The 62,903-nt window shown below is 38.8% G+C and overlaps 3 protein-coding genes and 1 long non-coding RNA gene across 7 annotated transcripts; 1 reads left to right on the forward strand and 3 right to left on the reverse strand.

The window, feature by feature from the left end:
* Positions 1 to 1,733: 1,733 nt before the first annotated feature.
* Positions 1,734 to 25,634, reverse strand: LOC122641124 (E3 ubiquitin-protein ligase UPL1-like). 3 transcript variants are annotated; one of them, XM_043834450.1, is made up of 17 exons: positions 25,234 to 25,634; positions 21,583 to 21,678; positions 21,290 to 21,496; positions 13,025 to 21,049; positions 12,622 to 12,939; positions 11,443 to 11,644; positions 11,060 to 11,349; positions 10,692 to 10,981; positions 9,403 to 10,534; positions 9,167 to 9,313; positions 8,976 to 9,056; positions 8,501 to 8,726; positions 8,277 to 8,416; positions 7,575 to 7,681; positions 7,288 to 7,458; positions 7,111 to 7,159; positions 1,734 to 2,188 (listed from the first exon to the last, which is right to left on the reverse strand). In XM_043834450.1, the coding sequence occupies exons 1-15, from the start codon at positions 25,264 to 25,266 to the stop codon at positions 7,356 to 7,358; spliced, it is 11,397 nt and encodes a 3,798-aa protein (XP_043690385.1). In that variant the 5' UTR covers positions 25,267 to 25,634; the 3' UTR covers positions 1,734 to 2,188; positions 7,111 to 7,159; positions 7,288 to 7,355. The 3 variants fall into 3 exon arrangements, with proteins under 3 accessions (XP_043690385.1, XP_043690383.1, XP_043690384.1); XM_043834448.1 differs by having other exon boundaries at positions 13,025 to 21,052; XM_043834449.1 differs by lacking the exon at positions 7,111 to 7,159 and having other exon boundaries at positions 13,025 to 21,052.
* Positions 25,635 to 30,987: 5,353 nt separating this feature from the next.
* LOC122641131 lies at positions 30,988 to 33,833 on the reverse strand. Of its 2 annotated transcripts, none has more exons than XM_043834460.1 (3): positions 33,676 to 33,833; positions 32,544 to 32,611; positions 30,988 to 32,424 (listed from the first exon to the last, which is right to left on the reverse strand). In XM_043834460.1, the coding sequence occupies exons 1-3, from the start codon at positions 33,788 to 33,790 to the stop codon at positions 31,444 to 31,446; spliced, it is 1,164 nt and encodes a 387-aa protein (XP_043690395.1). In that variant the 5' UTR covers positions 33,791 to 33,833; the 3' UTR covers positions 30,988 to 31,443. The 2 variants fall into 2 exon arrangements, with proteins under 2 accessions (XP_043690395.1, XP_043690394.1); XM_043834459.1 differs by having other exon boundaries at positions 33,664 to 33,833.
* An 848-nt stretch (positions 33,834 to 34,681) lies between these two features.
* On the reverse strand, positions 34,682 to 35,083 carry LOC122641135. The gene is made up of 2 exons (XR_006329812.1): positions 34,962 to 35,083; positions 34,682 to 34,775 (listed from the first exon to the last, which is right to left on the reverse strand). It is a non-coding gene; the product is annotated as an uncharacterized LOC122641135 (long non-coding RNA).
* A 1,996-nt stretch (positions 35,084 to 37,079) lies between these two features.
* Positions 37,080 to 44,975, forward strand: LOC122641129 (poly(A)-specific ribonuclease PARN). Its single transcript, XM_043834457.1, has 7 exons — positions 37,080 to 37,474; positions 37,990 to 38,120; positions 38,776 to 39,086; positions 40,465 to 40,578; positions 41,617 to 41,743; positions 41,825 to 42,095; positions 44,094 to 44,975. The coding sequence occupies exons 1-7, from the start codon at positions 37,122 to 37,124 to the stop codon at positions 44,938 to 44,940; spliced, it is 2,154 nt and encodes a 717-aa protein (XP_043690392.1). The 5' UTR covers positions 37,080 to 37,121; the 3' UTR covers positions 44,941 to 44,975.
* The last annotated feature ends 17,928 nt before the right edge of the window (positions 44,976 to 62,903 follow it).

Genomic DNA, 62,903 nt, shown 5'->3' on the forward strand with positions numbered 1-62,903 from the left:
CTATTGGATGATCCTGGCTTGACTTGGGTACAGTTTATGAAGTCAATTTATTTTCCCAAAAGTGATTTTCATCAAGTTAAATTGGGAAGTAATCCGTCATGGCGATGGAGAAGTATCCTGGAGGGAAGAAAAGTGTTGAAAAAATGTCTATTATGGAAGATTGGTATTGGCGATCATATCAAAATATGGGGTAATAGATGGGTGCCAACTCTCCCGGGGTTTCTTATTTTAGACCTGAAGTTACAACAACGGTTCTTAGCATTCAAATTCCACTATTTCTCTCGCAAGAGCGAGGAGTGGTGTGGGGAATGGAGAGAAATGGCATCTTCTCAGTTAAAAATACTTACAACATGCTTAGCAATGCTCGAGACATTCAAGATCAATCCCTCCCATCTTCCTTCACTGTTTCACAATGGTCCTTCTCTAGTGTGGAGAACTATTTGGAGATGTGACACCCCACCAAAAATCAAATCTTTCCTCTGGCGATCTTGTGCAAACGGCCTGACCATAGCTGAGGGGCTTGCTCGTCGAAGTATTCCAATTAATAACCAGTGCTTATGATCTGGTGCAACTGGAGAATCAAGTGGATCACATATTATTGCAATGCCCATTCGCAAAGGCGGTTTGGTTTGGTTCATCGCTCTCCTTTAAAGCTCCTCATAATGATACCTTCTAAATTTCAAAATGAATTGAAACATGGGAGTTCTTTCAAGGAGCTAGGTAAAAAGGAAGTAAAAATTGCCATGGGTCTTTGTGGATTTATTGCTTGACAATATGGCTGGCTCGAAACAATATGGTGTTTGGGCCGCCATTCGAGCATCTTATAGTGGAGTCTGATTCGAAACAAGCCGTAGACTATGTTCAAGGACAATCAAAACACACTCCTCTAGCTATCGGATCAGTTGTGAATAACATCAAGCACTTAGCATCTTTTTTCTCTGAGTGTAAATTTCAGTTTATTTCTAGGGAGTCCAACTCAATTGCGGACTTTTTAGTCTAGAAAGCCTTGTTTATAAGGTGTACGACAATTTGGCCGAATTCCTTTCTGGGGTTGATGGAGTCTTGTAATTCTTCAACCACGTGTCCTTCATGCTAAAATCAATGTATTTTCTTTAACCAAAAACAGATATATTTGAAACCTACACAACGGGTGTAGTAAAACTTTCTCCAAATAAATATACTGCTTGAGATTTAGTTGCATACATCAAAACCAACGGTTCTAAAAATTGTATAACAATTAGAATAGGAATCAACCCGGCTCCAAATCTAATTAATACTGATTGTTGATAATCGAGTTCCCACGGAGTTAAACCAACTTCTAATGAGACAAATTGAATCCAACCCAATCCGGCTGATTTCAATTCAAAATTCTACGACATTGCTCAATCAGCTAAATCCCTTCTCCACTGGTGATGTGACCCTATAATCAAAATTTGGATTAATTATTAACTCTCACACCCTATTGTCTATGGTGACAAATAACCTTTCTATTGTTCAATCAGAGAGTTTAGATGCCTATATGGTGAGAGGATTCTACTTTCACCATGGATGAAGGAAAACTGTTTTAGAACAAATTTCTTGTGAAGCAGAGTAATTGGGTAAGAACTATTTTGTGCACACCCACCCACATCCACACATAAAACACAATTAAAATTGCATATACAAAACATAATTAAATTTGAAGGGGGGGAAATACATCTATACAGCTTTCCAAAAATTAAAATATATAGATCTGCCAAATTATTCGACTTCACCAGATGCGCCATGTTCAAACCCTAGTTACCAACCTCAAAAAACAAAAGGGTAACCTGGAAAAGGAAACCACATGGGCAAGGTGGAAGGGCAATCAGAAGCCAATTGGCTGCAAGGGACTGAAAAAAAAGCAAAAGAACAAAAAAGAACTATGAGTTATAAACAAACGGAGGCAAATTCATGTCAACCACTGTAAAATCTTCCAAATCGTTCGAAATAGTGATGAGCCAATTGTTGCAGTTTTTTGTTGTTGCTGCTGCTGCTGCATCCTATCAAAAAGCAAACTCTTCATGCACTCTAGAAAGTGCGGAAGCTTGTATCAAGTTTCGAGGTTAGATATCTGTTTTGAATTCCATTGGGTGTTCTCCGCCCCCCGGGTTCCAGCTACTAATTAAATAATTATCCAATTCTTTGCCTCAAATCGGTTGCTCTCTATCTGCAGGAACCATCATTAGCAGTCAGAAGTGAGCTTACATTAACGGAATCTCATACACTCAATGGTGGAACATTAAACTCAATAGTTGCAAACAGAAGACCTTAACAGCAACACAAAAAGAAAATCTTGACCTAACCAGACATATGACCCATGCATATTTTGCTCAGCAATAAAGCAGAACTAGACAGGATGGAAAGCAGGGAGCTTTTGAAAAGAACTTAAGAGGTGGATGCCAACCCAACAGGAAAAAAGAAAATATCCCACTTTGATGGTCATAAACTTAAACATAGAACTTCATCAAAGGTGATTTCCAGAGTCATGAAAATTATTTTTGAAGATGGCAGTCCTATTGATATTCCCAACTGGGATCAAGTCCTTCTGGTACCAGCATCCAGAGTCATGAAAATTACTTCTGAAGACGGAGTCCTATTGACATTCCCAACTGGGATCAAGTCCTGGTAGCAGCATCCCATCTTCTTGAACCAACCCCAACACCCCCCCCCCAAAAAAAAACACTAGGTACAGAGACAAATAAATAAGGGAAAAAACACTGCCTGGTCGCATGGCCCCTGCACCAAGTAACAGGCGCGCTCAAAATTACAGCCCTCCCCCCCCCCCCCCAAATCCCAACCATGTTGATGCCCTTCTGCGTGCTCTCATTGGCCTCGCACTGCTACAAGGGCCACACTACCAGTTAGCAATCTCTTGCCCAATAAATATACATATACATATATATGGGAAAATGTTTGGGGGAGGAGGGGGGGGGGGGGGAGGCATGCCCAGACAATGGAGGGGGGAGAAATGACCCCCCCCCAAATGAAAGGTGGAAATCCCACCCTTAAGATGCTAGCACGCACGCTCTCATTGGCTGCCACGTGCACGTGGCACCTACGCTCCCCCCCAGAGAACATGCTCCCTATATATATATATATGGGAAAAGGCTGGGTATGCTAGCGGTATACCGTATGCTAGCACCCTATGTGACTATCTCTCTGTTCCTCCCTTTGAAGGGTAAGGAAGAGAGAGAGAGACACACATAGGGTGCTAGCATACCCATCCCTGTCCCTATATATATATATATATATATATATATATATATATATATATATATATATATATATATATATAATTTTCGGCTTTAATTGAAACATGCTTGTTATTTTTAGGATATCATATATACATAATTCTCGACTTTATTTGAAACATGTTTATTATTTTTAGGATATAAATTCGAGATGGTATACTTTTGATATAGCTGAAATAAAAATAATAATAAAAACTCATCCATGTTGATGCCCATGTGCGTGCTCTCATTGGCCCCCGTGCTGGTGAAGGGGCCATACAACCAAGCAGCGATCTCTTGCCCACCAAATAATTAAATGCTCTCTGAGCCTAAGGCGTACATTATGCCTCCTCACATTTATTATTATTATTATTATTATTATGATATTTTTAAGGTGTGAGAAACAATAATTAAAAAATGAATGTAAGAAGGTATAGAGTACTCTGTTCGCTCAGAGAACCCTCTTCCATAAGAAAAACAAATAAATATACATACATATAAAAATAAATAAATAAATAAATAAATATATATATATATATATGTAATTTTCACATCCTACAGACTTTATTTGAAACATGTTATTATTTTTAGAATATAAGGTTGGGATGGTATACTATTCATATAGCTGATATGTACAATCAGGCATTGTATAATATGGCTGTATATTTTCTAATTGGCCAGTTGCTCCATCTCCAATAAATCTTCACTTATCCCAACAAGGAAATTGGCTACCATAGAATCCCCCATGAACTCATTCTGAATAGTTTCCCCACCCCTAGTTTTTTTTTACCTCTTCATTTGTACATCGAGATACACAACAGGTTTGAATCAGACACAAACTATCAAAAAAAAGGCATACCCAGTGCACGAGGCTCCTGCCATTGTGGGGTCTGGGGAGGATAATAATGTACGCAGCCTTATCCCTGCTTTCACAGAGAGGCCGTTTCCAGACTCAAACCTGTGACCACTTGGTCACAATGGAGCAACCTTTACCATTGCACCAAGGCCCGCCCACAGACATAGACTATCCGCCACACAAAGATATATGTGTGTAATGTAGTTTTAAATTACCTAAGAATAGGATTTAGAAACCAACAGAAAACCAGAATCAAATTCAGTTTAAGAACCAGATTCAAGAGAGCAATGATACCAAAAGAGCAACAAATCAGATGCAGCAGCCAATATGGAGGGCAAAGGTCAAGTTAATAGGGTAGAACAGTTCTTCAAAGTTTGACTTGTATCTGATGCTCATATCTGAAGTAATGTTTCAGCACAGTAAACTGATAGCAACAGACAGATTCATAAATGTAAAATAGCAGAACTAATGGTCTGAACTGACACATTAATATTAGTTGCAGACAACTGTTAAAAGCAAGCAGAAATCAACAACAACTAACTCAGCCTTATCCCAACTAAATGGGGTCTGCTACATGGATTCTTGCCACAAAAAAAAAGAGACTGAAAGTAAGAGAAATAAAGAAATGCAGAAATGAGAGATGGGGAGTTTGAAATGAGAAATAAGATGAAAAAGTAAGAGGATAAAGGAACAGCCCCAGGAAGTCAGGAAAATCTCAACCAAATGGGGTCGGCAACATGGATCTTTGCCCTCCAATAGGCTCTATCTGAGATCACACTTGGTACAAGACCAGACTACGCATGTCATTCCTTACAACCTCTCCTATGGTCATTTGAACTTGAAAATCAGCTTTGAAACTGAAGATTACAGAAAATCCAATTTAGAGAAGGATTCCTAGGAATTGAATAAAATTGGATCTTGACAACTGATGCTGAAACAGAGTTTAGTAATGATGTACTGAATTGAAATCTGAAAAAGACCAGGAGGCACAGCCAACAGAATGAGAACACAATTAGGAAAGTTAGTGTGCGCAAGATAGAAAAGATAAGTCTGACCTGTTTTGAGAACCAATGGAAAAATCAGAGAAAAAGGAAAAAATGGGACATGAATCCGGAATCACCACCAGGGATCCTACTAATTCATCACATCAGGGAGGTCAATGAATCACCACAAAACCAAGGCAAAAATCCAAACTTATATTCACTAAAATTGTAGGGGAGGCTTCCAGCCTTTGCATAAGACTCAAAATAAGAAAGAAACAAACTCACCAGGTGACGCAGAGCATCCATCTGATCCAAGCATCCAGCCCCTCAAAAAGGCCTGAACAGTACTTCTCCAAGAAGTAATCTAGAAAGGGAGGCCAGCCCAAGTCCAGGACCAGACCCACTGCCTAGCCAAAATCATAGACTCCTGGAACATTCAAAATTCTGACCAGAAGATTGTTTTTTGTCTTTTCATATTCCAAGGCAGCATTAACTACCTTCCTTTTATCAGTTTTCAATATCCTGATCGTAGTTTTCAATGTTTTGGGAACAGCTTCCAATGTCTTGGGAACAGATTTTGATGTCTAGGAATTGTTATCTATGTTTGGGGGAATTCCTAAGGGGTTTTGGAATTCTAAGAGTTTGTTTAATGTTATTTTGCTGTACTCAAGACTTCCACCTCTATATAATGCAAATCCTGGCTGCTCACAAAGGCACCCATCAAATTTTACAGCATACTATCTGAGTATTTTCTTGTGTGACTCAAGTGGGTTTAGATGAGATTCCTACAGTGGGGCACTAGTGGGACTCTAGCTTGCTGAGGTTATCTACTATCCAGAACTTTGTGAAAATCCTTTCTTTGAGAACTTACTTGTGAGAATCTAAGTGTGCCTAGGTGGGACTCCTATCGCTGGGCAACTAGAGGGACGCTAAGCTGCCACCTATCTATCTCCATCTTAGACTATCATCACCATCATCATCCTTATCATTCGTTTTCATCACCATCGCAGGAATCGTATTTTAGATCCGGATAATATTGTCTTCCAGAATTGAACCTGGCATGATAGCCTCAAAGGCTACACCACCAGTCCAGCTGCAGGCTATGTTTGGAGGATCCTAACTGATTCAAAATAAAACCCAAACAAACACTAAGAGTTCCTCCCAGCCGCAGGCCAAAAAGGAGAAGTTCTATGCATCTAGGACTCTTGACAACTGGAATAAAATTTGACTTGAAACTGTACTGGACATATCCCAGCCACAACAAACAATTTAAAAACAATAAAGTAAAAGGAATTCCCAAAGGGGTACCTCAGTTGGCAAGGACAAACACATATGAGATCATGAGTTCAACTCAACTCGGGACCCATCTATCCAAAATAATAAATAAAAGGAATTAAGAGTCCTAAAACTAGCCCAAAATTCTGGTTCTTTGGGTGAACAAAATTAGAACCGCAGGGTTGGTTCAAACCATAAAACTGGTTAAAGGTTAATCGAGAGCAACCCAAACTACAGGGACTTGGCTTCTGGTTCTTCTTTATACTGTTGGAAATCTGCATCAGTGTGTTTCCCTGATCATTCTCTTGAGGAACAAATTCCCAAAAACTATCCACAACAAGGCAAGAAGGCTCATCATTTTGGGGGGAAAAGGGAAAATTCAAGAGCAGCATACACAGCAGTTCAGCAGTATGGGTTTGCAGGGTCAGAAACCTGTTTCTATATATCTCCCTCATCAGATGGTTACTCTGAGCTTGTGTGTGTGTGTTGGGGGGGGGGTGTGGACTTCGAATCCCAGAGACCAGAATAACTACTGTGTTATTCAATCACAACAAAAGAACACTTAATATAAATTCATCCGAAGAAGTTGTGATGGGACATACAAAGTCTTAACAGTCCTCCATTTCACTTCATGAGCAGAAAATATATCATAACATCTTATGAGAGCACCCAACTAGACTTTCTGAATCTATAAGTAAGTTTTATCTGAGGCAGGAAAAAGTTCAAAATTGATGAACCCCAGTACCTTACCCACCAGGTGTTACAGGCAAAAGCTTTCAAAGTTGAATATCCACCTAGCAAAAATTTCACTCAAAATTTTAATTCAAGAATGCATGGACCGTCATGCTGATTGTTCATATTGTATCATATGAAGCAAGTTGATTAATCAAGAAGAAAATCATACACGAGATGGGAAGCTAACCTGTACATAACAACTTGAAGAGAGGTTGCTGGTGTCATCGGAGTAATATCATCTTAGAGAAACTCACATCAACCAAAGCCAAAACCTTCACTAGCTTCATGGATCGCAAGCAGCAGGCGTTCCTGAAGCTGCTCCTTTGAGGAATACTCCGGAAGGTCTAGCTGATTGAAGCTGAATAGAGACAAGAACCATTAACAGTAATTATTTTCATTAGAAACAAAATTGCAATGAGAAAAGTAACCAAGACACATCTGCATTGCACTTGCAAAGTAATCGAGAACACTAACCAGGTATGAGCTGACGGTAACCTCTCTGGAGCACCATATGCTTTGTGGATTTGAAACCTTTGAGGACTAGAGATACCTTGCAGCGCTTTAAAGCCCTCCAAAGGAACCTGATCCCATCAAACAAACAGTTCTTTGAGTACTTTATTTCAATAGCATCAATGGCATGGATTTTGATTCCATTCCAAGAATTTTGAGCAATATATTGAATCAAAAAAATAAGCGGAACCTTTCCAAATACAGTATTTAATTGTATAGTAGAACCTTCCAGCATCCCTGAACTTGATCAGAGTAATATGCAGTGGTCGTTTTGCATGCACATAACAAGAGGTCATACAACAGACGAATGACAACCAAGTCAAAGGTGGTTTGATGCATGGTGAAGGCAAGGGAGATGAAGAAGGCCGGATAACAAGGGGAAGGATCTAAGAAGTAAAACACAAGCTTCAATTGAATGATGAAGCAGGAACAATGAAGAATTCTAAGATTATATAAAATTTATCCAATTCAAAAATAAACCTGATCACTTTTTTTTTTCCTGAAAATGTTTGGACAATCTTTGGTACAGGTTAAAACCCAACCCCCCCCCCCCCCAAAAAAAAAAGGCAGCAAAATGTCTAACCTTTTGAATTGTAAGTCTTATTGTGTGACAATAATCTTAAACTTCAAGCAACATATAAATAGATAACCTGAATGAGGAAATACCTTTGATGTTCCAGTGACAAATTGCAAGAACCTTGCCATATCCTCCTTGTTGAAGGCTTTGACGACCTCCCAAAACCACTGTACAACACTAGATGCTGCTGTATAACCAGTATACTCAGTATTGGCCTTCAAATCATCCACTGTGCAGGCAAAAGAAGAAGCATTACAAAACTGAGCGGGCAGGTGATAGTACATATTTAATGTGTCATGGTAAGTCAACTCACAATCGATTTCTGGAAGTCCACTGATTAGAAGCTCAAGTTCCTTATCATTAAATATTGCAATAAGATCTCGAGGAACCAATTCATTAAAACCTTCTAGGAAGGAATTAATTTGAGGACGGATGGCATTTGTCAGATTGTGCTCAGCCACAAGGTCTACATACTCATGCTTTGTTTCTTCTGTGACTCTAATATTTCTTCCTCCAGGAATAAGCTCATAATCGGTGACCTTTCCAAAAGCATGACCATTGCAAAGAATGAAAATTAAAGAGACATAACATAAAAAATCACGTGAATAATTGGTAATAATAATATATAATATATATATATCAAATGCGTATTAGCCCAATAAATGGTGGCAAGAAGTTAATAGGCATCAAAATTTTCAAAATTCAGAACAGCGTGGAAGTTCAAGAAAACTTAAGAGAGAGAGAGAGGGGGGAAACTCATACACTGTAATCTTTGGCAATCTCCATACCTCAGTTTTCTCGTAAAGTATATGCTTCTCCTCATCAGCATCCATGCTAAATGTCAAGTCAGGTATTTCACTCACATCATTCTGATTAAATAGAAACAAAGAAGTTAGCATTTCCCATATAAACACCGCCGACAGAACTGTAACATTGTGCAAAGGCATAAAACATATTTCACATTATTGGTATCACTAACCTCCAACATCCATTTCAAGTTCTTGTAGTAATCAGGATCAACTGCTTCTATATCATGATAAGTCACCTTTACACCAAGAATGTGCTTGTAGAAGGAGCGAGTGAAGTAAACATCTAAAAGTTGACCATCAAAGAGTGCCTTAGCCACCTGCAGAAGGCCAGATAGAAAGCCAGTGTGAGAATCCACCACAATAAAATTAAATGTATAACAAAAATAAACAGGTTAATGGAAAATACCACACGTCCCACAAATTTGAAGTAAGAAAGGTGTTCAGTTTGGTAGACAGAATTGGGGTTCGGTTGAAAAGTTGAATTGTTCCCGACAGTTGTGAAAAGCAAAGCTCCTTTGTCAAATATGACCCTTGAAAGCAACTGATACCATTCTCTCGTCAGACCACCAGCATCAATCCCTTCTTCACCTTGAAATTGAACAGTCAATCGTCCCTTGAGGTCTTGATTAGGACGCATTCGCAATTGATTATAGGAGTCCTCTAGGACATAAGCCCGTCGAACACTTATGCGCAGAGGTGCAGAAGGGTGTTGCTCATGCTGCTGCCTGATTCTTGAGCGAAAATATGCTCTCTTGTTATCAAAGTCGATCAACCTCGATGCTTTCAGCATCATAGAGAGTGACTTCTCCAGCAACCCTGGATTCTGTCTGATGAAAGCATTCAACAGGCGGCGGTGCTTCTCAGCAAACCTCGCAAAGGTGACGGCACCATCAGGCCATCTGTAGGCAGCCACACCACATTTTGTGGACGACACTGATGAACTCCCAGTAGATTCTTTCACTTCTCTTGCAGTAACATTGGCATTATCTTGCTGTATGACGGAATGATTTGCTTGTAGCTTCTCACATAAAACAAAAAAAGCCTCAATAAATGGCAAAAGTCTATCAGTTCCAGGAGGAAGAGGAGGGGAAAGAGAAGAGGCGCCTCCAACATGATCTGCAGTGTTTGCATTTGCCATTGGAGAAGAGGAGGAGCTCTGGCCTAGTTTTGTCTCTGTTGTGCTTATACAGTCGCTCAATTCTTTCCACAACGGCTCAAGCACGACATTTAGCTTCCACATGATGCTCTGTTCTTCCTGTTCACCATCATCTTCTTGACACTTATTAGCATCAATGACAGGGGAAGTGAGTGTGCTAAGTGCTTGAAGCACACGTAAGATTGCAGCCCCAGCCATCGAGCCAGCACTTAACCCCAGCATCTGTGTACTCCTCAGAGTTACAAGTTCACCAACTGCCGAACTACACAAACCATGAGCTAAACCTGCTAACTCTGAAGTAAAGAATTTCCGGTGTGGTGAAGCTACAAAGGCCAACTTCTTCAGTACCTCAGCCGCAAGCAAATAAACTTTATCCGATAGCCTATTAAATTACAACAAATTAATCATACTGATTTCCACCATAAATAGAAATGCATTGTAGGTGCACAAGGGTTTGTGTGTGTGCGTGTTTGTGTGTGTGAGAGAGAGTTTTCTTTCCGTTCAACATCCAGAACTAAGAATCGTTCCATGAAAATTACCCCTCATGAGCAAGTAGGCTACACAGATTATGCAAATCAGACTCTGGGAGCTGCAAGAAGACATCATATGGACTGAAAGTTTTCTTTCCGTCAGAAGTGGGCACCTCAGCACTGGTACTTCTATCCAACTGTTGATCAGGATCTGGTTCAGATAGAGGTTGATTTTGCTGCATATCAACAGAGGCTTCATCAACAGGTACACTCTGGGAATTGGTAACCTGTCCAGAATGAGGCTGACACTCGACCTTTGATGCTGCAGTATAAACGACTACTTGAAGCAGGCCCATGACCTGCAGAAAATATTTTGAAACCAATTACAAAGAGAATGGAAATGGGAAAATTGAATTCTTCAAGGACCTTACGAGTACCTGCTCAAGATGTGCGCTACTGCGTAAGAACAGAGGTTGATTTAAGAGCTTCAGGAACAATATTAAAGGTATATCCCCTTTCTCAGAGGTTTCCAGCTGGTTCGATGAATCCATTCCTTCCACTATTTTCCCTTTACCTTTCTCCTTCTTGGCTTCTGAATCTGTGGGACTTGGAGATTCGGGGATCAATAAAGGATCAAAATAGAACAGGATATTTGCAACAGCAGTATGATTGGTAGCCAGATATGTCAAAATCTCAAGAATTCGACGTGATACAAGTGGTGGAAGACCTACATAAGACCAACAAAAATCAAAATTTTAAAAAACTATGCATAAAAACGATTTTCAACAAAACTAATGATCCTATCAGTCAAAAGTAGTACCATCTGATAGCTGCGGTCGACCATAGACAACATTCCACTGACAACCATACAGCCTCTGAGAAGTGACTGGTGCTAATCCACTGGTAGAACCTTCAGCTTCAGGTTTTATCATATCAAGCAAAAGGCTAAGTAGAACTGCCCGCGTCACACTATGTGCGCATAGGTTCAACAAGAGCCTCTGGAGGAGACCTTTACCAAGGGGCTTCACATGCAAAGGAAACAAGAAATAGTTGGGTAGTGGGGTCCAGCATGTTAGCATAACCATTTACCAAAGAATCTATTGAAGAAAATAATTTGACAAAGAAATAGTTAAAATAATCTCAATCACTGGTCAATGATGACATTAACTCTGTCCTAAGCAAGATGTATTCATCAAATGCCAAGATTCAATAAATGTTATGAAATACATTCTAGCCTCACAAACAAGAAGATAATTTTGTATGGTATGCATGGTCCATGGCTTTAGAGTTGTTTCATTAGCACAAACAAAAGCCGCAACTTCAAACTCATCCATATGACCCAACTATTCTGGTTGGCAGCTGACTAGGATGCCTAACCATGCTATATTTTATTTCTTGCTACTCTATAGAACTCTAAATGTTCTGCATCGTTTAGCTATGGTTGTTTCAAATTGCACTGGTTACCATACACCACTTCATTTCAATTATTTCAACCATACATCAGTCATGGTTTTCCAACCATCGTGATACCCAACTGTCCATTTTTTTCTTTGGTTTCCATGTCCAACATTATCTCGCCTTTTCAAATTCAAAAAATACTTCTAACCACATGAAGACATTTTACGCATGGTCCGTAGCTTTAGAGTTGTTTCATTAGCACAAACAAAAGCTTCAACTTCAAACTCATCCATATGACCCAACTATTCTGGTTGGCAGCTGACTAGGATGCCTAACCATGCTATAATTTATTACTTGCTACTCTATAGATCTCTAAATGTTCTGCATCGTTTAGCTAAAGTTGTTTCAAATTGCACTGGAATACTCAACTGTCCATTTTTTTTCTTTTTTTTCCCCACTTCCAACATTCTTTCGCCTTTTCAAATTCAAAAAATACTTTTAACCACATGAAGACATTTTAAAAACAAAAACTTCCACAGATTTCCAAAGAACTTAAGTGAGACATCCTGGCTCACAAAGCGTGGCAGGAATAAACCAGTACCTGTGCTAATCTTAGGAGCCGAATCAATCCTTTCAAAGCATTGGCATCTAAAAGAGGTGCACCTTCAACTTCCTTAACCTTCAAGCTGTCTGCAATGGCAGAAACTGCCCTCCGACCTATACTAACTCCAACTCCCCTATCCATAACTGTCTGCCTATCAAAAGCCAGACTATTCCTCCTACCATTAAGCCTGTGGCTGCTTCCAAAAAGACTAAGAGCCTGATAATGGCTCATAGCTCTATCTCTGAGCATTTGGGCTTCAGCAAGTAATGGAGAAGGTAGTGCAGACAAAACTGCTTCAGAAGAAGTCAAAAGAACCTGAATAGAAGGATTAGAAGCAAAGGAGAATGTCAATACAATTTGATAACAAAATAACTAACAAAAGAGAGGAAAAGATACTAACCTCCTCACGCAAATCAGCAGGGAAGGTAGCAATTATAGAAGCATTGTCCATGTCCACCGGTTGTCCTTCAGCTTGCAGAGATTGTACCCTTCGTGCTCGTTGCTGTGCTAAAACTTCTGCTTGGATATCAGGAGGGAGGGCAGCTAAAAACTCAGGGTCAATATCTTCTGCAGATGGGGGTACAAAATTCGGAGCCTGAACAGACTGGGCTTGTTGGGAAGCTAGAACTTCTGCCCGTAGATCTTCCGGTAGGGCCTCCAAGAAAGTTGGATCGATCGTGTTTGCAATAGAAGCCTCATTATTAATACTGGTTTGATCTGCATTATTAGCATATGGTGCAAGAACAGGGCTTCGCAGAGCAGATCCATCAGCTGCACCATTATCAGAAATAAGCAAGTTGTGCCCGGTTGGATTTCTTTCAGTGTCTACAGTGTCCTCACCATCCATATCAACATCAGCATTCACGTGAGCTGGAGAAGTATGACCATCACCTACATCAGGCAATTGAGAACAAGGACCCACCACGGCACAGTTAGTGGACAGACTATCTGTTCTCGGAGGTCCATCACAACCTGCACTTTGAAGTTCCACATCTTGGGAATTTGTATCCAGCGAAAATCTGTTTTGAGTCTGGGGATCTCCACCTAAGTCAGTGGATGGTATAACAACCTCAGGGATTACCTCTGACTGCTCAGCAGTAGCACCAAAATCCCCAATTTCCATACTTTCATTGCCATTTAGCAACACATTTTGTTGTCTTAACAAAGATCCCAGAGCCAGTAGACCCTCATCTGCTTCATGTGCAGCAGAATCTGCATTGGCTTGTCCATTTGATGATTCAGGAAGATGAGAATCACTTTCAGCCACTGGATTCTCTTGATGATGTGCTGATTCAGCCCCAATTTCTTGATGCTGAGCTTCATTCGGTTGGCTGACTACATTATCACCAACTACTGGTGGTTGGCCATCAACATTTATTAGGACATCTGATTGTTGTTGGTCATGTGGCCCAGAGTTCTCAGAATGCCTTTGAGCTGGAGGACTATTCACAGAAACCACACTATGCAACTGAGAAATGAACAGTTCCTCCACTGCCTGTGCAATGGCAGCTGCTTGACCACCAGCCTGCGGCTGACCATCATCAGTCCAACGACCATCACCTGGTCCTCTTCGTCCTGCCAAATGCAAAGGATCCATACCCAGAGAAAAATCAATCAAAGGTGGTGGTGCTGCACCGACCAAGCGGTCACCAAAGAGGGTTGCTGAAGGATCAGATGGAAGAACAGGAGCATCAAACATATAAAAATGGGCTACATCAAAACTTCCAGCTGACAGAGCTTCTAAATCTCTGGATGAGTTCCCACTCGAAGACCACAAGGAAGATGAATCCCCGGACTGGTATGGCCTTAGGAGGAGTGGATGTTGGAAACCACCTCCATCCAGGCCAGATCGCTCAAGGAAAGACCTGTTACCATTTTGACGGCGGCGCTCAGCACCTGAGGACCGGCGAAGACCAAATATGTCATCAACATTAACCCCTTGGAAGGGCTCAGATGCAACATCTATCACAGCTCCAGGTCGCCCAAGAACCTGCAAATGATCTAAACCATCCAGGCCTTCCCGCCACCTAACTTCTATAACACGATTCTCATGAAAATCTTCTTCTTCATCATCAATCATATCATCATTGTAATCCTCTCCTAGACCATTATCATCATGGTCCTCTACATCTGTATCAGCAAGAGACATCAAGGTAGCACCCTCTTCCGCTATATCCTCATCCTCCTCATCTTCATCATCGTCTTCATCATCATCCTCCCCATCATCCCCCATGTCTTCATCATCTTCATCACCAATATCATCATCTGTCCTATGCTCAACTTGGAAAGTCATCTCAACTCCATTCGTATTGCGTAAAACATCACCTTCTACCATTTCTTCATGCGGGAACTCCACCTGATGCCCCATAGGGGGGTTAGAAGTCGTAGCCTCCACTTCAATTCTCATATCATGCTCCATTGTTTGGTTTTGATTCCCAGCATGATCCCCTGCATTATGAGAAGTTCCTTGCTGCTGCTGAGGTTCAGTCTGTGTGGTTTCTCTGGCTTCCTGTTGACTGCTCCCATTCTGATCATGATCCACAGCTTCTCTGGAAGAAAAAGTATTTGTCTGATCTTCTGTTCTTCCAGTTGTGCCTGTAGACCTTTTCTTGTTGGCCCCATCTGATTTGTAAACTTGCTCACTAGCATTAGCAGCCCTTGTCAAGCTCTCCAAAGCCTTGACTATAAGATTTACGACTTTCGGAGCATCAGGATGATCCAAGTCAATTACCTGAAGTATACCAGTTAGAGATTGGACCATTCCTCCATCTATCATGGTTTTTGCCATGTCTGGCGAGCAACCAGGACCTGGCAAATTGCTGGAAGATGAATTTTTGGACAAAATGGAATTAACCAAATCAGCAAAGGCTAAGACCTTTCTATTTGGCACTAAAAAGATGTTCACAGAGTTGCTCCCAGAGGTTGAGATTGAAGAAAATGCTCTCACTATTTCACCAATCACTCGTCTACGCCCTTCACCAGAACGACCGCACAGAACTACCAAAAACCATGAAGCCTTTTCAGACAGTTTGTCTCTCCATTCTTCAGTTGCTTCTGTGCTTTTATCAGATGATACTGGAAGAAGGCGATGCAAAATATGATAGAGTATCCCACCATGTCCAGGTCCATCTACTTGACTGGATCCTCGGAGTTGACATGTCTCCATATCTCTTCTCAAAATAACACCAACTGCATGAACATACATGAGAAGAATATCACTCATCAACTTGAGCACAAAAGTCACCTTAGCTAGCATTGCTGACCTCTCCGAGAGGTCATCGGATTCCATTTTCTTTGTCTCAACAACCTTTGACTTTCCCTTCTCCCTGGTAGCAGGTTCATCAACCTCCATAGGAGATAAAGAGCTCACACACTCTTCCTGTTTCTTTGGCAATGGGTAACTCATTATTATTTCCAGAAGCTGGTCAATTACTTGAGTAAGATTCGCAGGAATCCTTTTATGGACTTTTGAACATTTACCCGGCCCATCATGAAGCTTATTTTCTGGCAGTCGAACACACTCATGAGAAGACCCAACCTCAGCACCAGGGGCTTTCATTTTGTCCTTCTCCTTCTCTTTTTCCTTTGATAAGACAACGTTAGTCCTCCCTCCAGAAGATTCCAACTGACAAACAGAAGCTGCAGCTTTCATAAAGATCACAGGGTCTCTGGATATAACAGATGCCATGGATGTCAAAAATGCTCTAGGTGAAAGACGACCACCATGCCGGCTGAGGATGCCGGTCAGTGTCTGCCGTATCTCAAACTCCATAGCTGTTTGTAAGGTCTGTGGATCTTCAAGGAGATGCCGAACAATAACAGACGCCACACTATCATACCCAGGAAAGAAACAACTTCTTGGAAGACTAAAAACAGCAGCCAAGCCTCCACTCTCAAGGAATTGCATAGCTATAGCATGTGTTTTAGTTAAACGAGCACATAACTGTAAAACAGCCTGCATTACCAGAGCAGGAACATGCTGCTTTATAAACTCACAGGAAACTGCTAGGGCCCTGTGACACTCATCAAGAGTCATACAACCAGTAGACTTCCCAAGTATCTTCTCAAATGCATTGCCAGATTGTTTTTCATGGGCATCTGAAGCAGGATTCTTATCTGTAGGCAGCAATGAGGAAGCATTCTCTCCAGATGAGTCAACTAAAGATTCTGTGACAAATCCTTCAGCATTTTCAGAAGAAACTCTGGGTTTGAACTGCAACATGCTGTCTAGGATAAGCAGTAAAGCGCTAATACATTTTGGGGCAAGAACCACATCTCCTGACTCATTTTTCACCTTGAAACTTATCAATATATCTATTGCAGTGGAGGCAAGACCATTCTTTGCACCAATTTCTCGCGTACTGCCATCTTCAGAAAGAAGCAGGGCCAGAATATGTGATATCGTACACAATGCACTTGTGTCCCTTGAAAAATCTGATGGACAAAGCTTCAACTGTTGAATAAGATAAGACACCACCTTCGGACAATCTTCTCCTTTGTTCCGATGGCAAAGAGTCACAAGCAAATCTGTCAAAGGGAAGGCCACTGAATCACTGCTCTGAAACAACCTCATAGATGCAGCAAGAACATCATCAATGGGAGGTGGTTCAGCTCCTTTATCTTCTGCCAATACATCTCGTGACTTATCAGTGCTATCCTCCTTCGTTGTTTCTGATGAATTGCCCAGTGACAATGCAAGTGCCCTAGCCAGCTCATCATCCTCCTGCACAGGATCTTCAGCATGACTAAACAACCACTCCATAGCCATCTCAACACTATTTGTTTCCACCCGCCGCAGTGCTTCCTCTGCTCTTGCCCTACTAAAACCCATCTCAACTATAGTATCAATGGTAGCTTCATCTGGAGGAGGACCCATGACACGTTGGCTTGTGCTTCCTCCAACACCATTCCGACCCCGTTTTACATCTCCAACACCAGAGTATATATGAGTAACAAGTGAAACCATTGACGTGATGAAAGCTGGGTTGCAATTAGGGAACATGGGATGGTTCCATACAGAAAGTATCACGTCCAGAACCTGAGACTGTAACATACGAACAAACACTTCTGGGTCCCTTGGAACAGGGAATAACCCAATCGACAATCCTGCTGCAACAGGCTGAACAAGCAGCTGAGCCTGAGATGCAGATGTTGGAGACAAGAGTAAAGCAGAATTAACAAAGTACTCAAGCATTTGACAATAATTCTGCAATGTATCAAACAACCACGTATTGTGAGACAACTTGCTCCCTTCAACTGCCTTTTCTTGATCATTGCCAGACGGAGGAATAGAATACGGAAGTGTCCAAAGCAACTGGCTTGTAGCCTCAAATGTGGTCAAAAGCTCCTTGAAGGTTCCATGAACATAAAAGTTATTTACCAGGGCAATATTGCATGCGCGTCTTCTGCTATCAAATATTAGTGCAGCCATGTCATCCACAACCTTTCCTAGATAACGGCACTTGACTGATAATGAAGTTTCAAGACCAGCAGATGTAGAATGCCCTGGGAAACTAAGAGCCTCATGGAAAATTTTAGCCAAGGCAGTTGCAAGGCTCTTAGAAGCAGAACTCAGTGAACCAGAGTCTGCTCTGCGACGGTTTGGAGATGTAAAGCCCTTAACAAGAGTTGCATAGAAAGAGCGCATAGCAAATGCAAGCTTATTCAGATTTTCCATGACCATAACATCAGGACTTTTCCTTTTAACATCTTGGGTAGAAGAAGTCTCAGATACATTTGCAGAACCTTCTGAATCAATGTTTGAAACCTCCATCTGTCGATTGGACCTTCCACCCCGCAACCGTGCCAAGCCGTGTCTACCATGACGATGTAAGCCTCCACCACTTCGAACTACTGATAGAAACTCATGCTCCCCAGACCAGTGGGACTGAGTAGCATTCCTTACAGAAACAGGATTCCTGTATCTCACAGGTGGAACAAGGTTTGCATCATCATCACTTTCTCTTCCTGCAGCATTAGATAATGCCACATCTGCCTGACCACTTTCTGGATCAGCATCTCGTTTCTCATCCACCTTGGTGTCACTACACAAAGAAATATGCCACAGTATTTCCCTGTAGGCCTTTCCAAGATCCTTCAGGACATCAGTATCAGCTGAACCCAATTCAGATACCATAGTAGTAGTCCCCTTCAACAAAAAGTTGGAAAGAGACAGAATACCTTCCAGACTAGAAAGACATCTCAAGATCTTTGTTAGTTTTGCAGCTTCCAGCTCAGCAAGCTGAGTGCCTCCTACAGATGTTAATAGTTCATCAGTTAATTTCAGATGATCCCGCAAGAACACGCATACAGCCCGAGCCAGAGCAGCAGAATGCTGAGGTGAGAAATTCTTAAAAGCAACAGATATACTCTGACCAACAGATACAGAAAGAGGCATTAATGGCAAAGTAAATAACTGCAGAACAGCTTCAACACCCTTCTTCTCAATAAATATCCGGCTTGTGTCAGCATTCTGAAGAATTGTTTCAAGAAGGCGAGCAGCATTGCTTATGCATTCAGGAAGAAAAGATTCAATATTCACTAAGGAACCATCAGAAGAAGGCTCAGTTGCATGCTCAGCACATTCCATCTTGGACGACTCTCCATCATCTGATGACAACAAATTCTTCTCTTCCGCATCAGTTTCCATAGGAACAGGAGTGGAGGAGCAGATAGAATCAGTGGACGGTGAAGGGGCTTCTACTCCAGATCCGATCTTCATAATAGTATTCAAAATCTCCATCAACATCTCTACTCCAGGCCCACGCAATGAGGAAGCATGGCGCATTAGTTCATCTAGTCCACTAGACAGGGATCCTGGAGTGTCACCAGTAAGTGCACGCAAATATGTTCGAGAAGTAAATACTCTCACAAAGCACCTCAAAGCATTACGATCCTTCACAGCTTGGAGGCCATTATTGTTCAGGCACAAGGCATCCAAGCATTGTGGAATGCAACTCACAGCTTCAGCAGAGCAAAGAATGCCCCCCATTATAGCATCCAAAAAGGTGGAAGGCAGACCAGCCGCATCTAACACAGGGAAACATGTAGGATCTTTATGAATAAGATCGCTCATCACAGTTGCTGCAAGCGAGAATACTCCACCACCAAAATCCTTTGCTTTTCTAAAAATATTGCATAAGCAGTGTGGCAATAAACTCTCCTCTGAACCATAAATGCGAGATGTGCTTCCAGGGGCATATGTTCCAAGTGATATAGCACGAAGTAAAGCTTTCATCAGCAACCGCCGATGATAAGCAACTAAAGCTTCAGAGTAGAGGGGCTGCACATTATCTACATCATTCGAAGAACTTAGGACAACTTCTTTGCCTTTCTTACTGCATTGAGAGTCTTCACCATGTTTCTTTGATCCCTTGTCTACACAGGATACTTCCACTTTCAGGCGTGCAATAGCATCATCTAAACCCCCCAAGTCTCTGAACAATGCAGCAGCTGGATTACTGTAGTCCATAAAAGCTTCAAGAACATGAACTGCAGTGCTGACCAAATGTAGATGTTGGGGATCTGTATCTTTAAGAAGAGGAAGAAGAGTAGGTATAAATCCTGCTTCCCGCAGAGCTGAACACCCTGAAGAAGATGAAACCAAAGCAGTGACAAGTGATAAGAGAGCCTCTGCAAATACAACAGACCATTTTGAAGAGTCACTGGTAATAGAATCAATTGCCTTCTGCATAAGACTGGGTAAGATTCCACGATGCCCACCAGATGTCACAGCAGAAAGTACAGTTGGTTGACGGGACCGATCTTGGCAAAGAGCAACCAATGATAGAATACCCAGAATACGAATCTTTTCGGGAACTGCATCTTCATAACTTAATAATGATACCAGTTCATTGATGAACTCAGGTTCATTGTTAAAAAAAGCAGTCAAGTCATCAGCATCATTGCTTGCTTGAACAAGAACTACAAAGGAATATAAGCGAATGCATATATACTGCTGTCTAGAGGCTAAAGAACCAAAAGCACTTGCAAAGCGCAATCTCGTCAAAAGTGAAAATCTTAAACTAGGAGGTACATTGTACTCTCTCACCAACTTATTCAGTAGCTCAAGGTCACCCTCTTGATGATTGTTAATGTTAGGCAAATGAATAACTTGTAGACCTTGGGTTGATTGTTCACTAGTTGTAGGTTCGTTTGATGAATCTTTAACTGCATAAAACTCAAAATGGAGGGTACTACCTAACTCATATGCAAATGAGTCGCAACCATCCTGTACAGAGCACGCAATTAATCCAAGGCCTTCTTCCTTGCCTCCCCAACCTTGTGAAAAGGCAAATAACTTAGAACTCAGAGAAACATCTCGTATGGAGCACTTCCCAATTGTTTTCTTCAAGAATGCAGCCAAAGTCTGGAGGCTAGCCTCAACCACATCCGGATCAGTAGAACCAAGAAGAGACGAAAGATGCTGCTGCATTGCCAAAAGTACAACGAAATAAGAATTTAAAAAAATAGACTATGGTGGTAAAAAAAATTAATAGATACAAGCGGAGTAGAAAACACTAGCAGAACCAATTGATGTGTCTTATTTAGTAACCAACAGACCAAATGCAAGGTAGTAGATAACAAAATTAAACCACCAGAAGAAAATCCACTCATCTGGCATAACTGACAAGAACGGGCAAATTCTAGAAGAAAGTAAACATACTTCATAAGAACTGTAGAAGTGCTTGTTTGTACAGTTCTCCAAAATGATCCGTATAACACGAAGAATTTGCAGAACAGCTTCCCTTGGAAAAGGAGGATCAGCAGACAAAAAGTTGTCCTCTAACTGTAAATCCTTCCTCGATTTTATATGCTTCTCAAAGAATGAATCAAAATGATTGAAAAGATCAACCCAGTGATGAAAATCCCCCTGCTCCAAGTAAATTCAGACGAGAATCAATGAAACTGCATTTACCTTCAAATAACTCAAATAACAAAAAAATTAAGAGATCACACCTTATCATACTCCCAAACAAAGCCTTTTAAGGGCTCTTCGATATTCTCAAGTGGAACAGCAGTGACGCTGTTGATGAAAGATCTGATTTTTGGAGGCTGAAATAAAATAAAAATATTCAAGCTAGTCCACAGATTTCTAACTGCAAATCAGCACTACTACCTCAATGAAGCCATATATGACAAAGAAAAAAATATTGACAAGCAAAAACGATATTTTGGAACGTTAACATATTAGTGTATAGTGGAAGTGCAGAACTGAATTGAAATGATACAAGCAGCAAAGACTAAACAAATTAATATCTGGTGACAGGTGAAAGTGCAGAACCGAATGGAAATAATGCAGCAGCAATACTACGGTTTTGAGAATCAAAAAGGCCTAGAAGAATTTTCCAGCCAATACACAGGGACCACCAAAGAATAAGTTACTTTGGGGTTTGAGTCATTATATTGGCCTTTTATACATCACTGCTAGTGTGGCTTTGACTAACAACTCTAACTCCTCATATAATAACTCTGATCTCTTTATATGACAGCTTTGGATTTTTTCAAAGTTAAATTTTAACTTGGCATTACTTTATCTTGGGTGGCAGAAGCTCATTGAACTAAGAGAGGGGGGGACATAGGCAAGATCTTTGTAATATTACTGTGCTGTCTCCACTCAAGTTAGTCAAGTAAGATTCACCAGAAATATAATTATATAAAAGGGTCAACATAAGCAGTAGTTGAAACTAAGAGTAAATATAAAATTGAATTGGGATTGTTGTCTCTACTCATGGTTTTGCTGTTATAAATTTTCTTTAATTCTTTTCCCTCCAGATACCATGAATATCAGCAATGAACTTTTCCATTGGTCCCTGCTCACATGATTGACTTTTTACCAAGGGTCGCTGGCTAAATGTGAAGAAGATATAGAAGAATACTTCCAGTGCAAGTGGAAGTTTTCCTACAGCACATTAGTATCCCTTTTTTCAGTTGAAATTTGTTTTCCAAAATCAGATTACTGCTTTTTTCATAGTAGCAGACCAGATTGGTGGCTTCCACTAAATGGTACATGCAGCTTTTCCACAAGTTACAGTTTGGTATACGTTAGTAGACCAAAAGTGCCACTCATATATCAGATAATACCCAGTGAAAGTTCCAAATCTAGGTTGGAAGTGCTGTTCTTGTATCAGATATTGTCTAGTCTACATTTCAATTAAGAATTTAAAATCTATTATTAATCAGTACTGAAAATTTTACATTTTGGACCCATAATCCACCCAGATCAATTAGGATAGTTGCTGAACTCATCGTGTACTGCTTCACATATTTGGTGGTTTGACAGCTAATGATAAATTTTAGTTGGAAGAGGGATGAATTTACTGCATCTTTTAATTACAGAAAGGTAATCTCACTAAAACTGTGAATCACTGTACTTTTCCCTGCAGTTCCATTGTAGCCTAGGAGTACTCGTTTGCAGGGGTTGTTTGGTTTAATGTATAGGGCCCAGAACCCACAGGGCTAGGGTTTAGTGTGATCCCTGTCCTGCATCAGGAATGTGATTCAAATAGCAAAAGAAAAAGAGAACTAAGAAGTGAGACTCCTAGGATTCTGCCTTTCAATATAGCGGTCCTCATAATATGTGATCATACTTTCATGGCAAAAGGGCAGAATAGCGGCAAATCGTTAACTGCCTCCACATCTCCAAGGCATGAAGGGCAGGCACTAGGAAGACAGTGTCGCATTCAAATTAAATTATCAACAGCCATGATTCAGTCATCTGTCTCAATTCTGCAATTATGATTTGTCTGATTAAAAAAAATCAAGGCCGTATAATTATAAATGGACACAACCTGTTGACACATTACACCTCTAAGCCCTATGTGTATGACTATGTATTATAAAGCATACAAGAAACTTAACAAGCTATAAAATATAGCAATACAATTATACAAATGTATATATGTCGATATTTGTAATCGAAATAGTATTATAATAACAAATATTATCACCAAACATTTTAGAAGGGCAGAATAGCAGCAATAAAATAGTATAAAAATAATAAATAGTTATCGTTAGTAAGTATTAGAAGTTAGGGGATTCTGCTGGCACCATTCCACAGCCAGTCTCAATCATGGATAAAGGAAGCTGGATGCATCATGTTGACAACCATCATTCAAAAGCCTAGGTGAGAGGTTTAGCAATGGCACTTTGAAATCCTTATTCCAACAATAGCTCTCATTACGTTGGAACAGAAAAACAGGATTTGTAGACAACTCCAAGTGCCAAAGAATGGACAAATTTGCAAGGTTTTGAACTCATAACATCCTTTAATATGAGAAGGCTCACTGAACTTGCAATGGGGTACATGGGGTACAAACAACATATTATTTTTTGATTGATTGTAATGATCTTCAGCTCCATTATGCAGCTTTTCTTGTGTAAAATTGATGATTCATGACAGATTCACTAATTTCCACAAAACATTGAAGTGCATAATGTCTAAATCACAACCCCCTTTTTTTTTCCTTTTCAAAGGGGAGATGAGAGGTCAATTCCAAACTCAAAGTATCCAGTTCACATGGTTATCCAATTACATAACCTATCCCAAATTAATGAGACCATAATTACAACTGCAATTCCATTTGAGCCCCTCTAATCAAATCCATAACCACAAAGTACAGAAACTTCTTAGAGATTAAGCAGCCAAAAAATTGTAGACTATTGTTTACAAGGATTACCAACTCTCATCCAAGAATCACACAAACACTTAATAACTTTCTGGATTTCCCCAGATTTCACAAGGGCCTTCCCTGAGTGGGGAAGTATTGCAGCTAAATTTAAGAAAACTCAAACCCTATTGCAAAGGCCATTCAAAAGATGGTTCCATGCTGGAAACAAAAAGATCATGTTTTATTAACAGATGTCATGCAAAACTCATAAAAATAATATGATCTCTGATGTCAACAATAAAGTAGGTCAACAAAAATCAGCTTCTTGTAAAATTTCCTCCAGATAATTGGATTAGCAACCACTGATAAAAGAAGAAGAAGAATCCAACAACGCAAAAGATACCAACAAAACACACAGGCTGCAGTCTTGAGTTATTGTAGCATCCACTTTTTCCAATAAGCTGAAATATTGTCATGCATACTGTAATCCTCTAGAACACCAACGAACTACTAACTCTGTGAACGGCCCACTTAACACATAATGCATGAATTCTTTTATCCCTTGAATGACATACTCAAAAGAACAGCAATAATCTAGGAGTGGTAAACTTAAAGAAGACAAACATGTCCCACCAAACTGACTGAGCTTTTAACTGTATCTAACCATGCAATACAAAGAGCTTTCAATAATAACATTGAAAAGTAGGAAACTCTTCGATGAAAAAAAAAAAAACAAAATTTTCAATTCCAATTCTGAAATTCACTACCTATACTACGCAGACGTGATCAGAAAACAACGAATACATACATGCATGTTTCTGTGTGAATAACAAATTAAGTACTGAAAAGACATATTTTACGCATGGTATATCAATAAATGGCAATCCACCTATTCCGAACCAACAAAAACTCTAAAATGCTGTCAATCAAAAAAAAATCATAAACCCTAAAATTACTTCACTGTAATTGAACATCGATTTCACCAAGCAAAAAAACGTACCACTTCCAAAACTCTTCTTCTCTTGAACTTCATCTTGAATTAAGAAGAGGAAAGCATTGCTGATATAGGAGACAAGACAGAAGAACGATCAGTTCTGTCAAATATCCGATTAGAATTGGAGTTGCGATTGGGCCAGAAACAACACAAGAGACTCTGATTAAACCAGACAAAAAGCGAAAGTAGGGCTTTTATCTTCTATATCTCTTCCTTCTCCGAAATATCGAATCCTCTTCGAGTAAGCGGAAAGGAATGAAGAAGACTGATAAAGACGAACATATAAATTCTCAAATGGTAAAGTTAGGGGTTTAAAAGAAGGGTTTCTCTTGTCGATCCGATCAAGAAGAAGGAAAGAGAGAGAGAATTCTTAACTGAGAAGAAAGCTTATGAGTATCATGTTTATAGAACGAGGAAGAAGAAAAGGACGGAATAATGAAAAGAGAGAGAAAATTATCTGATACAATTTTCAGAAACGAAATTTTATGATTGAACAAACACATAAAAAATTAATAAAATTACTTTTAAAAATACCCTTTGGAACACGCAATATCTACAAGGTTGTTCAATAGTTTATCGATACCAATACCGATATTCAAGGGAGGGTAAAATGGTCTAAAAATCAAGGTATCGGGAATTTAAAGGGTAAAACAGTCCAATCAGATCCTATACGAAGATACCGATACAGGTGCCAGTATCGAGTATGGCAGAATAGACCAAACCAGCCACCCAATTGCTTGGCTAACAGATCACCCTAAAAACAAATAAAACCGCTTGGCTAACACGTTTTGTCATTGTTTTCATGGGCAGTTTTATAAGACAATTTACAGATTGATCGTTCGGGTTCAATCGGTTTTGGTGTGGTAATGGTTAATCCGAAACCAAATCAATAAGGAAACTTTGGTTTCGGTTCTTATCGGTTTTTAATCGAGTTGATTCGGTTTGAGATATATATGTATAAAAAAAATATTTAAAGAATATGTTTTTTAATGAGTTCCGAGCTCTTATCGGGATATATTGATTTGGTTTCGGTTTGATTTGGTTTGTTTTAGGGGTGCAACACCCCCAATCTAAAGCCGATCCAATGATGATCAATTTTGTTCGATTCGGGCCAATTTTGTCAGTTCGGACTAGAGTTTGGCACCCCTAAGCTACCACATGGGCTGTAATTCCCACATGGCAGCTCGACACTCTCAATCAAGGTTTAAAAATTCAAAACCAAATATGGGATTAGCCTCCATCGGTTTGATTCGAATCGTATTTTTTATTTTTAATTAGTCGAAATTGGCTGAGAATCGATCGAAATCCTATAAATTAAATTGATGAGAAAAAATAAGATTTAAACATATACGTAAATTGTTTAGAATTTTTTATTCAAAGGACTTGTAGATCTTGCTACAAGACACAAGTTTCATTGACTCTCTACAATTTTACTTACAGATTCTGAAATAAGTTGAAGGAATCAATGCAACCACTCAACCTTATCCCAGTTAAATGGGGTTGGTTACATGGATTCTTGCCCTCCAATTAGTTATATTTGAGGTCATATTTGATACAAGGCCTAAGCTATGCATGTCTTTTCTCACTACTTCTCCTAATGTCATTTTAGGTCTGCCCCTAACTCTTTTAGTTCCTTCATTCTGAATCAGATCACTCCTTCATACTGGAGCATCCAAAGGCCTCTGTTGAACATGTCATGTCAACTCAAATGATTTTCTTGTAGCTCATTCTGTATCAGAGCTACTCCCAAACTAGTTCTAACATGATCATTATGCACATTATCTTTCTTAGTTTTGCCACTCACCCATCTAAACATCCTCATATCTGCTATATTATTGAGTTTATCTATATCATTCTTTTTACTTGTCCAACATTTGGCACCATACGTCATTGTCAATCTTTTGACTGTCATACAACACTTCAGATGCATCTATCTACTTCATTCATCATATTTTAATTATCTGTGGAACATCATAATTGAGGATTGACCGTTGTCTAAAACCAAGTTGTCATTGTGTTGATTTGAATATATCAATTCAAATATGATATGAATTTAATTATATGATTTGAGTTCAATTATGTAATATTAGAATTAGGGCAATAGATCATTGCATGTCACTTGGCCCCTACACTAGCGTCGAGGCCAATGAGTGCGTGCAGGGGCATCAACGGACATGATGGTTATTTCATGCAATCCTGTATGTGGGCACATGTTTCACACGACCAAGTAGTACTCTTTTTTCCCTTAGACTTATTAGTGTAGTAGTAATGATAGCGTTGTGTTGTCAGCTCCATAGTTTCTAAATAAGAGTAAATCCACAGTTAACTAGGAAAATTTTAAATTGCTCTATTTTTTTTTTATTTCTTTAAGAAAGTTAATAAAATTTCTATTTCAATGGCTACTATTCTTCTTCTTTTGGCTTTTAAAGAAAAATAAAAATGCATTTTCATTGTAAATTCTAGTTGGTGAGTGAGATCTTATTTGAGTTTGAAATTCTCTTGTAATGAGATGAGTTCTCAAGAGACCCTAGAGCTAGAATTAAGTGGCCATCTATTCATCTCTAACCCTTATTATCATGTACTTTTTTTTTTTTTTTTTTGGCAATAAAACTTAAATCATTTTATATCTTATCTTGTTTTTTTTTATTTATTTGAATAAGGGAAAGAACCACATAAAGAATGGATCCATAAGATTGTTAAATATCAATATGTTTGAGGGTTTATCAAGTGCATTTTCTATAGATCTAACAATCACAATATCTGTTTACCCCCCCCCCCCCAAATCACAATATCTAAATCATTTTCCCCATTTTGAGTTAATGTAGAAGTAAAACTTAATAACTTTAGGAAATACGCGAGGAAGACATCAATTCAAGTAGATTGTAAGGTTGAGTTATACTACTAAATTTGACATGTGGCCAATCAATATTGGACTGCAAATCCTAATCTACCCGATGGTTCAAATTTTACACCCAACCTTTCCATGTGGCTCAAATATTGGTTATGATACTTTGCTTCATGGCAATTTAGCAAAATTTTGTATTCCTTGCATTTGTTTTGCCATATGTATTTATTTTTTGTTTAACCGAACTGCCATGTGGCAAGTGTAGTGAACAATAGTGCAATACAAATTTTTTAGATTAAAATTCATAGGAATTGATAAGCCTAAAAAACATAATGTAGTCGTAATATTGATTTTTTTTACTATTTACTAATATATTATTTTGGGAGACCTATAGACCTGAACAAAGATGCATTTTGCTTTGTTGTCCAATGCCCCAAAAGTAAAATTAAATAGGGAAAGATTTTTAGTTTTATTTTTTCCTTTTTAGGTCTCCGAGTATAAAATAAAAGAATAGTTTACTTAAGGCTTCTTTGGTGTCATTTGTAGTTTTTATTTTTGTTCAAAAAAACGTTTTTGGTTGTCTTTGGTATCATCTATGGAGCTTATTTCTACTTTAAAAAAAATTACAAAAACTCAAAAACCACAAATAGGTCCTGACCCATTTATGTGTTTTGACAAAAAATCAGTGCACAAGGCTCCCTCCACTGTGGGGTCTAGGAGAGTCATAATGTTATGCAGCCTTACCCCTCGTTTCTTGGAGAAACTATTTCCTAACTCGAACTAGTGACCAATATGTTGCAATGGAGCAACCTTACCGTTGTGCTGAAGTCTACCCTCTTGTGGGCATAAAATAATGAATCAAAATTATTTTTCTTATTCTGATTCACTCCAAAATTAATATTTTATGCTCCTTTGTTTTTCACTTCTATTCATTTTTCGTTGCAACAAATATAGCTTCAAGAGATACTAAATGACAAAATCAACTCTCACACCCATCAAGAGGGAGTACTAAGCTAGTAAATCTGGATGAAATATAATCACAATTTAGCATGAGGGGGGGGGGGGGGGAGAGTTGTTGCTTGCCTAGTTGGTAATGGAACTCATTTTGAATGATATAATATCTTTAAAGAGTGGCCCATTCAAGATTGGAAGAAATGCACTAAAGTGTAGATAGGTTTTGTACATGATTGGTTGGCAATGGAGCTGAGTCTGAATGACCTTAATATATCTTACTAAAGCAGCCATAAGTGGAGCTGGTTGGCATCACCCTCCCCCCCCCCCCCCCCCCAACCTTATTGATTATAAATGGGCTCGGCCAGAGCATACCCATCTTCCCATTTTTAGATCCGAAGAGTTCAGGTTGGAATGACATATTGTCCGGGAAGTTTAGCTACCCACCAGAACCCACTCAATTGCCTCTGTTAGAATCATCGTCCTCAACATAATCATCTGCAACGCAGGAGAAGGGTGTCAACCGGTTGGGCCCCGTCGAACTTAATCAGTCCCCCACTAATTTAAGACTTTGCACTGTTTTTGCCTGTTTAAGTAATCAGGCCTCATAATACGTTTCTATTCGGTTAGTCAGTTGCTGATCCATAATCAGGCTCTCACTGTAATTGGATTATAATCAGGCCTAATCGAGCAATAAACAGGCTATAATCTATTATCAATCGATCATAGTTTTTGGCCGGAGTACTGCCAAACCATTACCTTGTACCAGGAACACCTAATTATTAATCTGTCGGTACTTGAATCCTTCACGTTTATGAATTGATCGGGCCAGTCTCAGGCTTCAATCAGTCGGTTCAGATCAGGCCTACTGGCGCAGGCCATTTTTTCACCCTCCTTCACTTTATCAAACAATATCATGTGAGATAGGAGTTGTTATACCAAGGATGACAGCTTTCATTATTTTGGTGGTGTGTTAGGAGATTCATTACTTCTGTTTGTATGGGAGAGGATCAAAGGATCCTTCATGCCTCTTCATTTTCATGTTCTGTTCACGTCTTTGGAAGGCATGTGAACCATCTGCAAAGTTAGGCATGAATACAGGCAAAAGCAGTGCAGGTTCCGATCACAGACCCACTTTCCTTATACCAACCTCTAAAAGACCCCAATACTCTAATTCGAGGCAGGCAGAAATTCCAATCAAAAGAATCCTGTTAGACAAAAAAGAAAAGAGAAGAAATGGGGTCAGACCTGAACCCTCCCTTAATTTACACTCTCCTCAGATTGCACTTTAGAGATGCAAGACCTACTGTGAATTCTACCAGTGTCTTCCAATGCTTCAATATGTAACATTTGCAGATAAGAAGATTACAGTATTCAACCATCTAATTCAATGAAACGAAACATTGATACGGCTTTAACAATGAAACCATTTTGTGAACTTCAAAGGCATGTTTTAGACCAGGAACTATCTTACCCAGCTTGCACGACATAGTTTGCCAAACACTATAAAATCACTGAGCAAAATTTTGTAATAGTAACTTTACAGCAACCAACCAATCAATTCAACAGAACAATGAAGAATAATCCTCACCATAAAAACATCTAATCAAATGTAAAGAAATAATTTAGAGCAGAAACATACCTAAATCTGCCCTTTCGCTGAATTCCTTTTCCCTAGTTGATGATACATGGCGACACCATTCAGAAGCATTGAGAACCAAAATGAATAGTGAAGAAACTCAAAAGTGTAACAGAAAACGGTAGAGAGAGACTGCATTAGGGATAGAAAGCATCCAGTCACAAAGAATATCCTGCTAACCCCTTCTTCAGCCAGATAACATACAAGCTCAATCACCTCTCAGAATGTCTCCAAGTGAAGTTCCTTGCCATGTTGCTTCCTTTAAGTTCATATTTTGTCACAGAAAGGCAGTCCATGCAGACCAGATTGTGAATGCGAATCTTTTAGGACATAGAGAGAAACCCATTCAATAGTGAATAAATATGTTAGAAGAAAAGGCCAAAGGTCAAGAAGGCAATTCATAGATCACATGGTAAAGATTGTTTGATCAGGTTAGTGTTAGCCTTGAATATCTTAGATAAAGTTCTTGGATTTCTGGACAACACCCCCTCTGTATAGTGGGCAAATGAGCATCTGCCCAATGTGGCAGGTTCCTAACAGTCTGAATGGCTGGCTCAGGTTGGTAAACATCATAAACTTGTAAAATCAGGTTACAGCCTCAATTATGTAAGGTAAGATCATTTCATGCTAGATGAAACACCCTTGTATGATAGTGGCAAGACCAGCTGGACAATTTGGCATCACTCAATGCCGGATGATACCCCTTTCTATGATGGTGACATAAGCAGCTGTGCATTTTGGCAGGTTTGCAGAAGTCATCTAGACAATTAAGTGAATTATCTCAGTTATCACTATCACTGATCTCAAAGCTATTGATATTACTTGCAACAAGGGAAGATGAGATGAGTGGTAGTGTCTTTCTACCTTTTGATTGGCAGATAGAGATTGTAGGTTCATTCTTCCTCACAGCAATACTGAGATTATTGGCTGCCAAGACAAAACGTTCCCCTACTTCTGCTGTTCCAAGCTTACTCCTTGAAGTTCCAGGACTTGGGTTGCCACACGAAGAAAGACACATTCTAGATGGTGTCTTGGCTGCATATGGAAGCCTGTTGCCAACTTGCAATTTAGTGCATTCCTCATCTGTTTTGGATTTCAGTGATTCATCTAGGTAAATTTGATCGGCTTCACAGGCCACAACGTCATTACAAACTCCATACCTTGAAGGAGGGTCAAATTGGTTCACCTCATCAAACATTGAAAAATATTTTGTAATGATACCTGTCACTGATACTACCTCAGATGAGCTCTGACTGTGGGTGCCCTCAATAATTGTCCACGAAGACCATTCATCTTCTCTACAGTCCACTTCATTCTCTCCGACATGACCCAACCTCTCCCTGGAAGAAAAACCATGACTGTCCATTCCACCAAGAAATCCTTCATCCTTTCCCTTAAAATTGTTTCTGTGCTTTTCTTTTAATCTCTTGTTTTTCCCTTCCCTTGTATTACAAGCAGACGGCAGTTCTTCTGCAGACTTATCAAGTTGCTGGAATCTTTCTTTCCTTTTTCTAGAATTGTTTTTCACGCTATCGTAATCCAATTTAACATGCTCTTCAGGTTTCTGAGATCTAGTTAAATTGTTACCGTTATGAACAGAGTCACTTTGTTCAGCAACCAAACCTTGCAATGAACATGGCTGATCAAAATTATTCCTAGGACTTGCTTCCACATGAAGAAACCAAGTTCCTCTCAATCCTTGATAGGCATTCTTTATAGGGACAAAGTTGGGTAGGTGGTAGAAATATGATTTTCTTTTGACCTATATGAATCCAAGACAAAATGAGGTCCATGCAGTAGAAATATTATAGGAAATAGCAGAAATGGTACCCGTTAATCAAATTTGAATTCTAAAATATCAAAACACTGTAATTATTGTACCATTAATGCATTAACTTTGATCTCTCCAAACTTTGGGAAACAAGTGTGATGCTCCTTCCCAATTTCTCCTGTTAAACGATCATCACTCTGGTTACTTCCCCAGAAAAAAGAGTATCAGGAAGGCATTTTAAAGTTCATTGAGATTAAAAAAAGTATCCTTTAAGGAAAGAAAATAATATTTGGTGACACAAGACAACGAAGAAAAAGAAAAGAGGAAAAAATTATGGAGCAGATGATGAATGCCTGTCACGCGATTAGAAGGGAAACATCATGACAATTCAATGGCCATACCATTGACTGAATGTATTCTGACCATCTAAAAGCACAAAAATACAATCTTACAGTTAGATCAATTTGAATAGGTTGATTATCGTCCAAGGATACCAAAAGGTTCTAATACATCTTGTTAAATGGAAGGTCCTGACCAATGCATAGAAGAGAAGAAAAGAAGAAATAATTTTTTTGTCAATGGGTTATTTTAATTGAGATGGTTACAGTTAGAGCTTTAAACGCCCTATCCCAACTGCATGGAACTGAATCCACAATCCACACAAAAGAAGGAAAGGGGGTGGGGGGGAAGGAAAGAAAAACAGAGAAGAAAGCCCCAACTGCTTCGAGTTGGCACTTCCACACGATATATATCTGCTAAGTTAGCATTCCAATGTTTCCTGTGGATAGTTAAAAGATACATATAATTGAAAACAAGTTACTGGGCAAAAGCATCAACAAAATTTCTGAGTGAATTGATTGATCATAATTGCTTGAGTGCCTGTGGGAGTCATTTGCAATGTCACAAATAAAAGCCCCTAAAAAACATGGTTTGCATTCTGCAGGAACCAGAGGAAGGCAATGCTAATACAATGAAATGGGGGCAAATTCAAAAAATGCATCTTCCTAATATATAATTAATGGATTAGCACCCGGGAAATTGTCGGTAAGTTTTATTTAAAAAGAAAACGAAAAAGAGGAGCCAAAATTAAGAATTAAGGTAACAAAAGATGATGAAATACAAAAAAGATTACTGAATCGACAACACGAACAAGAGAGAGAGAGAGAGAGAGACGATTTTTCTTAGTTATTAAAGCGACAATATGAAGGAGAAAGACCCTATTTTTCTTACTTTTGAGATCACCAGCTGTTATGTCCGGCGAGACAGCCAGGACTAGGTGGGTTCCTAGGTTTGTGTCTGTAAACACTGCAACTTTGGTAGACAAATCCATTGACGCTTTGAGGGGAATTGGAAACATGGGTTTTGGTATATTCTCATTCGCTGCTAACTTTCAACTGTGAAGAGTCACAGACGATTGAAGAAGCACAGTACGAGACATGGAGAGTGCGGACGCTTCGCTCCCCGAGAGCACCTTGCTTCAAGATTTGAGAGCATGCGCTGGCGTTGGGGGGTTTGACACTGCAAGTCTGCGAGTGCTGCACTACCCATTATAATGTTGGACTGTTGGATACTTGAATGTGCCCCTAAAACCTCAAATACTGGATGGTCTCTACTCTCTACTCTCTCCTCTAAACAGCAATCTCGTTCGGCTGCTTGAACATGCACGTACATTAATTAATCCTTCGGAACTTTTTTCCCCGCAACCGGGCCGTAATCGAGTGGGCCGACATTGAAAAATCCCCTTCCCATATGGGTTTGGCAAACAGCCTTTTAAATTGGGTTAAGTACGCGTACCCCTGTAATGCACTCAATATTCCTCGAACCCTCTAAGCTTTTGATACGTTCACGTACCACCTCTCAATATTTTACGTACCACCCCTGTTTTACCCGCTAATGCCATTTAAATCAACACCAGGTATTAAATGCATAAAAATTAGCAAACTATCCTTTCTAAATTTTGAAAAGATCTAATTGCCCTGACCTATTTGCTAAATTTTGAAAAGATCAAAATGCCCTCATCTTTCCTAAATCATCATCTTCTTTTACATACCCACCACTATCGGTCCACCACCACCGCCATCACCATCATCACCACCACCACCACTACCAACGCCACCCACCATTAACACCATCAACGAACGAACTAACAACGAAGCAGAGGAATCTGGTACTCTGAACTACAATCAAAATTTGCAGATCACAACTCATTTCATATTGCCAAGTTCTGGTCACCAAAAGGACAATATAGAACCCTACCCTCAATAATAATTCAGTCTTCAATGGAACACGTCAGTTAACCACATCTTGTTTCTTCCTCCCCACCCCCCAATGTGTCCCTGGATCTTTATCACCTCCGGTTTGCTGACCGCCCAGTTCCCCAGTTCCTCTAACAAAGGAGGACTGAAATGACCTCTCTACCCATGCCCAAACACCCTGCCCGGGTGGGGTCCACCATCCCCCTATTAGAGGACCTGGGGAACTGGGCCGGTCAGCAAACTGGAGGTGATAATTTTCCATGTGTCCCTTACCCACAATTCACAAAGACCTAGTCAATACACTGACTCACTGAGAGCCCTGTGAAACACGCAAAATGAAAAAACAATTAACCCCATTCCCTCATCTGCATTTCCCACCCAACCCCTTTTCCTTTTTGTTCAACCCTGTTACTGATTTTTTTTTCTTCAAATACAAGTATTCTACTACTCTGATTTAGAACTGCCGTTTTTCCTCCTCTTTTCCTTTTCTGATCTTTCTACGATTCTGCTCTCTGTCAGCTTTCCAGCAATCCTATCGTTTGGTTTCTGTTCTAGGGTTTCGGATCTGGATACATCTCTCTCTCCTGTACATGCAGCCAGTGTAACTTCAATTTCATTGTTTTCGCTTTAAAACAAAGTAGATATGTAAAGTGAAATTGAAAAGGAAGAAATCCAGCAAAATCTTTATCAAAAGACGAAGGAGAAAACGAGAGATCTGTTACTCCGAGAAAACAAATCACCAGAGACACCAATCGTCCAATTCTAATCCCTTTCTGCATATTTTCCCTGATCAATCGGGTGCCCTTTTCTTCCTCCTTCCCCCTTTTCACAGTCTCCGATTCCGTGGGATTCCTTTCTGAATTCTGAACTTGTTCCTCCAAAGCTGCTTTTTTTTTTTTGTTTTTGAAATTTTATTATTTGGGAGATTTCAAAGTACGATTTACGTAGTGCGTACATTAGCTCTCTAAGAATAGTGGTGGTGGGTACGTAAAAGAAGATGATGATTTGGGGAAAATAAGGGCATTTTAGTCTTTTCAAATTTTAGCAAATAGACCAGGATAATTAGGTCTTTTCAAATTTTAAAAAATATAGAAGAAATGGTAGTTTGATCATTTTATAGCATTTAATACTGGTGTGGACTTAAATGGCATCAGGGGTTAAGCAGGGGTGGTATGTGGAATATTGAGGGGTGGTATGTGGACTTATCAGAAGCTTAGGCGGGTACGAGGAATATTTGGTGCATTATAGGGAGTACATGTACTTTACCGTTTTAAATTTTAGTATTTTTTAAAGGAGAAAGTTTTCCTCCACTCATAATGACGATTCACAAATCCATCCTAGGAATTTAGTGATGTTCCAAAAATGCTGTCGTAATTCCTTTTCCCATGTATCTCACATCTGCGATAAATGGGGAGAGGAAAACTCAGTCATTTTTCAAAATACCTCTTTTCATTGAGGTGGGATTCAACGCCTCCCAATTACATGTAGCAGGAAAATTTTGTCCTTTGGTAAGTACCTAGTTCACAATATCAAAGCCGCGATTGATTGCTATCAATACTTTAACTAGGGTCATCTAGGTTTAGAAATGACCAGACCACGTCTGAGTCAGTCTTAGTTTTCATTGATTTGATTTGTTAGCCCGAGTCATGTGAAACTCACTAACTCTCCTTTTTTTCTTCTTCTCACCTAGGAAGTAACCAAAGCCTCAACCCCTCCTCACTTGAAGAGAGAGAAAAAATGAAGATATTAAAAATATAAGACAAAAAAACTGGACTCACTCAAATCTCCAAGTTTTGAAAATGATGAGTTGAGTGAAAAAAAACATAGTTTTCCAACTGAGTTAGAATGTTAAAACATGTATTTCTGTTAAGGGAGATGGTTCTCTAAGCAAATGACATAGGGGAGTGCGAGGTGTAACAAAATACTATCATTATGCGGAAGACAACAAAGTCATTTCACATGTGTGTGTGAGAGAGAGTGCTCTGTGCCCTACTCAATAGTTTAAGGAACCGTTTTTTTTTCCCTGTCTGGCTGTGCAGGGTTTTTTTTAAAAAAAAAATAAAATTTAAAAAGCATTTAATTTTTAAATTATGTTTGATATGCATTATTGGAATGTATTATAGGTTGACAAAACTTTTTGAGACCAAACCCTAAAACAGGAAAGAAAAAAAATTTGTTTGATCTGCATTATCGTTCATGGATGTTATAATGCAATCCATTATGGAACGAGTTATCTTGCTCATTCTATGTTAGAAATGCATACCAAACACAGCCTATGGCACACAAACACAGTGAAACGCACCCTATTAGCACTACTGGTAGCGTTGGGAGCAGGAAATTACCCGACAGTGAGCACACAGGCTTGTCCTTTGCCCCGTCTCAGACTCTCAGGTCTCAAAGGGGGACAACGGCAACCAGAGCTTGAGCCGAAAAATGAAGAAAGTACCTATAGGAAGAGCGTCAGCTTTAGTCCGCCATGGGACTTCTTTCACCTGTAGGTCATTCTGCTCTGCAACGTCGACCTTCTCTTTGAAGAAAGTGACAAAGACCAATTTCGATTCAGCCCTCGAAGATCTCCGAGGCCATGTTCGCGACGCCGATTTTGTCTCCATTGATCTCGAGATGACCGGAGTCACGAGCGCTCCATGGCGAGAATCTTTCGAGTTCGACCGCTACGATGTTCGGTATCTCAAAGTGAAGGACTCTGCCGAGAAATTTGCCGTCGTTCAGTTCGGCGTATGCCCCTTCCGCTGGGATGCTTCCAAGGAATCTTTCGTTGCTCATCCGTGAGTCCTTTTTTTGTATTTTTCCGTGATTTTGATATACTGTCTTGTGAGACTTGCCAACACCTCCAAAATGAAGGAAAATTTTGAATTCAGTCAGTTCATGCTACTTCTTGTCTGAAAAGGAAATGCAACCAAGAAGGAACTTAGATGTTGAGTAGATTAAGTTTCGTTTTTGAGTTAGTATTATACTTTTTTCTGGCATTTTTATGCTAAACCCAAGAAGAAAAAGGAAGACCTATCCTTTCATGTGCAAAAGGATTCCTGTTTCTGGATAACGGTGTACCTTTTCGAGCTAGCTGGTGGATAAATTATGCTGGTTTGAACAAAAGTTGTTCTGTCCTTCATTTCGGTTCACGTTTTTAATCCCTCCGTTCTAACTGTTGTTGTTTACTTGTTTCTGTATATGTAATCTTATTGCTGTGGAGAATATTGTTGTATTGGACCGTGTTCTTACAAGCTTTCTGAACTTTAGGACTTGTGAATATGATAATAACATGGATCCTGTCTTCAAACAGGCACAATTTCTATGTATTTCCTCGCAAAGAGCTTCCTTTCGATGGCCCATCTTATGAGTTCCTTTGCCAGACAACCTCTATTGACTTCTTGGCCAAATATCAATTTGATTTCAATGCTTGCATCCATGAAGGTTCGTTTTTCCTCCTGCTTGCTTAGTTTTCGTTTTGGATGGTTTGATGGACCTGGATAATGGGGAGCAGGTATTTGATGGGCTCATCAAAATTAGGTTATTCTTTAGTTTTAGTTACAATTTACAGTGATGAGGTTTTTCTTTTTTTGTTTCCTCCTTCCTTCGTGTGTGAGTGGGTGGGTATATCATGGGCCTTTAATTATGCATGCTATTGGTTTGTGCTTTGAAACATCTGCTAATGCTGAGTGTGCACTTCAAATGAGTACCTGATCTTTTTCTTTTCCTGTTATGTCAAATCTGCCATGTTGGAACATAATCATATGCCTATATGCTTGAATATATCGTCATTGTCTATTACCCCAACCCTAGGTACCGATCGATGCATGCTTTTGGGTGCTGAAAAATTGTTGTCAGTGTGTAGTTTAACGTTCATTGTCAGATAATTAGGACCATATGCTCTAGTAAAATATTGTTGTTTGGTAGAACTACCAGGAGAGCATTATGGTGGGTTGCTAGTTTCTGCTCTCTTAAGCAGTCCAGTCCTGTAATATACGGTTGGTAGTCTACAAGTTTACTTCTGTTGTTGTGTCCTATTTCACATTGTTGTTTATTTAATATAGGTTTTTCGGGAATTTACACTCTTGGGTAATCCCAGGAATTTCTTATTTATCCAGAACACAAGAAGCTGAAGCGTGGCGTCACTTCAATTTGGAATATGAGGATGACTTATCTAAAGAAGTCAGAGATATACCATTGATTAGTACAGTGGATGTTCTTTTCACTGAGCGGGTAAAGAACAGATTTAGAGAATGGCGTGATGGGTTGTTGCGGAATACAAATGTGGGGTCTCAGTTTGAGGGGAACTCAAATGACTCGAAACAAAAATTTCAAACTGTTTTCTTCAAGATGCGTCCAGCTCTTACACTGAAGGGGTTCACTTCTCATCAAATGAGATTGATACAGCTGGTAATGTTGTTTTGGTTTACTATGTATACATTCATGCTGTGAAATAAAGTAAATTACTGTTCGAAATGTCGTGTATACAACAGAATTTTTTTGTGGTAATATTGTTTTACTGTTTTTAGTTTGTACTTTTGTGGTGGGAAAGTAAAGTAGTTGGATGTTAGAAATGTGTACACAAACATCCAACTACTTTGTTTTACTAAGTATACATTCATGCTGTGAAATAAAGTAAATTACTATTAGAAATGTTGTGTATACAGCAGAATTGTGGTAATACTTTTTTTACTGTAGTTTGTACTTTTGTGGTGTGAAAGTAAAGTAGTTGGATGTTAGAAATGTGTACACAAATAGAATTTCGTGGAGTTTTTGCTTATGAATTATTTTCAGTTTTTTATTCATTTTAATCAATAAAATAAACAATCTATATTCTTATTGTCATATTGATCTCGTTTAAAGAATTAAGCAATTAAACAGTTTCCAAGTTGATAATTGTATTTTGGATGACGAAACTATCCCTTGGGATGTTTCATGACGCTTTCTGCAAAGTCCATGGGGAGTATCTTTAATTTGGAGCCCAATAACATGTCAGTATGTCATGTGTCTTGGGTTTAGGGATCGCAATGGGGTGGGTTAAAGCGTGCTCCACTGCAGCTTGCCATTAATTGTTTGGGTTTGGTATGACCAAGATTTGGTTAGAGTGGGTTCTGTGTTTGAAATTACCCAAGGTTCACTCCCTGCCTGCCATGGTTGCCTTGTAATTGGTAAAGCCCCGTGCATGTTCTGTGGGGTGGATCCTGGTTGATCAATGTATTAAGGGGGTTGGATATGGTTTTGGCAAAACCTTCCCTGCCCCAGTGTCATCATTCACAGGATCAGGAGCTAAAAGTAGGTGAATGGTGAGTTTATATGCAATCAAGGAGCTTGGTCAGGTGATTTTTAATCATCGGGTCACTTTTCCGAGCTATTAGAATCTCTTTCGTAATTCTTGTTAGGTGTTCAAATAAATATTGAGAAAAACATGCAGGATCCTCCACTCAAACTATTTTGTCTAATTAATTTCTTCAGTGCGGTGCACCCAAGATACTTCCATGCACTTTTTGATGCTTAAGAAGCTTGTTCCAAAATGTAAAATCAGCAGATCATTTTTCTTGGACTCTCTCTCTCTCTCTCACACACACACACTCACACACACACACACACACACACAAGTGACATGTTTGTTTTAGGATTCTGTGCAGAATGAAGCTGTTACTTTCTTCTTGAGAACCGCTAATCTCTCTCTCTCTCTCTCTCTCTGATGTGCGTGTGTGTTTTGGATTCTATACACATTGAAGGTACTGGATTGTGGGTGTTGCTAATATATGGAACTGGAAACGTGCAGGTCATACGACAACAATTCAAAGATCTTGCTTATGTATGTGTGTATGGTGAAGATTTCGTTGAACAAAAACTTGTTGTTTACACAGACTCTGAGGATGATAAACACCTGCTTATGGTAAGAAACTAATGTCTATGATTTATTATGTTATCAAAACCATCCATTTCAAAATGGAATTTCCAAAGGCTTTATTTGATATTCCTGAGAAGGCATTTATATGTGCTAAGTAAACTATTGCAATTTCCCAAACTGGGATGGAAAATTTAGTGGAACTTCGATGGCAAAGAGGTAGCCATTAAATAGATATACTACAAAAGCTCTAATACTAATTTGGTGCAGACAAGAGCCAAAAGAGGTTATTGGCTAACTAGAATAGAGTTTGGATTCAGGATATCAAAAAGAAAGAAAAATACTAGGTTACGGGTTGAGATTAAGGGAAAGTGCTGGGAAAGGTCTCTATGTAATACAAAGCTTAGCTTGATAAAATATTAGGTTTAGTTGATAAAATATTATGGTTTAGTGGAAGCTTGGAACTCAATCTTGAACAGGATTGCAGAAAATTCTGTTGGTTGGAATTCAATTAAAAAGGGGCATAAAATAGAGCCATTAAACAGACTAAGGTGATAAGAGATCTGATACTACCATCAATTCTGCTGGTTAATCAGTTCCAGCAATGTGACTTTGATTAAATCTCGTGTTTTTTATTGCTGGTTTCAATTTTTCTTTGGGAAGCGAGGCTTGCAACATAGCTTCTTGGGGAATCCTGCAATCGGTTCATTAGGGTTTTGCATTAGGAGTCGCAAGCTGTTGAATTAAAAGTGGAAATGATGATTTGTAAGACGAAAAATGCAGGTTAACTGACATTTTAGAGCCGAGGTAATAGGAAAATATCAAATCAAAAGGGAAACAGGGGTGTTATTCATCAAAAAAATAGGCAGGGGGTTTCAAGTGATGGTATTGATTATATTACCCAGATCTGCATGAATTTTGAGGTATCTGGTACAAAAAATTGCATTTAAAATGGAATTATCCAACACAATTTGATGCCCATTCAAAGTTTTGGAGTAACATAGAATATATAGAAAAAGATCACTGCTGTATGAGATGAATTTCTGATCCTTATAAGGCTTAACTTATCTTTCTCTCTTCCTGCAGCAAGAGGTAAAGGATGGGTTACACAAGGAAGCGGAGAGGAAAATTAAAGCTGCGGTTGGCTTTCGACATGTTATTGACCTTCTTTCCTCAGAAAGGAAGTTGCTTATTGGTCATAATTGCTTTTTAGGTATCTTTATCTTCTCAATCTTGTAAAGATATCTGTACCTTTAGCACGCACTTTCCTCAGACATTCACTTATCTGATACAGATATTGCACACATATATAGCAAATTTTTTGCTCCACTCCCTTCAGCTGTGGAAGAATTTGTATCTTCCTTTCATAAAAAGTTCCCATACATTGTGGACACAAAGCACCTCTTGAGGACCAACAATGCAATTCAGAATTTGATGAAGAAGCACAGCACATCACTATCTTCAGCCTTTGCCCATTTGTGTCCTGAAATTGCTTGTGTTGCAAAGGGTTCTACTTTGCCTCATCTCTCCTATCTGAAGGTTGAGGTTCAAGTGGATGACATGAGGTTTGTTCCCTGTCCTATTATCGATTCTTATTTTGCAATTTTTCTGATTACAGTTGTGAAACTTCCAAGATAATTAAGACTTTGACAACCATTGAAGTTCAATTGCTTTTATTTCCAAAAGATTTCAGTGTTATTTGTTCTCCAGTTTAATTAACAATATGTAGCAAGAGGCCAAGAGCATCATCTAATCCTGATTCCATGGGCAACCCTTAAAAACTACTCAAGTCAAGTAGGTTATAAAAACCGGAAAGTTATCAAACCACATCAGAATTAAAGGTTATTAACACTTATTTTAGTCTTCTTCTCATTTTACTCTGAATTTGTATCAAGATATGTATGATTTTTCAAATTTTCTCTGCTGTCATTGCCATGTGGCACACATTCAAATCCACTGCAAATGGTCGAACAGATGTAAGGTTTTGATTTGGATGATCTAGATGGTGATTATCATTGGATTTTGAATATAGGGTTTATAGGAGGGTAGGGAATATATTTTGTGTGATTTGAGAAAGTAGGTTCTGATTTGGGGTTTAGAATGATGTACGCAGCCTTACCCCTGTTTCGCAGGTTTGAGTTGGGAAACAGCCTCTCCGCAAAGTGGGGGTAAGGCTGCGTACAATGTGACCCTCCCCAGACCCCACAGGGCGGGAGCCTCATGCACTGGGTACGCCCTCTTTTAATGATGTTTGGCATGAGGTTGAAATAGGGTATGGATGAATAAATTCAAGAAATAGGCTTAGGCATGCATTGGATTGATAAGTTCAAGAAATAGTTCCAAAATGATGTTTGGGTATCTAAAGATTTGATATGAAGGGTTGTAAAGGACTAAAGGGATCAGATGGGTGGTGGAGATTTCTTCGATAAAAAGCAGGTTTTTGATTGAAGAACCCAATTGTGTAGAGTTTGAGGTTAATGTTTTGTAGTTAGTTCATGGGTACTGAGAAAGAAGGTTTTGAGAATTCAGAGAAAGAGAAGCAATCAGATTCAATGGAATAGCTGAGAACAGATTTACATTGAGAAATACTAAGAAGAATAAACAAGGATTCGATTTAGATTAGAGAAAAATAGGAAGAAAAGTAGTGTTAAAAGGCAAACAAACGGGAGAGAAGATAGAAAAATATTCTAAGATTGGAGACCTCTCCCAAAAACATTCAATTAAAATTATACTGGGTGGCTACATGCCTACATCATATGAGACTACTAAATTTCATATTTAACCTGATCTTGAGAAAGAGCCTGGTGGCTGTCACTTATCTGCTTGCTACTTGAGCAAACTACCTGCACTAATAAAAGGGGTTAATAGGACATTAGGACCTCACACAACTGCTGACCTGCAGAACTAAAATTAGAATATCAACCCCATATACATAAGGGTGCATCTTGTTGTCACCAAGTAGGTGAACTTAGAAGTTGCAACCTTATTTTTTTGCCCCTTGTCTTATTCCCAAAAGTTATATAATGGGGGGGGGTAATCTTGTCATATCACATGGACAACGACTGCTTTTGAAAATGACATAATGATAAGTTGCTTTCAACTTATTTTGAAAACCCATTTTAACCCACGACTAAAATAACATTTGAGAATAAGACAAGGGGCAAAAAGGCAAGGTTACAATCTTGTTGAGGTTGGTTACAACAAGATTTTCTCTATACATAAATACACTTGTCCCCCTTAATTTTGGGCCATGATGGTAGCTCAATTAAAGCTTATGAACAGAAATCTCTATTGCTGCATTGTTTCGCTATCACGTTTCTATTATATTATATTCCATGCACAGGATTATCCAAGTTGGAGATTTCTTAAGGCACCAACACAATTAGGATTGAACATGAGAAACTTGGAACCTGTAGTGTGCCTCTCGACTGTTATTCCAGAAGTGGTGAAGCTCAGTTCTACCATAAAATGCAAGTCAATGCAATTTCTTTTTGCCATCTAGTAAATTGGACTGCAACTATGGAAGTGGGTTCTTCTGATTCAAAAAGCAATTCACCCTACAGGTCCTCTAACTGGAATTCAGGAGCTAAGCATGAAGCTGGTTATGATGCTTTTATGACTGGATGTGTGTTTGCTCAGGCATGCAGTCGTATGGGTATTGATTTCAAACTCTATTCCCCATCAACAGTCTTGGCCTACAATGAGAAGCTTCAGAAGCACATGAACCTTCTATATCTCAGCTGGAATATTGGAGCTGTTATTGATTTAAGCAGTGGGAAGGTGACTCCAGAGTCCTCAGGTTTCTATTTCAACAAACGTCGATATCCAGAGGTGGTTTTCCAAAATATTGTTTTATTCTGGGGATTTCCCTCCAAGCTCAAGCCCCGAGAGTTGAGGGAGTGCATTGCTAAAGTATTTGGCCCTGATTCAGTTACCGCCATCTACTACTTGGATAAAACTGCATCATTCATCCAATTCAGCAAGGAAGAATTTGTGACTGGTTTCCTTGTGTTGAAGGAAACACTAGAGAGAAATAATGATCCAATCTCAGTCTTGCACCCTCTCTCCAAATTATTAGAAGGTGGGCATACCCATGCTGCCAAGTATGAGGTTTACAAAGAGATTTGTAGCTCTGCCATTTCAAGAATTTTATTTGCAGATCAAGCCAATTCAGTTTGTATTAAATTGAGGGAAGAATTGGATACTCAAGAATTGGTAAGTTCCAGTGAGATAAGTGAAGCTGGGAACTCAATTTCAAGTTTTGTTGCCAAAAGTGAGTCAAAGTCAACAAAGAGTAATGATGTGTTAAATGATCCGTCGTATCGCCATTTCTCATGTGATGAAATGAACGATGCCTTGTATATCATCAAGTCTCAACTAGGGAAACAGACAAAGAATGCTAAATTATGAAGCGTATACCTAAGTTGCAGCAAATGTTGAATCTTATATTTTTCCTCATTTGTTGTTTTAGCAATATTTTTTTAAAGAAAATTGTAATTCTTGAATTCTCATTGTGCATATGCTGTCATTTTACAAAAGGCACCACTGGTACATGTGCAATAGATATGGCTTTGGCGTTCATTTATCATCGGCCTCTTCATTGTCAATGGTAGAGAGTTGTGAGACAATACAAAGATGATCCCATGGATCCAGCAATGAGCTTCTGTGAGCGAGGAGAAAGGAAAATGATCCGTGGGGTCAAAAGCAATTTAAATTATGGCTTGGGATCTTTGCATAGGTTTTTGATTTTTTTTTGGTGTCTCCCACTGCTACCTTTACATCTCGGAGCTTATGACTTATGCGAGGTGGCTGGCAAACATGTGGTTCATTATGAAAGGGAAAATCTTATTATAAGCAAAGTTGTGAATTAAGAAGTATTTTTAGACCGTTTATTGCATCTCCTTAATGCACTTCCTATACCGCTTGCTTTGAGAACCCTCTCTTTTTTCTTTTTTACTTAGTTTCTTTCTGTTTTCGTTAAAAAAAAAAAAGAATTCAGTTTACTCATTAGTGAGTTTAACATTAGCTTTTGAATTCTACCCAAAAAAAAAAAAAACATTAGCTTTCGAATTGACATTTCAATGTTGCAAATTTTGGATTGAAATTGTGGAACCTCTTGCCTTAACCTAAATTTTTTGAAGTTGAATTTTTCAAGAGCTTTTTTTTTTTAATGAAAATTTTCAGTATAACTTTAGGGTAAAATATTCCCACGATGAATATTCAAAATGGAAATTGTAAATTTTTTTAACCGTACGATATGATATAGTTAAAATGACTCAAAATTTGAATGAGATGGTAAACAAAGTAGTCAAATATTTTCAGAACGGCCAAAAAAAAAAAAAAAAAAAAACCTATACAAATTTTAAACAATTAGATTAGAAAAAATATGACAAAAAAACAAAGCAATATATACACCAATTATAAGATTAATTCGTTGTTAAATAGGATTATGAACACAAGGAAGATGGCAGATGAATGGAAGAGAAGAATTGTAGTTCCGATCTACAAAAATAAAGGTGATTTCCAAAGCTGCAATAACTACAGAAGCATAAAGCTAATGAGTCACACAATGAAACTTTGGGAGAAGGTTATTGAAGCTCGGTTGAAAAGAGAGACTCTTATCTCGATGAAACAATTTGGCTTTATGATAGGTGGATCCACAACTGAAGCAATCTACTTATTGAGGAGGCTTATGGAAAGATATAGAAATAGCAAGAAGGATCTCCATATTTCTTCATCGACTTGGAAAAAGCCTATGCACGAGTCCCAAGAGATCTAATCCAACATGTTCTTATCTTACCAAAAAAAAATAAAAATCCAACATGTTCTTGTGAAGGGGGGTGTCAAGTAAATATATGGATATCATTAAAGATATGTATAAGGGCATGGTGACTAGAGTGAGATATGGGGGAGGTCAGGACAAGGAACTCCCAATTTCGATTGTATTACATCAAGGCTCAGCATTAAACCCTTACCTTTTTGCGCAATTATCATGGATGATATAACCAAGAGCATTCAAGACGAGGTCCCATAGTGTATGCTCTTTGCTGATGATATCGTTTTGGTGGATGAGACAAAAGAAGGGATTAACTCTAAATTAGCTTTGGAGGCCAACCTTGGAAACAAGAGGATTTAGGATTAGTAGAACGAAGATAGAGTATATGAGGTGTAATTTTGGTCACATGCACCTTTATGGATACTGATATAGTGCGAATTGAGGAAAGAGAGATACCGCAAAGTGACTATTTTAGATACCTGGATCAATCATAAATAAAGAAGGTGACATAAAGGATGATGTTACACAGAGAATTAAAGTGGGTTGGATGAAGTGGAGAGGTGCGATCGAAGTGTTGTGTGACTAACGTATTCCTCTAAAACTTAAAGGAAAGTTCTATAGGACTGTTGTTCACCCGACCATGATGTATGGGGCAGAATGTTGGGCAATTAAGAAGTGTCATATTGATAAGCTTTGTGTAGCAGAGATGAGGATGTTACGTTAGATGTATGGAAAAACAAAAAAGGATAAAGTACAGAATGAGCATATAAGAGCGGACTTGGGAGTTGCTCCAATCAATGGCAAGCTCCGAAAGAATCATTTAATTAGGTGGTATGGTCATATTCAACAGAGACCTAGGGACACCCCAGTAAGGAGGAGTGATATGATTCCAATTGAAGGGGCTAAAAGAATTAGGGGCAGACCTAAAATGACCATAGGAGAAGCGGTGAGGAAGGACATGCATAGTCTAGGTCTGGTCCCAAGTATGAATTTGGACAGAACCTATTGGAGGGCAAGGATCCATGTCGCAGACCCCATTTAGCTGAGATTATCCTAACGTGTTGGGCTATGTCTTTTTTGCTATTATTATCTTTCATCTTTCAGCCTATTTCATCCACAAAAAAAAAAAATCTTTCATCTTTCTATTTATCTTCCATCTTCCATCTATTATTTTCCTGTCTTTTCTCATCTCTTTCTCCATTACTTTTCTCTCAATTTTTTTAATATATTTTTGTTTTCTCCATTTTGTTTTTTGTTTGCATCCATGTGGCCGACCCCATTAAGTTAGGATAAGGCTGAGTTTGTTGTTGTTGTTTTGTTGTATAAGACTAACTCATGTTTTCTTCCTTAACATTGTGTTCAATTTAGAAAACACAAAAAGGGCAAAAAGACAAGGTGGCAAAAAAGAGTGTTTAAAATGTGATTTAACTAAGTATGTGCTGTAGCAGAGATACTATTCCACACCATCTCACTATTGAGGATGTTCTCTCACATAATACTCTATGCTCAAACAAAATGTGAGCCCTTGCTAAAAGAATCTTTCTTCTTGCGTTTTGAAAAACCTTTGCCCATACTTTTTATTGATAAATTCTTTGCTCATACTTACAAACTCTTAACATATTGTGTAACGTCCCAAGAAAACAACATAGTATCGATTTGCATCGGAGATCGGTGAGGTATCCTCATCAAAAGACGACTTAGTACCAATAGGTTTGGGAGATCGATGAGGGGATACAAACTTAGTCCCACATCAATTAGGAAGAAAGATCTTGAGCTATTAGTAAAGGGTGGTCACCTCGATGCGTTTTAAAACCGTGAGACTTATTGGGTCAAAGTGAACAATATCATGCTAGATGAGGGATTGGGTCATATTATATGTCACCTGATGGTTTCAATTTGAGATTTGTAAAACAGTCTATGTGTTTCTTCTTCTTTGACTCAATTTTCTGCAAATTATTCTTAATTTTCAATTTTCTTTTTCCTTTGGCTTTGGCAACAATCTACTAGGCCTCATCTATCTCCCCCACCATAAAAAAATAAAAAAATAAAAAAAATTCCACTAGGCTGAAGTAAGTGTGAATTACTTTATGTTTTTTTGGATGAATAGATAGTGTGAATTTCTTGTTAAACCACAAATGATGAAATTCCAGAGAGAGAGAGAGATGAGATCAGCCATTGAATTACTGCTTTGATATTGAGAAATCTAAATAGTTACAGATATGGGTAACATGTTGATGAAGAGGGTTAATTTCAAGTTAAAAGTCTTCTCGTTTCTGGGTGATTATCATTGAATTCAAATTGTGGTCAGTGGTCTTGGTTCTTCTCGATGAATTCTGAATTCCTGAACCTTTTTGTCTCGACTCTCCATCGTTATGTCCTCACCCCGCCGTCATCCTCTCATCAACATTGCCATCACAATCGACCATCAACCTGGAGGAGGACTTTCCCTTATCGGTGTTGTGGTTGTAGTTCAACCTTTACGCTTGCTCCTCTCCACTGTGGGCCCCGTGGACCTCACGTTTCTGACTTTCTGGAAGAAAAGAAAACGAAAGGATTTCAAGGATTTCGAGTTCGGTTCCCTTACCATCAGGTGAACGTACATGTGAGAACCAATCATCTTTTCTATTTTTGCTATTTACAAGGAGAGGAGAGGTTTTTATAGAAACAATATTAAAATATGTGATTGGCTCTAAGATGTATGTTTACCTGTTGGTACTTGCAGTTGATTTATATTCTCAGGATTTCTATTAGATTCTACTCTTTTGCATTTCAAAACCTTGAGTAGAGAGGTACTGTTTGAGGTCTCTATGTGGCAATCCATGCAAGCAAGAATCCGGATCAACGAGTCCAGTTCACGTTCACGTATGAGAACGGCTCACAGCCGTCAAGATGGAATCCACCCCACATGGGTTCCACAGGGTGGATTCCATCTTGACGGCTATGAGCCATTCTCTACGCTCACGTACGTGAATGTGAGCCCAACTCCGGATCAACTCCCTCCCACTTGGAGTGGGATGATTCTTTATGTTCGGTTTCGTGACAACATGTGTCATTTTTCTTCCACAAATGTCCCTCTAAACATTCATAATGGCAGCACAAAGGAGGGACATTTATAGAAACAAAAGAACATGTGTCAACATGAATCTGTACATAAAACCTTCACGTACATGGAGCTTTCTAGGCTTTGCCAATGCTGGTGTGACTGCTAATTTAAGTAAATAATTTAAGAGAAAAAGAACATTGTCGGATCGCATGGCCCCTAAACCAGCACAAGGATATGCAAGGGGCTTCGACTAGGGGGATTTTTCATTTTGTAAGGGGTTGGGTGGTCATTTTTCAGAGGGGGATGTGTGTGGGTGCAGACTACATGTGACCGGACATCGTTATTTTTCCCATAATTTAATAAAGAAAGAATGCTTTCAGGCTACGTATAGTATACATGCATTGGCGCCTCCTTGTTTCTATCTCTCTCCTTCCCCAACAAGAGACATATGTCGAATCTGACTCTCCTCCCGTGGCAGGAGCTGGAGGGTCCAGCCCAACAAAAACAAGGGGGTATGGTCATTTTTAGGGGGGCCCACTTGGGTCTCACCTGTGAAATGACCAAAACCCCCCTTGTTTTACTAGGCGCGCTGGACGACCCTCCAGCTCCTCCACAGTTGGAGGAGAGCCAAATTGATATATGTCATTTCATAGGAGGGGATGAGAGAGATAGACACAAGAGGCGCTAGTGTATGCGACGCAGGTTGACAACCTTCTTTTCCCATAAAATGTCCTCTCGTACATTGACTCAGTCAGATCAATGTAGGAGAGCCAGATTAAGCTCATAAAACCACTACAGGATGATAGAGAGCGGGTAGAGACCGGGAGTCTCATGAGATAGATGGTTAGTGTAGTTCCATGGCCACAAATATAGCAACTCAGATCTTCTATGACGCAGCTGTCCGTCCTGTCTATACTGCACAGACACAGGGCCACGCGCAAAGATTGCCTTATCCCCACTCAGGTAAGCCACTTGTGTAGGGGTAAGGTGGTCTTTGCGCAAACTCCTATGTCTGCGCAGCAAAGGCAGGACGAGCAGCTGCGCCATAGAGAATCCAAATCCCAAATAGAGGTGTTAGGTTTACATTGGTCAGATAGTATGCCATGCTAGACTTATGATTCAGTGAATGATTCTTCACACTAAAGCTTGGGCTTTTAAATTGAACACCATCAGATATTAACCCTAAAAAACAAGGGGGTTAACAGTAGCTATTTGGATCCTAACAGTAGCAGCAGTCACTGGCCGTCTGACCAAAACAACAAGAAGAGGGGATTACAATAACCAATTAAGAAGTCAGAAAAATAATCTAAAAAATGATATTATCTAATGCTTCATAAACAGCTCTAGAGGAGTGGAGGGGCAGCTACACTCTCAACTCATTGCTGCAATTAATAAAGAAGTATGTGTGTGGAGGGGAAGAGAGAGAGAGAGAGAGAGAGAGAGAGAGAGAGAGAGAGAGAGAGAGAGAGGACGATGACAGAAGAAGAGAGAGCACACTCCCAGCAATAGCCAAGACTAGTTGTTGTCTATTTGGCCCATGTTGGGTTGTGCTCACTCTCTTCTGTCAACATTTTTTATTCTCATCGCTGTCCCCATCTCTCTCCGCCTTCTTCATTCAACTTCTTCCGTCCTCCGTCGATGGCTCTGCATATCCCTGCAATTCAACTCATGTCTGATGATGACAACAAAGTTATATAATATGCATACATTAAATCAATGCAGAGAGAGAGAGAGAGAGAGGCGTATAATTAAGCTAAGAATTCTGTAACAGTGAGTTATGAGGATCGTAAGGACCTTATTTATAAGTGTCTCAGAGGAAACCCAGTAGACAAGCGGCTAAAGTCGGACTAGTATGATCCGGAAAAGTTGGGGAGTAAGGTGGTCCTACAAAGTTAAGAAATTACTGGAACAATAGGGCGTGAAGAGACCGCTGCCCGAACGCCTTGCCCGAACAGGGTAAGGCGGTCTCTTCATGCTTCACTGTGTCTGGCGCTACATGTGCAGCTCGGGCAGGGTGCTGCACAGGACCCATTTGGACATTATGGAGAGAGAGAGAGAGAGAGAAAAAGAAGCGCTTGTTGAAATGGCAACAATTACGTAAGGGAAACGCATTAAGCCAGAATTGTGGTTCTTGTGAGAGGCGAGGCGAGAAACCAGTGCAGCTCGGGCAGGGTGCTGCACAGGACCCATTCGGACATTATGGAGAGAGAGAGAGAGAAAAAGAAGCGCTTGTTGAAATGGCAACAATTACGTAAGGGAAACGCATTAAGCCAGAATTGTGGTTCTTGTGAGAGGCGAGGCGAGAAACCAGTGCAGTTATGACGCTTTCAATGTGGAAAGCAGAATAGTGTGTTCGATGGAAAGCAGCCATGCAGTTATCTCCAGTGACGTCTCTGCTTTGAAAATTCTCACTCTTTACCTGCTTCCTCACAAAATAGCTCACCTCACCTCATCATCTTTCACACTTCAACTCTTTTTTCACCGCCACCGCCATCGTCTGTCATATGGGTGGTGGTATTGCTCGAGTCTCCCCCCCCCCCCCCCTCATGTCAGCTCTTTCTCTCTCTCTCTCTTGGCAACATAGATGATGGGACATGGTTTGAGGTATCGGTATTGTATTGTGCATATCAGGCGATATGTATTTTGTAAGTCAGCTATTTTGATACTGTATTATTATCATATCGGTGAAACAATACAGATATCAAATTTGGGAAAATGAGCATTGTGAGGCTGCATAGTATACGTTAGTATTTCCAAATGTCTATCTCTCCTTCCCCTATGAAATGACATATTGATTCCATTGTCAGTGGAAAGGTAGACACAGCAAGATAAGATTTTAACGTATACTACAAGTTGGACAAGGGATTCAATCTCATTAAATTTTATAGAATTTTTTTTTTCTTTTGATGGTTTGATCTATAATCTTTTTATTTTTTTTGGTAAAAACAATCAATTTCAAATAGTTTTGTTCCAAAAGCATTATTAAATTAAAAAAAAATTAAGAAAAAGAACACCGTCTAATCGTGTGGTCCTTACATTCAAACACAAGAACACATAAAATTATTGTCCTAATCTTGTAAAAAAAAAAATTATATTTATATTAATGACCCTATTTATTCTCATTGGCCCTGGGCTGGTGCAGGCCACATGACCAGGCATCGACCTCTTGCCTTTTAAAAGTTTAACCAGTCAGTTTCAATCAATCAACCTACTACCAGAAGAGTAGAACTTGATAAGGAACTTCCACATTCTTCGCTTGTTCAAAAATTTTTTTTTGGTAAAATTTTAAATTAAATCGTTTGTCCAATTTTGTTTCCTTTTCCTTTGCTTTTCCAATTTTCCTTGTGATGACGATATATATATTTTTTTGTGGTAAAATCCTTCTGATAACGATTGCAAGTTAACAAATGGGTACTTTCACCATAAGAGTGGTAACATTACAAGAACACGTGTCAGTGCAAGGTGCATTGTACATTTTCGATTCGAATCCTTTTCAGTACGGCACGATGACGTATCCCTTACCCTGACACAGTCATCTTTTAGTGGGACCACTTCTCCAACTGATCCAGCTTCTCTACGGTGCGGGTGCGATGGAAGATGTTCGGCACACACAGAGGTCGAGACATGGTTGAGATACCGTTCGAACGATGAGGGTGGATGCAGACATCTGAGCATAATGCACATGTACGATGAAGAGAAGGATTTCTAGTTTGGGTGTGCGCATCCATCTCGCCATTCGAATGGCACCTTAGTCACGTGTCGACTTTCGGGTTGCATTGGACATCGTCCAACTCAGGGATGCACTGGAGTCTGGAGAGGAGCCTGATCCCTCCACAATAGGGTGTCAAAATGGAACCATATATATACAATCGGACCATAGAGAAATGACTCATTTCTAATTTTATAGGTATTCTTTCTAGGTTGGCTTGATTCAGTTCAAAATTAGAAAAAAGATGATCCTAAACCAAATAGGAATCGATAAAATTGGATCAAATGGAAACATGACTGAATTAACTTGATTTCCTTCTAAGAGAATGTATTTGTAAGGAGATTTTTTAGGATGTTAGAACGTACACTAAGAGAACCCGCAATTCATATTGAGATGGTAAGCTTGCTTTAGTTATTCTAAATGTATCTTTTCATGCTCTCAAGTTAGGTGTAAAAGAATCAAATTAAAGGGTACAAAGGTGAAACCGAATGTGAACCAACATTGTAACCCGCATGTAAACCAAATGTGAATTGGAATTAAAAACATTACAAATCGGAATTACAAACTGTTTTCCAAAACTAACACTACAAACCGCATGTAAATCAGATGTGAACCAGATAATGAAAATCAAATAGAAACTGGTAAACTGGACCGAATGCTGATGTTGGCTGGTTTCTATCCAGATTGGTTTTTGATTTGCACCTTGTCAAAATGTAATTCGAATCGAAACCAGACCGAAGAATTAGAACCAGACCAATTGACACCCTTAAGGTAGATGACCGTTTAATAAATGGGAATTACTCATTTTGTATAAACAAGGAAAAGTCCAAATCAAGATTTAGGTATTAGCAGTGATCAATACCGATGCAACATCGGCCGATGTGGTTAGAACTTTTTTTTTTTGTGTCCTGAAATTGCATCGATATCAATCGATGTTGTTGATCCATATTAGTATTAGTACCGAGACTGACAACAACTAATTTCGCCACTGATACCATGAACTAAAACCCCATTGATACAAAAAAGAACATAGGGATCCTATTTTTTGATAGTGTATATGATATTATATATATATATATATATATAATTTGAAATTTATTTTGACTTTTAGTACCCTACCGATTTATGACATCAAAATTTTCATATAAAATATACAAGGCATACTATGGTCGAAAAAATACCAAGTCTTAAACCTCCGTACTAATCATATAAAAACCTAAGTGCTGGTCCCAATTTTTTCGAGTGGCAGAGGATGTTTGGGGGATCCAGGGGCTGACCAGTGTGCAATAAGTTGATCCTTTTTATTTGATGAAAGTATTCATGTCTACCTGAATTGAAGCCTTTGTGTGACAGTGTTTGGAGGTGTTTTCTTAAAAAAAAAAAAAATTCTTTTGTATCTCGCAAATGAGATATACATCTTACCGGCGAGATGGTAATAATTTGAACTACATCACTTAATTTAGAATTTACTTTGACTTTTAATGCCCTACCGACTTATGATTATAAATGTCGCATATAAAATATACGAAGCATACCATGGCTGAAAAAATACCAAGTCTCAAACCTCCGTACTAATCATATAAAAATCTAAATGCTGGCCTCATTTTCCTAGGTGGCATTGAATGTTAGGAGGCTCCAAGGGCTGACCAGTGTGCAATAAGTTGATGCTTTTGATTTGAAGAAGAGGTATCCATGTTTACTTGAATTGAAGCTTTTGTGTGACAGTGTTCGGATGTGTTTCCTTTTAAAAAAAATATCTTTCATATCTTGCCGGTGAGATGTACATCTTAATGGTGAGATGCTAATAATTTGAACTACATCACTTAATTTGGAATTTACTTTGACTTTTAATGCCCTACTGACTTGTGACATCAAATGTCCCATATAAAGTGTACGAGGCATACCATGGCTGAAAAAATACCAAGTCTCAAACATTCGTACTAATCATATAAAAACCTAAATGTTGGCCCCAATTTTCTTGGGTGACATTGGATGTTTGGGGGCTCCAGGGGCTGACTAGTGTGCAATAAGTTGATGCTTTTGATTTGAAAAAGAGGTATCTATGTCTACTTGAATTGAAGCTTTTGTATGACAGTGTTCGGATGTGTTTCTTTCTAAAAAAAATATCTTTCGTATCTCGCCGGTGAGATGTACATCTTACTGGCGAGATGCTAATAATTTAAACTATATCACTTAATTTGGAATTTACTTTGACTTTTAATGCCCTACTGACTTGGCACATCAAATGTCCCATATAAAATATACGAGGCATACCATGGCTGAAAAAATACCAAGTCTCAAACGTTCGTACTAATCATATAAAAACCTAAATGTTGGCCCCAATTTTCTTAGGTGACATTGGATGTTTGGGGGCTCTAGGGGCTGACCAGTGTGCAATAACTTTATGCTTTTGATTTAATGAAGAGGTATTTATGTCTATCTGAATTGAAGCCTTTGTGTGATAGTGTTTAGGAGGTGTTTTGGCTTCTAAAATAAATTTCTTTCGTATCTCGTCGGTGAGATGTACATCTTACCGGCAAAATGCTAATAATTTGGAGTACATCACTTAATTTGGAATTTACTTTGACTTTTAATGCCCTACCGACTCATGACATTAAATGTAGCATATAAAATGTATGAGACATACATACTATAGGTGAAAAAATACCAAGTCTCAAACCTCCATACTAATCATATAAAAACCTAAATATTGACCCCAATTTTTTTGGGTGGCGTTGGATGTTTGGGGGCTCCAGGGGTTGATCAATGTGCAATAAGTTGATGCTTTTGATTTGATGAAGAGGTATTCATGTGTCGGACCCGCAAACCACCCCCTGGGAGGATTTGGCTCGTGACCCGAATACCCAAAGTATTCGAAGACCTCCAGGATCTAGATGTAGTATTTACACTTCACAAGTACAACATCATATCAAGATAAAAAGGATTTCATTGATCTGAGTGCGCGAAAAGTATAATTCACAAGTTTATATATATATATATTATTTACATTCAAATCCTTTTTTTTCCAAACAGCCTGGATTTACATAGTTTCATCCATTGGGCCAGAAATAAGCTATACTAAAATATTTACAGTGGAATTACATCTGCCAAAAGAGTGGAGTTTTAACAAAAGAAAATAAATGAAAAGACTTCGTCATCAGTCCCTATTTTCTAAGTAATCCCTTCCGCCACTATTGTATCCACTTGCAAGATCATCTAAAAGAAAATATTCCACAGGGGTGAGATCCACTGAGCCTAGTAAGTAAAGGATAGACCACACACAAGCAATCACAGATACAAAGCAAAAATCCTAATGCATGGATTCAATTTTAAACCTAATTTCTACCTAACAAACAATGCCTAAGTCTCTAAGTCGTACTACGCCAACAACTCGGGAAAATAGACTTGGGTCCGTCAACCTAACCCAAGCCGTAACCTCAATTGTTGCATGGAGCCCACATAGGTTGTAATCCCCAGATCCCCCCGTGGGTAGACCCCGATAATCATAGCCTGGACCCCACCCCAGCATTCCACACACTCCTCAGTGACAGGGAGCTATGACCACCCAGCACTTGGACCCCTGCTGGTAAGGGTGGTAGTACCAAGGAATGACGTCCCTAGCCATGTGCAGACTGTATGGCATAGTACAAGGTGTACAGTGCTCTTGCATCTCATACTACGGTACACAATACCTCTCGTTTCCAAGCCGTCTACGACATCTATTCTAGCATACAAATCACACCATCAAACATGTTCCACATTTCATCATAATTCCACAATTTCATAATCACAAGATATGAATGAAGTAAATAATAAGACAAGTTCTAACAAGAATAATTTCACACATATGCTCATTTCCTGATAATTAATATAAAATGATAAACACTCCAAAATAAAATCAAGGCCTATCCCCACTCACCTTGCTATAGCTGATTTTGCGCTACTAGGTTAGTTCACAAGTCGTTTGCCGGTAGGTTCAATGACCCAAGAGTAAGGTCCTAATATTTATAAACCAAACATATACGTTAGGTGGTATTCTAATGTTACTGAAGTTCCAATATAGGTTATGGTTAATTTAAAACAAGTTTGGAGTTAAGAGAACACCTGACAGCAACACTGGTCTGTGTCTTTGGTTGACAAATGATTTCCACCAGAGACAAACAGTAAATGAAAATTGACCCAAGAGTTAGGTTTTTAATATTTATTAACTAAGCATGCATGCTAGATGATATTCTAATGATACTGAAATCCCAAGATAAGTTAGGGTTGATTCAGAATAGGTTTGGAGTTAAGAAAACACTTTTCAGTAACACTGGTTTGTGTCTCTGGTTGACCAGTAACTTCCATCAGAGACAAACAGAAAATGAAGAAGGAGGTTTTGGCTTGGTCTTCCCCAATTGACATCAGGGATGATTCCCACATATAAGATTGAGTTCTTGTGATTCAAAATAGGCTAGGGAGGTGGGCAATTTGGGGAATTGGGGTTCAATTAATGACCATGGTTCAGATATGTAAGAAATATTCAGAATTATTTTACATGAACTGAACCAACTAAATATGGTTGGAAAACTAATTATACAACATGGATTAAACTAAACAAGATGCTAATTGATGGTAGCACCAACAATCTAGGACCTAGATGAAACTTCCTAATAGAGTTTAGCATATATGGAGATAGCTTAACTATATTAAATAGTCTTCTTAAGTAAACCCACACCCATGAAACTAGGTGCTTGGATTTCCCAAATCAGGGATAAATTTGACACAGGAAACAGGGTAAAAGTAATTGGAATTTAGATAGAATGAGATGTGGGTGGTAAGTCTCTTACCAAAACAGGATTTTTGACTCAGCCTTCTTCTTCTTCTTCTTCTTTCTTCTTCACTCAGCTTTCATTCGTTCAGGTTTGAAGAGAGGTGAATAATGAAAGATGTTTTATTTATATATGGTGTATTAGTCGGTCACTTAAATCTTATCCCTATTAATTATTAAATGATTATTTAGCCAAATTTGTGTATGAAGGTTAGTTAAACGGGTCCCACTTACCAACATTATTGGGGAAATATTTCAACAAGCTAAATGGGACACGACGGCAAGATCCCCTACTCGAGGCACCGGGTCCCGCACTCTCGAGACAGGAATCTACAGTAATAGTACTCTGGTTGATATATGTGGTTGATCAGAAGATCCACCAGAGTGTGTTTTATGTGCTGTCCAAGTGTCGGAAAGCCTCGAGCTTTGGCGGTTTTGCGTATTAACACATTTCCAACGATGTTTTCATGCCCCAAATACCCAAAACATGGTCAGGGTCGCTTTCCATGATTTATACATTAGATTGTAAATTTTGAAATTGTATGGGGGAGGTACGCATCATTTTGCCGGTAGACAACGGGTTACCACCAAGATTCCTTCTTCATCTTCTACTCGTTCGAACATCAAAACAATACACCAAAATGTATACAAGGCTGCCACTTCGGATTCTGGACCTACCATCGGATTCAGTTTAGGGTTCGGGTCGAAAAAAGTCAAGCTGTAACATCATGTCTGCTTGAATTGAAGCTTTTATGTGACAGTGTTCGGAGATGCTTGCCAAACAAAAAAATTTCTTTCGTATCTCACCGGTGAGATTTACATCTTACCGGCGCGATGCTAATAATTTAAATTACATCATTTAATTTGGAATTTACTTTGACTTTTAATGCCCTACCGACTTATGACATTTAATGTCCCATATAAAATGTATGAGGCATACCATGGCAGAAAAAATACCAAGTGTCAAACTTCTGTACTAATCATTTAAAAACTTAAATGTTAGACCCAATTTTCCTAGGTGGCATTGGATATTTGGGGCCTTCTGGGGCAGACTAGTATGCAATAAGTTGATGCTTTTGATTTAATGAAGAGGTATTCATGTCTACCTGAATTGAAGCTTTTGTGTGACAGTGTTCAGAGGTGTTTCTTTCTATAAAATATTTCTTTCGTATCTCGCCGGTGAGATATACATCTTACCGACGAGATGCCAATAATTTGAACTACATCACCTAATTAGGAATTTACTTTGACTTTTAATGCCCTACCGACTTATGACATCAAATGTCCCATAGAAAATGTACGAGACATTCCCTAGCCGAAAAAATATAAAATCTTAAATCTCTGTACTAATCATATAAAAACCTAAATGTTGGCCCGAACTTGGGTGGAATTGGATGTTTGGGGGCTCCAAGGGCTAACCAGTATGCAATAAGCTGATGCTTTTGATTTGATGAAGATGTATTCATGTCTATCTGAATTGAAGCCTTTGTGAGACAGTGTTCAGAGGTGTTTCCTTCTAAAAAAATATATATTTTGTATCTCGCCGGTGAGTTGTACATCTTACCGACGAAATGTTAATAATTTGAACTACATTACTTAATTTGAAATTTATTTTTACTTTTAATGCCCTACCGACTTATGACATCAAATGTCCCATATAAAATGTACGAGGCATACCATGGCCAAAAAAATAGTAAGTCTCAAACCTTCGTACTAATCATATAAAAACTTAAATGTTGACCCAAATTTTCTTGGGTGACATTAGAAATTTCGGGGCTCCAAGGGCTGATCACTGTGCAATAAGTTGATTCTTTTGATTTGATGAAGAGTTATTCATATTTACCTGAATTTAAGCCTTTGTGTGACAGTGTTCGGAAGTGTTGCCTTTAAAAAATATTTCTTTCGTATCTTGCCGGTGAGATGTACATCTTACCGGCGAGATGCTAATAATTTGAACAACATCACTTAATTTAGAATTTACTTTGACCTTTAATGCCCGATCAAATTTGAGACTTACTATTTTTTCGGCCATGGTACTAGTCATATAAAAACCTAAATGCTGGCCCCAAATTTCCTAGGTGACATTGGATGTTTGGGGGGCTCCAACGGCTGACCATTGTGCATTAAGTTGATGCTTTTAATTTGATGAAGAGGTATTCGTGTCTACCTGAATTGAAGCCTTTGTGGAACTGTTTTAAGAGGTGTTTGGCTTCTAAAAAAAATTTCTTTCGTATCTCGCCGGTGAAATGTACATCTTCTCGGCGAGATGCTAATAATTTAGACTACATCACTTAATTTGGAATTTATTTTAATTTTTAATGCCCGACCGACTCATGACATTAAATATAACATATAAAATGTACATGACATGTATACCATGGACAAAAAATATCAAGTCTCAAATCTCCGTACTTTTCATATAAAAACCTAAATTTTATCCCAGATTTTTCTGGATGGCATTGGATGTTTGGGGGGCTCCAGGGGTTGACCAGTATGCAATAAGCTGATGTTTTTTATTTGATGAAGATGTATTCATATCTACCTGAATTGAAACCTTTGTGTGAGTGTGTTCTGAGGTGTTTCCTTCTCAAAAAAATATCTTTCGTATCTCGTCGGTGAGATGTACATCTTACTAGCGAGATGCTAATAATTTGAACTACATCACTTAATTTGAAATTTATTTTAACTTTTAATGTCCTACCGACTTATAAAATTAAATGTCTCATATAAAATGTACGAGGCATACAATGGCCAAAAAAATTCAAAGTCTCAAACCTCCGTACTAATCATATTAAAACCTAAGCGCTGGCCACAATTTTCTTAGGTAGGTTTGGATGTTTGGGGGCTTCAGGGGCTGACCAGTATGCAATAAACTGATGCTTTTGATTTGATGAAGAGGTATTCATGACTACCTGAATTTAAACTTTTGTGTGATAGTATTCGGAGGTGTTTCCTTCTAAAAAAAATACCTTACGTATCTCGCCGGTGAGATTTACATCTGACCGGCGAGATGCTAATAATTTGAACTACATTACTTAATTTGAAATTTACTTTGACTTTTAATCTGCTACCAACTTGTGACATCAAATGTCTCATATAAAATGTATGAGGCATACCATAGCTGAAAAAATACCAAGTCTCAAACGTCCGTACTATTCATATAAAGAGCTAAATGTTGACCCCAAGTTTCCTGGGTGACGTTGGATGTTTCGGGGCGCAAGGGGCTAACTAGTGTGCAATAACTTTATGCTTTTGATTTAATGAAGAGGTATTCATGTCTATCTGAATTGAAGCATTTGTGTGATAGTGTTTAGAGGTGTTTTGGCTTCTAAATTTTTTTTTTCCCGTATCTCGTTGGTGAGATATAAATCTTACCGGAAAGATGCTAATAATTTGGAGTAGATCACTTAATTTGAAATTTACTTTGACTTTTAATGCCCTATCGATTTGTGACATCAAATGTAGCATATAAAATGTACAAGACATATATACCATAGCCAAAAAAATACCAAGTCTCAAACGTCCATACTAATCATATAAAAACCTAAATGTTGGCCCCAATTTTCCTGGGTGGCTTTGGATGTTTGGGGGCTCTAGGGGCTGACCAGAGTGTAATAAGTTGATGCTTTTGACTTGATGAAGAGGTATTCATGTCTGCCTGAATTGAAGCTTTTGTGTGACAGTATTCGGAGATGCTTGTCAACTAAAAAAAATTTCTTTCGTATCTCGCAGGTGAGATTTACATCTCACCAGCGAGATACTAATAATTTGCATTGCATAACTTAATTTGGAATTTACTTTGACATTTAATGCCCTATCGACTTATGACATTTAATGTCCCATATAAAATGTACGAGGCATACCATGGCAGAAAAAATACGAAGTCTCAAACTTCTGTATTCTAAATGTTGGACCCAATTTTCCTAGGTGGCATTGGATATTTGGGGCATTCTGGGGCTGACCAGTGTGTAATAAGTTAATGCTTTTGATTTGATTAAGAGGCATTCATCACTACCTGAATTGAAGCTTTTTTGTGACAGTGTTCGGAGGTGTTTTCTTCTAAAAAATATTTCTTTCGTATCTCCCCAGTGAAATGTATATTTTACCGGTGAGATGCTAATAATTTGAACTACATCACTTAATTAAGAATTTACTTTGACTTTTAATACCCTACTGACTTATGACATCAAACTTCCCATAGAAAGTGTACGAGGCATACTATGACCGAAAAAATACAAAGTCTTAAACCTTCATACTAATCATATAAAAACGTAAATGTTGGCCTCACATTTCTAAGGTGGCATTGGATGTTTGGGGGTTACAGAGGCTAACCAGTATGTAATAAACTGATGCTTTTGATTTGACGAAGAAGTATTCATGTCTACCTGAATTGAAGCCTTTGTGAGACAGTGTTCAGAGGTGTTTCCTTCTAAAAAAAACATCTTTCGTATCTCGCCCGTGAGTTGTATATCTTACTGGCGAGATGCTAAAAATTTGTACTATATCATTTAATTTGAAATTAATTTTGACCTTTAATGCCCTACCGACTTTAGACATCAAGTGTCCCATATAAAATGTACGAGGCATACCATGGTTGAAAAAATAGTAAGTCTCAAACCTTTGTACTAATCATATAAAAACCAAAATGCTGACCCTAATTTTTTTGGGTGGCATTAGAAATTTGGGGGCTCAAGGGCTGACTAGTGTGCAATAAGTTTATGCTTTTGATTTGTTGAAGAGGTATTCATGTCTACTTGAATTGAAGGTTTTATTTGACAGTGTTCGGAGGTGTTTAGCTTTAAAAAATATTTCTTTCGTATCTTGGTGAGATGTACATCATACCGGCGATATGCTAATAATTTGAACAACATCACTTAATTTAGAATTTACTTTGAATTTTAATACCCTACCAACTTTTGGCATTAAAATATTCGAGGCATATATACCATGGCCAAAAAATACCTAGTCAAAATCTCCATACTAATCATATAAAAACTAAATGTTAGCCCCAATTTTTTTGGGTTGCATTGGATGT

This window comes from Telopea speciosissima, chromosome 9 (genome assembly GCF_018873765.1).
Source record: "Telopea speciosissima isolate NSW1024214 ecotype Mountain lineage chromosome 9, Tspe_v1, whole genome shotgun sequence".
In the NCBI taxonomy this organism is placed as follows: Eukaryota; Viridiplantae; Streptophyta; class Magnoliopsida; order Proteales; family Proteaceae; genus Telopea; species Telopea speciosissima.

What these genes read in the sequence shown, in the direction of transcription:
- LOC122641124 (XM_043834449.1), bottom strand. Translation starts at nt 25,266, where the DNA reads ATGAAGTTCAAGAGAAGAAGAGTTTTGGAAGTG. An exon ending in TCGACCGCAGCTATCAGATG is followed by an intron (nt 11,350 to 11,442) that starts GTACTACTTTTG and finishes GGTCTTATGTAG; the next exon opens with GTCTTCCACCACTTGTATCA. An exon ending in GTAGCGCACATCTTGAGCAG is followed by an intron (nt 10,982 to 11,059) that starts GTACTCGTAAGG and finishes TATTTTCTGCAG; the next exon opens with GTCATGGGCCTGCTTCAAGT.
- LOC122641131 (XM_043834459.1), bottom strand. Translation starts at nt 33,790, where the DNA reads ATGTTTCCAATTCCCCTCAAAGCGTCAATGGATTTGTCTACCAAAGTT. An exon ending in AACAGCTGGTGATCTCAAAA is followed by an intron (nt 32,612 to 33,663) that starts GTAAGAAAAATA and finishes ATCGTTTAACAG; the next exon opens with GAGAAATTGGGAAGGAGCAT. An exon ending in TCAAAGTTAATGCATTAATG is followed by an intron (nt 32,425 to 32,543) that starts GTACAATAATTA and finishes GGATTCATATAG; the next exon opens with GTCAAAAGAAAATCATATTT.
- LOC122641129 (XM_043834457.1), top strand. Translation starts at nt 37,122, where the DNA reads ATGAAGAAAGTACCTATAGGAAGAGCGTCAGCTTTAGTCCGCCATGGG. An exon ending in CAATGCTTGCATCCATGAAG is followed by an intron (nt 38,121 to 38,775) that starts GTTCGTTTTTCC and finishes GGGTAATCCCAG; the next exon opens with GAATTTCTTATTTATCCAGA. An exon ending in AAATGAGATTGATACAGCTG is followed by an intron (nt 39,087 to 40,464) that starts GTAATGTTGTTT and finishes GGAAACGTGCAG; the next exon opens with GTCATACGACAACAATTCAA.